At 40.0% G+C, this 62,778-nt stretch overlaps 1 protein-coding gene across 2 annotated transcripts; it reads right to left on the bottom strand.

Moving 5' to 3' along the window:
* Positions 1 to 3,183: 3,183 nt before the first annotated feature.
* Positions 3,184 to 62,027, bottom strand: LOC310950592 (protein MTSS 1-like). Of its 2 annotated transcripts, none has more exons than XM_083918490.1 (16): positions 61,535 to 62,027; positions 58,910 to 58,971; positions 52,161 to 52,234; positions 24,277 to 24,361; positions 22,134 to 22,225; positions 21,856 to 21,930; positions 14,698 to 14,855; positions 14,382 to 14,489; positions 14,119 to 14,216; positions 12,416 to 12,677; positions 9,390 to 9,494; positions 8,746 to 8,991; positions 8,321 to 8,533; positions 7,365 to 7,524; positions 7,019 to 7,276; positions 3,184 to 6,772 (listed from the first exon to the last, which is right to left on the bottom strand). In XM_083918490.1, the coding sequence occupies exons 1-16, from the start codon at positions 61,604 to 61,606 to the stop codon at positions 6,234 to 6,236; spliced, it is 2,607 nt and encodes an 868-aa protein (XP_083774616.1). In that variant the 5' UTR covers positions 61,607 to 62,027; the 3' UTR covers positions 3,184 to 6,233. The 2 variants fall into 2 exon arrangements, with proteins under 2 accessions (XP_083774616.1, XP_083774617.1); XM_083918491.1 differs by having other exon boundaries at positions 12,416 to 12,542.
* Positions 62,028 to 62,778: the final 751 nt, after the last annotated feature.

Here is a 62,778-nt window from a genome sequence, read left to right as displayed (position 1 = left end):
ATTTTCACACTGTTTTGTTCTTGCACAGTTACCAATTTGAGTGTAGCTCTAATTGGTTAAGAAAGTGATGTTGTAGGAGTACTTTGTATAGTATCTAAAATGACTGTGTCCTTTGTTTTTAGGCAAGGTCTAATTATGTGAATGTCTCTTTATTACATATTTTAATTATGTAGTAATTGTATTTAATGTGCAAACAAAAACACGGGGCATAGTTCAGTAATATCCATTTTAAATTATACAAACCATTTAAGATTTTTCCTTAGTTAAATAAATGTATGATTTTTTCAGCTCCTGTGGTACAACTGAACTAAAAAAGCCTGGACTCATCAGCTCTGGTTTACAAACATGTGACGTTCGTCCTGCTTTAAGTGGAGATGTGGAGAACCAAGTAAAAATGTATGGAACATTTAGTTCAGCTGTGAGAATATCGGGCACAGAGTGGAAACACATGTTAAATCTCTGATTCATTCTTTATAATAAACCCCACATCATGTTGCTCCTGTTTGATGAAACAGTTTAACAGCAAAGGATATTGATCAGATTCTGTCACTTCTCCTTTGATAGTCTAAACTTAAAAAAAAAAGTGACATGACATGAAAAATGATCTCATAATTCATCTCAATGTCATGTTCAATATTTAAAAAAACAAAACTGAGAATATCTGAGGTGACCTGAGATGAACTGTCTCTGAAGTGTCTTCCTCTCATGAAACCACAGCACATCCTCCGCTGACCTACTGCTGGATATGTGCAACCATTTACACTAGACCACATGTACGACAACCCCTCTCCTCCCTGCTTCTCCTTTAATATCTACACAGGCTTGCACACACACATCTGGCCGGGGGGTAAATTAACTAACATTCCCACAGAGGCTAATCTCCACGCCTCTACTGTGACAAGATAATAATAATATAATAAGGGACAGCAGCTCCTCTGGCAGCTAAATCTGTATCTACCTGCCACAGCCTGAGGGACTCACTATAACATTCAAAAATGCATGGATTTATGCATAATTGTTTAAAATTGTACTGTACCGTACTGATTATGAATTGTAATATTGTAATATTAGATTAGAGCAGGAATACGCTGCACAGTGCTCTGGCATCTTGTTCCTTCTGCTGCTCAACTCAGAGGCTCAACGAGTCACTCATAGAACTGATCTGGGAGAAGGACCGGTCCAAGATGGCGGCCGCATTTCTCGCGGCCCAACGTTCGATGCGGCGTCTACTCTTTATATGTCTATGGGTGCACCTGCTCTCATCTAGCAGTTTAAACACCTGGAAATCATTACCTTCAGTTTTATAGTATAAAAAGTAGTAGTATATAAAAGTTGTATATAAAGGGTGTAGTTTGTTGGCACATGTTTGGATGTAAATCTTTTGTTGTGGCATTTTAAAAGGTTAAAAACAATGTTTATATTGATAGTTAATTATTATTATTATTTTGAACAGTCAATTTTAAAGCAATTAGACATTCCTACTTATGAATTCCTTAAAAATGTTTTTTTTTTTAAAATGGGCTTATACTCTTTTAATTATTTATGTTTGTATTAAATTAACAAAGTGTTTCTATTGGTTGCTTCATTTGTGTAACTATAGCATTTTAACTTTGTGGGCTGATGTGGGCAGAAATGCACAACATGATTTTAACCTTAATTTTAGAAAACATTTACAAAGTAGTGAGTCCATACTTTGGAAAGCACAAAAACTACTACATCAGAAAGTCTATCTGTTGTATTGCACTCTGGTCTCTCCACACCTTCAATACTGTGCAGAGGTGTGGGGACACACTTATAAAGGCAACCCACATCCCCTGCTAATACTCCAAAAAAGAGCTTTGAGAATTCTACATAATGCCAATTATAGGGCACATACAAATCAATTATTTATCAAATCAAAAATACTCATATTATAGGATTTAATAAACCATCGCACAGTACAGACGATGTACAAGGCTGCAAACAAAAGCCTCCCTCACAACCTAGAAAATATTATTCCTTGACAGAGAGGAGGGACAAAATCTGAGAGGGAACATGGTTTTCAGGCAGAGAAAGGTACAAACTACATTAAAATCCTTTATCATGTCGGTCACGGGTGCAGACAGTGGAATGATCTAGATTAGGTCAAAAAATCAGCAAGACTAAGTGTCTTCAAAAAGAAGTATGTAAATATGACTATTAATGGTTACAGAATGACCCAGGATGAAGGTCGTTGAAGGTCAAAGGTAGGAGTCAGCAGACACTGTTGAGACGGGATGGGAGTAAAAACAACGCTTGTACCCAAATAGTTGACACTGAAAAGCACAGTACGAGGCAAATGTTAACTTGTGCGTAAGCAGGATATTTTTGTCTTTTTAATTTTTTTAAATTATAAAACATGTAACAACAATGTGCAGATAAAAGATGGTACTAAGGCAAGCTGGTACAATTGAAACATGTTATGTCAAATGTCATAAGAAAAATAGTATGATGAAGATAATGCATTCTGTGGGTAACAGGGCTGGATAAGCTTTTGCTTCTCCCTTTCGGACCTGTAAATTGTATGATTTAAACTGAGACAACGTGTGATGGTAACTGATCTGACATGCCCGAAATAAACAAATAAATAATTTAAAAAAAAACATTAATTTATAGCTTAGACCTTAACTTTTCATTTGGTGCTGGTAAGAATATACTCGCATAAATGATGCTTCTGAGTAAAAAGTGTGCAAACCCGGATCTCTTCTACCTATGAACCTGCACAGGACAATATTTCCCACTCACTATCCCAGTTCAGAATGTGTTTGTGTAAAAGCTTTGTCACAAGCAACATGAGCACACAGATCATCGTGCAGTTACAATGTGCAAAAAACCCTTCACCTGATGACCAACTTTTAAGTCGACATAGATGAGACGTCCTAGAGGTGCTCCGAAAGTTTGAACAGGCATTTAGAGAGCTAATGCCGTCTGCCGATGATGGCTGTGTGATATGTTAGAAAGCTCCAGAACTGCTACTTCATGGACATTGAAGTGAGGTTGTTTAGTCAGCGATTTAGATTAGAGTCGAGTAATGAATGTGAGATGATAACTTACCGGTTAAAGATGTTTTTTGTTTGTTTGTTTTTTTCTGCCTGAAAGAAAAAAGTCAGGGAGCCAAAGCAAAATTTATATTTTTATTGTATTGCTAAAGCTGTCATTACACCAAAAATAACAACCTTTTACTTCCGGAAACAAACTGTTGAACTGTACAGGGACAGACAGAGAGCTCAACTCTCCTCGGGGGGAATAATAAGCTAAAAACTAAACCAGGTTTAACTTTACTTTCAAACCCTCACACACTATAAACTTCTCATTCATAGGATATACTGGCATTTGGCAACTCTGATACAATATATATTTATGCTATCAATTTAAATATGGAAATTAAAGGTTGATAATATATGTTTTAGACAGTTGGACGGCCAAAACAACAAACAAAAATATTAACATCATCAACAATATTAAGAACTGGGTTTCCAGAAACATCTAAGCAGTAATCTTATCTTAGTTGAACTTGTACAGGGTCATTTGTATGTGTGTGGCGCAGCCCTCTTCTAACACTTTGGATTTAATTCAGGCGCAGAGATGATATCTCTGCTTTTGTCATCCCTTTCATTCCTCATATGGTATATTTCCATAACATTAAACACAAAAAACATGTTTAAAATATAGAAACAAACTCAATTTTCTTGCTTAGATTTTTTTGGAAAGGCCAGCCATTGTGGGCAGCATGGCATTTGCTCACACCTACTGTTCAATAGCGTTTGAACTCAGTAAATAACTGGGGTACAAACGTTCAAGTTTAAATCACCCTCAGGGAACAGATTCACGTTTGCTTGTCACCATCTGTTCCGGCAAACTTCATATCACTTGTCTACTTTGAGTTCAGTTGCTCCTAAATATGACTTAAACACAAAAGTATTCATTTCTACAAATGATAAAATGATGATTCAGGCAAACTCATTGTGAAAAATGCACCAGAACTGACAGTGAACCTGGACTGGGCTCTGCATCCACTTGTCCCAAAATGTGACCTCATAATACTGATGCAGGCCTTTCCATTTAAAACCAAAACTTGTTTAACTTTTTTTGTGATAACTGCAGTGCAATTATGCACATGTGTGAAATAAGGGACTTGAATGAATGGTTGCAGGACGGTCGTGAACATTTCACTGATGAAACACATCATCAGACAGCACATGCATGGATAGACGAGACAACGCTATTACTCTGATATTTTATATACGTACAAAAATAGGTTGAGGGGAAAAGAGGGAGAGAAGAAGAAAATAAATTAAAAACCTGTGAGTTCTTGGACTAACTTGTATAACTATATAACATTTACATTAGTTTCATACATGTTATAGTAGCCGCAGTCTCACAGTGCTTCAACTGAAATGCAAATTGAAATAGAGATAGATACGACTAACTGGTTTCAGCCTAATGTCTTGCAGCGCTGCAGTCTGAGGAAGAGCCTCATACCTCCAAAACATCTTATCGTCCACATGAAACAGAATATCTTAATTTGTGTCTATGGTGATGCATTTTGTGATTTCCTAATTTTTAGGGAAACAAAATCTGTCACCTTTGATGCTGCTGCTGCAAAAATCAACAGAACCGGAGAGGGCAGATGTAAATCATCAAAAGAACATGAGCATGCATGCTTCTTGCGTTTCAAACAAGACAACACAGAGTTCAATATAACAGCAACCAGAAGGAACAAAAGCAGTATGCTTTTTACAACTCTACTCATAACTTTGAAAACATCAAAAAATATCTGTCCTTATTAACTTCTATAAAATGTTTAATATATATACATTTGATTTAACGTTTGATTTAATGTGGCACATCTGTACTTTGACATTTATTAGTAATGATGCTGAAGGGCTAATAAATGCTACAAAAAAGAATGCGCTAATATATAAACACAAACCTCTGAGGAGTTCTACAAAGCTCAGCATGTAGACTTTGCAGATTAAATGAGATTCATACTGGAAAGACATTATGATAAATGAAATTGTCGTGAATGAAATTCACAACAAAAAGGTAATGGAGTTTTGATGATTATTATATGAAATCAATAAAACAACCTGTATAAAGATGTGAAACGTTTGTGATTGTGGCACGGTGGAGGAGCACCAACACACTCCTCAGCGACAGAGACGTGCAAAATGTTTTACAGATCATGTAAATACTAAAGCTAAAACAACTTGCAGTGTCTGTTAATGTCACGGCATCAACCTTTTGACACTTAAGTCACACTGTAGTCCCCTACAAACTCAGGCTGCAACACAAAGGGCTCTCTGTGTTGGTCGTACTGCTGTGGTCATCCAGCGTATAGAAGTATTTCAACTGTGAGTGGAAGATAGCTTCGACAGCACAGTACCTTCCTGCAGAACATCAGGGCGTCCCTCCAAGTAAGCCGTCAATGCAGTTCAGGTGATGGTGCAATGGAAAATCACTGGAGCTCTTTTGATGCTGTGAAGTACCTGCATAAGTTATTAGGCTCCTTCTGCCAAGTCACTGGGCAGTTAGACCACTTATTTGTCCCACGATGGTACAACGCATTCCCTAAACAGTACACATATTATACACAGTGTCTTTTTACACCGAGGAGAGGCAGACACACTGTCCTTGTCCAACCCTCTGCTTCAGGAAGAATACTGGATACATGTGTGTAAAATATGTCTTCACTGTCCTCTTAAAGAAATGAACGTAATGCTACTCTGTCCTTTACACTGTCAGTACACAGCTATGGGCTCGGATTTGTAAAACCACTTTAGTGCTAGGCCAAAAACCTTTATTGGGTGACCTCATTTCTGTGGTCTTGTCCTCATTCTCTACAAAGATCTACCACTAGTGATACATTAAATTCCAAACAAATGTTTTAACATACCTGGCCTTACAGTATTTCTGAGGCACTGTAAGCCAAATCAGAAAATGTGAACCTGAACAACTTCATCTCTCTATATTTTCTATAGTGAGTCACAACAGGTGGCTTCTGCAGTGAGGAATTCTCACAGGTGAACATCTACAGGATGAGAAACACTACATGTCTAATAGGTGGAATGCATTTCTCATACTGGCACAAGAAGCCTTTTAAATCATTTCTATCAGCAACATATTTTCTAAAGCCTTCAACCTCATTTACAGACACAATGAAGGGAGAGCCTCACTCCTGTGACATGAGCTCACGTGTTTCTTGTGTTAGGTCATCATGCAATGCGTGGTGCGGAGCGGTCGTTGGTAAGGGTCCTCTTGAGCTTGACCCCTTTGCGGATGGCCACCAGCATGTTGCCTTCTAACTCTTCTCCTGCCTCCTCTCCTCCTCCTTCCTGCCCTACATCACTGTGAAGGTGCTGCTGGTTGAGCAGGGGTACGGTGGGAGGATTGGTCGTAGCTTGACCACTCCACGAAATCACAGGCAGCATGCCAGCATTCTCCCTTTTTGCACATGTTGGCGAATCTGGGCTTTCTTCTCCTCTTCCTCCTCCCATCTCCTCTGCTCCCCTGCTCCCATTAACTGCTCCAGACATATCCGGCACTGTGGGGATTTTTACAGGGATGACAGGCGTACGGATAGGGATGGGGCCTGCGCCCACAACTGAGCCTGAGCGGCGGGCGGAAGGCTTTGAAGAGGGGGTGCGGCGGATTGTGGCAACCCCAGGGGTGACGATAACTGGACCGTGGCCTGTAGAATAGGAGCCAGAGGCATTATGGGAACTGGATCCAGAATAAAATCCCTGACCTGGGCCTGCAATGAAATAACAAAAATTATGATTTAAACTATTTTACTAATAATAAAGTACATTTCAGTATATTATACAGAAGCTTTTGTGATTCATTAACAACAATAACAAGATACTAAAGGACATAAAGAGAAAGAGGAACAAAACATTTATTTAGTATGTTTAACATGATACCTGGCTTAAGTAAACAAAAGTAAAAATTGAAAGATCTAAGTGTACACATCCTATTGTGACATCAGTACAGTCTGTACCTGTAGGGGTAGGAGGATAAACCCCAGTGTGGATAGGTGTGGGGGGATAGGCCCCTGCAGAGTAGGTCCCCGCTCCATGATAAGGAGTCTGTGTGCTGGGCAGGCCAGCTGTGGAGGCTGGCCGTTTGCTCTGGAACATGAGTCGGTAGGACTGACTGATGTCACTGTTTCTGGGGATGGTGGAGGACTTATCAAAGTCAGAGTGCTGCTGTTCAGGCTCCTGATCTCCGGCCATTGAGAAATAGTCATAGTCTGAAACTAGAAAGAACAGAATGAGGTTAACAATGAGCTGATACAACAAGACATTGTATGTTATGATACTAAAAGAAAGAGTTTAGCAGTGTACCTTGTGAAGGTATTGTGTCTTCAGAGCAGCAGGGTGTGTTGGTCTGCGTGCTGTAGCCACTTGAACACTGGATGGAGTCTCTGCTGGACCTCTGAGTGTCCAGCTCCAGACCTCTGGATAATGCCAGTGCTAACTCTTCATGGGCCTCAATATCACCAGCCTAGAGCAATCACCCGAAAAAAAACAAAAAACATTTCACTGTTTGGATACAGCCAGACACAATTCATTAAAGCCATTAAAATCATTAGGTACAACTTAATGGGAACATGAGTTGTGGGAGGTTCATTCATGTGTTCCTTATGCCATGACTGCAAAAAAAAGTTGAATGTGAGGTCGCCTGAAACTTGGGCCCCACAGATGGCATTAAATATAGACTGACCTATGTTAATGTTTTTCTAATTATTTTCAATTACAGTGAAGAGCTTTGGTCTCTGCTTTTGTGTTGCAGAGCGCCTCATGTTTCAAAGCCAGACGTCATTTAATAACAGCTGGCTGAGGATGGAAGATTTGGTGGCTGCCTAGCAAGAATAAAAAAAAAAAGATGGCATTGCTTATTGTGCTTGGGGTGTCTGAAACAAGGGGCCTTAAAAAGTAAGGATTCCGATATTTTGTAGCAACTGCTGTAGCAAAGTACTGAAGTTTTCAAGCATAAAGACAAGACAGACTATCTGAAATCATACTGAGCTCTTTTGCATCTAACAACATACAGTAAACCAGCAAAAGATAAATCAGACGATCCAACTATTAATAAAGACTATATATTAACACTAAGTACCAAGTGTCTATTTGGTTTTAGACTAACTGGAGAAAGAAGAAGAAAGTAAGAAGAAAGTAATGCAAGTAAAGTAAAAGAAGGTAAGAGAAAAAGCAGAACAAAAAAGCAAATATGTGCAGTTAAAAACTAAAATGGGCGAGAGATTGGCTAAATAAAGGCAGAGACCGAGACTAAATCTGACCTTGAGAGGTGCAGCCACAGTTCCTTTCTTCTCCTCCACTGATGCTGCTGATGTTTGTAGTGCAGCCAGAGCTTGAGCTGAGGTTGAGGTCAAGGCCGGGCTGCTATTACTCACACTACCATTATTGGCCATTACAACTGGGGTCTCTTTGTCCTTCTTCCTCCTCAGTGTGTTGACCATCGGCTGGTCATAAGGGCCTGGCTTAGCCCAGTCCTGTAAATACAGACATGATCATGAAGTGTTCACTGTCGATACTTCACATTTTGATGAGCACCTAAAAAACCTTTCCCTCCTTTTTTTGAGCTGCAGGTTTAAAGTATAAAAGAAGAAAACTGATGAACAACAACAGCAAAATATGAAAAAAAGCTTGCATGTTGAACAAAGGAGGATGAAGTTGATCATCGAGACCGAGGTGATGAACAAACCTTCCAGCTGGGGACTCGTGATGAAGGCACCATGGGGGAGCCCAATGTTCCGTTTTGAGGGTGGTCTGGCAGCAAGGCGGAGGCTGGACGTGACCATGAACGAGTGGGGCAGGAGGAGGTGGTGTAGGATGAGGAGGAAGGAGGGAAGAAGGGAAAGGCAGTGCCTGACGCTGAGCCCAAACTCCCCCCGTTGCTATGCATGTAGGGGGAACTGGCCGGACTGTAGTGGTCAAAACCGTTGGACAGCTGGATGTGTGCACGTCGGTGGGAGGAGGGATGATAACAGAAACCGACAAAATAGAACAAACAGAGAATGGGGTAAATTATGGAAATGATAAACAGTGGAAAATAAAAAAACAAAACAGACCACATGATTGAGGAGAAATCATTCAAAGGAACACAAAAATAATAACTGATGTCTTCAATACAGAACAAAGGAAATGGTCACAGATGCTGAACTGAATGGAAACTGGAGAAACTGGTGCATGTGCTGGGGAGTTTGAAGGTTTGAAGGAGATAAACTGAAGTCGATGCAATGAACAGCCAAGTTTGGACTTTGATATGCGGAAGCTGTGGTGCGTGATGCTGGTACACTTTTTACTGTGAAAGAGGGGTAAGGGTCTTGGTGGATGAGTGTGTTTCACCTTGTCAGTAGCGGGCTGAGGTGCACTAGCGGCAGCTAGAGGAGAGGGGTCACTGTGGAGCTGCCCAGTCTCTGATACCTCAGAGGACCTGGAACTGGGACAAGGCTGGGACAGCGAGGGCAGAATCAAGCAGACAGAGGGACGAGACCAGAGGGACGAGGGGAGGGGATTGAGACAGACAGAGGGGAAGAATTGCAAAGACAGACATGTCCGCAGGTAGACAGAGAGAAGCACTTTGTTAGAGAGCACAGGCAACTTTTCCACAGCTGTCAGCAGTTAGTGAAGAGTACAGCCAAGTGACTACAGAGGTTCTAGAGAGGATGCACTGGAGTCATACCAGCATTTACTGCATGGGCATCAGCAGTGTTGGAGCTTTGTTAAAGGGATGCACAGGCAAAGTTCTTCTATTTTAGGAAATTGAAAGTATCCTCACAACGTGTGACAAATTATATTTAAAGGATCTACAGTATTAGCCCTGGTTATTTTTATTAACATTAGTAATTAGCTTATTTATCAATTCTTTAAAAGTTCTCTAACCTTTAATCTTCTTTTTTTGAATGTATTAATCCATGTACCGTTCATTTGACAAAGTAGGTCCACTTTTACTGTATTTCTCAGGGAAAAATCAGTAACAAAAAGGAGGCGAGGCAGAGATACAAAGACATTAAGATACAGAATATGACTAAGCTCATACAGACCACTGGGTGGCAGATAGAGATGGGGCAACACATAAGTTTTTCTCTGTGTTTTTGTTCCTTACTGCTCTACAATGATGTAAGCTATCTCCCTAACCACTAATAGGGTCTGCTGGACTAATGTTTGCATGTCATGCCTGTCACGATAACAAATTTTGCTGGGCAATACATGTCAAAGATCAATAAATAAACATCACTGCGGCCATTCGGTTTGAACCTGAAGTGCTCCCACATGGCGGCTGTGGCGTTGGGCTTTGAAATCAATTCCATCTTTGTTTTTATACCTCCAAATCTCAACTAGCGTGTCCTCTAACCTGGGCTATAGTCCTGCAGCACTCTGGGTAATGCCAGGGGTCAGCCTCCCCACAAAGAGTCTGTGCGGCTGACAAGTGACTGACACGACACGACACAAGGGTTAACTCCTCATTACGTTATGGAAGCGAGAGGGGTCAGAGGAAACAGATGCACCGGAGTGAAAACTCTTGTCATCTCTTATGATACAGACTCTTCGGGGACACCAGGAAAATGGAAAAATGGAAATTATCGCGGCTGGAAAAGTAATCAAGCTCATTAAAAGTCATGCGATTGATTCATTTATTGCTTATTGCGACAGGTCTATACAATATAATGTAACCTCTAACTTGACCAAATATTGAAATTGGATATGGCTTAATCTCCTCATTCCTCAGTTCTTGGAAATGTCCGACAAAAATAACTGGAGTAAATACATTTTTTGGAGCAATCTTTTGGAGCCCGAAAAGTTAGTAGGTAAACAGTGTGTAAATGTGTAGGTAAATGTGTACTTGAAGGGTTGATAAATGCCATTTGAGCTAATCAGCATTGGTAGATGCCTACAGAACATGAACATGATTCACAAAAAATGTCTGCAGGCAGCTTTGTCAGTGTGGCTGCTGTAGAACAGTTAGCACTGCCCCTTGTGTCAATTTCGCCATTCTAAGGGCAGACTCAGCAATAACCAGCTAAACTAGTTTACAAACCTATTGCGTGGGCCCCTAATCCTACAGTCAACGAGAAAAACATTTATCAGATTTGTCATTTGGGATGGTTGTGGGATGGTCGAAATGTTTACAAAACTATGCTTCCAGTTATGACCTTCAACTACACACAGACTAAATAGAGAGAATGCAGACAAAAACAAAGTTAAATTAATGTTTAGCAATTTTGTGTCTCAATTTTTTTAATTACATTTTTGTATTTCATCAGATTGAAAAAAAAGATAGATATTGGCTGCATTAGATATTGGCTTTTGTGCTACCCTGCTTTCTAAATACGGGCAGTGGCCATTGAAAAACCCATATTGCTTGGCCAATGACCACTCTTAATAATATGATATGCAATCCATGTCTATAGAAAAATCATCTTTTTGCATACTGCCCTCTAGAATGAGAAGAGGAGTTAGGGCCAGTCACAAAACAGAATCCTCCATAGGGTATTGAAAATGGATGGACATAAGAGAAAACCACATCAAAACAAATTTAAGCCATGGCCGGCCTTTTTGACCCTTGGTTGAGGAGTAAGCTCCTGTAAACCCTGTTTAGCCATGAGACTGTTGTAACTACACCATGAATGAGGCAAGGAGAGGGCTGATTCCTCCGACTGTTCTGTAAATGGGTCAGATATAGACTTGCCAAACTACCTTCACTGCAACATAAAAACTTGGAGTCTGACTCTACCAATGTGTTCTGGAAGAGGGAACTCTGGTTGCTGGAGTTCTTTCTAAATGTCAGATAGTGCAGCCGCTTCTCATGGTTGATCTAAAACCACAAACCCCACACAGATAATTCTCTGGACTATCACATTGAGCATTATCTGAAATCTTGTGTCAGATGGTTGGATATAACTGACAGAATGAGACCTGCTGATAGAGACGCAATCTCAGTGGCCGTAAAATATACTGTTGACACTGTAACATGTCATTTAACTGTAATACATTTAATGAAAATACAACACACAGCATGCTCGAGCCAAACCACAGTCTGTCACAGCGGTCGACTCTTTATTAGAAGGATGGGGCTGACCTGTTTTGCCCTTGGCTAGAATGGAGGCAGACTCATTTCCTGCACATTTATGCTATAATAATAATAATAGCAGTGAAATGACTTCACCATGATCACATACACTTACTTCTGCCAGTTAACTGCCTCTTATAGCTCAGAAAATGTGTAAGAAAAGTGCTGTGTGCGTTTTCCCTTTGACTACAATGACTTCGTAATCATACAGCGATGTGGTTTCATAGCACTGTCTCAACCTTGTGTATACACGTAGAGGCTAAATTATGGTTCAGAGTGGACAGCTGAGGGTTTTTCTTACCTTTGTTTCAGCTGCCATGGGCGAAGATGATTTGGACGTGTATTGGTCGTGCGATGAAGAAATGAAGCCCGAGTCGTGGGAGGAGATGCTAGAAAGCCGGGCTGGGGCCTGCTGGGGTAGCGTGGAGCTACGGTGCCGATGGCGGGGGTGATGGTGGTGAAAGAGGTGGTGTGAGGAAGAGGAGGAAGAAGAGGAGGAAGGAGAATGAGAGTGAGAGCCACTGGATCCCCTGGAGTCACTACTGTTAACGCTGTTCAGACTACTGTAAAAGGGGGAAGGAGTGAGGGATGAGGGATGAGGGGAGGACAGGGACAGGCGGGGTAAAGAGAATCAAGTGCACCCAAAGACATGGATTTAAAGAGGAAGGTTGGATGAGAAAGAGATAAAAGAATAAAAGGGGGGGCGGGGATGAAGGCAGGGGATTGGGGAGAGACAGGGTGGGAAACAATTAACACAGCACACCAAGATGCAGCAGGCAGTGACTGAGGCCAATCCAGTCAAAACAAAACAACGTAAGAGGCGTGACATCATAATGACTATAATTTAAGGCAGGAAATCACAGGATTTCATGGCTTTGAGAATATTCACACAGAACACTCATGAAAGGCAAAACAGCAGAAACACTGGGTCCAATTAATGTGTGAAGTGAGAATTGAAAACAACTATTTGAATATCTGAAGCAGATATTACAACGGCATATTGAAAAAAATGTAAATCTGATACAATAATCAAATCATGTATGAACTTGACAACTAAATGCACAAAAACAAAGCAACATGACATCTAGTTTAAGCTTCCAGTGCTAAAAATTAGAGACAATTATGAATCGCAAAGCATTAAAATCATAAAAGCGTCCGTCTCAAGACAAAAGAAAAACATCTGTTTTATTGTGGAATATTAAACGGATCATCTATAGCAGGTTTATAATGTTTTCAGAGCCTTTAAACATTATGACTTAAAAGATAATGTAATGTCTTGATTCAATCATAGAAAAGCCATACAATTTGACATATGTAAAGCAATACACAACCCAGATCGCACAGAGAGAAGCGCACAGAAAGCAGGGAGGACAGACAGTAGAAAACTTGGTCTGAACAGCTAAAAAACTAAAAGTGGGCTTATTTGTAAATTCTTTAAAAGTTCCCTAACCTTTAATATTCTTTTTAAAAATGTATTAATCCATGTACCGTTCATTTGACAAAGTAGGTCCACTTTTACTGTATTTGTGAAAGAAAATCAGTAACAAAAAGGAGGTGAGGCAGAAATACAAAGACACTAAGATAAAGAATTTGACTAAGTTCATACTGACCACTGGGTGGCAGATAGAGATTGGGCAACACAAACGTTTTTTTCTCCTTGTCCTTGTTCCTTGCTGTGCTACATTGATGTACGCTGTTTCCATAACCACTAATAGGGTCTGCAGGACAAATGTTTGCATGTTATGCTACAATATAATGTAATCTCTAACTTGACCAAATATAGACATTGGATACGGCCTCATCTCCTCAATCCTCAGTTCTTGGTAATGGCTGACGAAAATAACTGTAATTTACTGGAGTAAATTATTTTTTGAAGCACACTGGAGCATAAAAAGTTAGTAGGTAAACAGTGTGTAAATGTGTAGGTAAATGTGTTCTTTAAGGACAAGCATCCCTTTCACTTATGTATGGATGTGAGTCTTGTGATTGGCTGCAGGAGCCTACCTGCACATGCTAGACTTCCTGGACATAGTGGTGCTGGGGGATGAGGGTGGCGTTTGATATGACCAACCGTAGTCTGAGCCCTTAAGGTCCAAGATCACCTGAGAGAGTGGAAAATATTAAACTTAACTAAACTAAACAGCTTAATTAATCCAAGGTAGGTAACCCCTTAAAAAACAATAAAAAGGGTCTTACAGGACCGAAAGTATGTATTGTGACAGTGAGATGAAGGTCAGTTATTTAAGCACATAGATAGTTTTCCTCACCTGTTCACTAGCAGGGGGAAGCTTGTGTGGGTCAGAGGTCAGGGCTTTGAGGTCATCAGAGATAGCCTGGAGATGGGTGACCTCTCCCAACATAGAAATCTCCTCATCCTAAAATAATAAATTGCAGAGAGAGTGTGCAGAGATTGGTGTGTGGAAGGGATAAACTAAGTAATATCCATGTAGTGGGGCATTAGAATGCATCTTTACAGTCTGTAGGATTAAAAGAAAAAGCAAAGACGCTGAGGAGTGAGGTGACTTTCCCTTGTTCACCAAGTGCTTTCTCAAGGCTTATTTCTCTCCGTCTCGCTGCACTCACCACTACAGGCCGCAGCATGGCGACGAAGCAGCAGAACCTCTGCCTGTCCTCTATAAGGGCCTTCCTCAGGGCCTGTTTCTCCGTCTCTTCCAGCAGAATGTATTTATCACTGACATCCTGCATGGCGCTGTCCAGCTGGGGTTGGATATCCCCACGACCTTGGAAACAAAATGGACACAAACATAATATTATTACAGTTATATAAAAATTACCCAGGCACAAGAAAAAACATGACAGTGACTATTTTTTTTACTTCACAAGGGACTGAGATATAGAATAGAGTTCTGCTACTGTAACGTGCATGAATAGTCACATTATTATTTGATAATGTAGCAATGAAATTAGGAGTTTTTGATTTTCATATCTTCTCTCTGGTGTTGGCTTGGATGGTTACTTCTGCTCTACATGTTCATCTTTCATTGTGGACGTGGCTATCTTCACTGCTAGCATTTGAATATCCTCACTACTTTTTGGCTATCTCCTCCGCATGAAGGGCCACTCTTGTCACAGAAGTGTTCCCTGTCTCCTGTTCAGAGGCGGCGTGACGGTTATCTACATTAGGGTAATCAGCTGCTTGTGTTGGACTTCGATCCATTATGCACAAACAGACACAATAGACAGGGTTAAGAAAGACTGTGAATGGATGACAAGTGTGCTAGGTATCTCCAAGACCATCTGCCCCTTGTGCTGTCAATGTGCGTTGGAATATGCATATGTTAATCCAGGTATGTCTTTGGGCAGTTGCCGTCCCAAGGTTACCCTCAGCACAAAGAAGCACACAGTGCTGATGTTGTGTGTGTGGTTGCATACATTCTGTAGGTGAGTGTGCGGCTCTAAGAGAGGATACCCTGAAGCCGAATCAAGTCCTCTTGAGTTCTCTAAAGGAGGCAGGAAGGCTGGCGACTGCCATACAACATACAGTGGGTCTCACAGGCATTATCTAACCACTTCACACACACGCACACACACACACACGCACACACACACACACACACACGCACGCACACACACGCACACTTGACTTGACTTTGAAACATCAAGGTTAAACCCACAGTGAACAACTCTGTGGTCTGTCTGTCTGCTCTCATGTCTGGGCAAAGATAACAAACTGGCGTCGTTCGTCAGCATTTGACATTCGGCTCTATATCAAGGAAATCAGAAGAAAAGAAACACGGATAATGTTACCCAGCCAAATTAGCTTTACCTCAAATTTAAAACAGAGATGTGTGCTATATACCGTATGTTACACATGATACAGCATGTTAGAAGCTCTGTTTCCACTGCTTTATCTCTCCATCAGTTGACTAGACCACAATACAAATGACATTTAGCAAAAGCTTCAAGGGCAAACAAAAAGATCAAGTTGATGGAAAAGCACCAAATGGAAACGCTTACCATCATTATGTGCCCACTAACAAAATGTTCAGCTAACATTACTCATACAGAGACATGAGTAATGTATAGATATTTTAGTCACTTACATGCAGTGTGATTGTTGATATCAGGTGAAGTATAACTCGGAATTATATATTATGTCTTTTTCCTTTCTCTGAAAGTGTGACATATTCTATGTAATGTATATATGCCTCACAGCCGATGCTCAGCCACTGTTCAGACAGGCTGTGTGGATGCTCCAACCTGTCAACATGTGCGCCAGAAAAAGAAAGCAGGTTCGGCTGCTGGTGCAAACTGTTTGGCCTGGATGTTACTTACTGACTAGTATACCAACAACACAAAACAAAATAAAAGAAGTCCAGTGTAGACAATCCTTAGAACTTGATGGTTGTTGACAAAATAAGACAAACTGAGGGAGGGAATCCATTTACCAAGCTTGGTTTGGTGACTGTAAGGCTGGGGGGGAATGTGAGTTATGTGGTCATTTATGCCAATTCCTACTATATTACACGATGGAGACCATGATGAAGTAAGGCAGACTGTAGAAAGTCCAAATTGCAGTATATATTTTCAGGCTTATATAGATCCAAGGCCACTTATTGCGCAGACAAGTATACAATTACATTGTACAAGGCTTTGTGGAGAACTGGCAGTAGAGAGGCAGAGAGGGCTAGAGAGGCCTCAGTCATTAGTCTGGTTTCCACTGCAGGACCAAACTCATTATTATTCACTTCCCTCCAGGCAAAATTAATCTTTTTCCATCTTGTTGCCAAGGAAATTATCTGTAAGCTGGGCTGACATTTCAAATAATGTTTTAATCACTAGTTATAAACAGCTAGTCCTTACCCCAAGTGAAGGAGTTCAAGTACCTCGGGATCTTGTTCACGAGTGAGGGGACGATGGAGTGTGAGTTTGGCCGGAGAATTGGAGCAGCGGGGGCGGTGTTGCAGTCGCTCTACCGCACGGTTGTGACGAAAAGAGAGCTGAGCCGGAACCGGTCAATCTTCGGAACCGATCAATCTTCGTTCCTACCCTCACCTATGGTCATGAGAGCTGGGTCATGACCGAAAGAACGAGGTCACGGGTACAAGCGGCCGAAATGGGTTTTCTCAGGAGGGTGGCTGGAGTCTCCCTTAGAGATAGGGTGAGAAGTTCAGCCATCCGTGATGAACTTGGAGTAGAGCCGCTGCTCCTTTTGCGTTGAAAGGAGCCAGTTGAGGTGGTTCGGGCATCTAGTAAGGATGCCACCTGGGCACCTTCCTAGGGAGGTGTTCCAGGCACATCCAGCTGGGAGGAGGCCTCGGGGAAGACCCAGGACTAGGTGGAGAGATTATATCTCCACGCTGGCCTGGGAACGCCTTGGGATCCCCCAGTTAGAGCTGGTTAATGTGGCCCGGGAAAGGGAAGTTTGGGGTTCCCCCGCTAAAGCTGCTGCCCCCGCGACCCGACCCAGGATAAGCGGATGAAGATGAGATGAGATGAGATGAGTCAATCGTTATTGAAAGGTAATGCAAAAAATAAAATAAAATCGTGAATCAAGTGCATCTATAAAGTACTATGGTGCGATGCTCAATACCTGCCGGTTAGAGAAATTGAGAAATATTCTTGTCACATCACAGTCATGTTTTCATCAACTCTGTTTAAGATGGATAAAAAACATTATAAACTTTAGGAGTTAGTTGGCCTCGACATAGAGAAGTAGCTTTTCATGTCCCAAAGCCAGTGATGCTGTGCTGTCTCTTGGCATGAAATAAAATGAGGGAATGTAGTGTCTTCTGGTTTTCTCCCACTAGTTCAAGTCTTGGCAGACTGTATTCTCCTTATAACCACAGCGGGTTTGGAAAGAAGCTACTGTAAGTTGAGGCACTTTGTCTGAGACAGAAAGCCAAATATTTTCTTTGTTGCCGTTTTGGTAGTTCCCATGAGTATCTTGAGTATTGCTTAACATTATCACTATCAGTGTCCCATTACTCATGTACTTCTGTTAAAGATCCACCCATGAAAAACAAAGATCATCCCTTCACTTAATTAGTACATGAAATAGTAATATTCTAGTTCAGCCCTTTAAAAGTAAATCATGAGGTCATCAATTCCAGGTATGCAAACGCTTATGATACTAGCTCATGTGGAAAGTGACCATAAAGGGTAAATATTATAAACTAGCCATTATAAAAAGCCATTGTCATTACTCAATCAGCTTGAGGCAGACATCAATGTTGATGTAAGAGACATGATAGCAGGGACACACACACACAGGAACACACATGTGTGCTGAGACAATGAAGGCACATCATGGCATGAGATGTCGACTTGCGGTAAAGCAGAGGGGTTGTTAGAGCTGAACTGAATACATTCTCGGTCTCTGAGCCATAACTTGTGCAACTATGTGAATGGCAAGGCCCTGATTGCTACTTCCTCTTCCTCTTCAACCACAGACAAACACTGAGGTTCATTGAGGGTCAATGGGCACTGACTGCGCTATAAACAAATCCACCCTGACACATTATTCACAAGCCGTTTTAGTGTTCAATTGAGGACAATTAGGGCTTGTGACATATAATGCAGACTGATTTTATGGGATACCCTCCCTAAGGATGACTAGTGATTGTGTAATGTGTGTGTATGCCTGTTAATTGAACCAACACACCATCCAAACTATGGCAACATCAAAACAAAATAAACGCTGTGTTGCAGTCTTGTGTATCACGTTTTAGGTAAAAACATTAAATCTTCTGAATATTCTATAGTTGTTTTTACCAAACTCAACTTGCCAGAAATTTAGTGACTAAGCTCAGATAAAATTTGGTGGGGTTCCACACAGTCTGCACACATACATGTGCAAGCACAGAAATGAGATTAGCTTCTTCAGCTTTCACATGACCGATGATTACATTAGGTTGCAGTCACAGGTTGTTACTTAGCAAGGCCTGAGTCTCAGGTCAGAAAAACACCCTCACAAGACACAAAAACATCAGGTATACACCAAAATAAGCAGACACCTGGGGTGATATTTCTGTGCGTAAATAAGATGCTGCAGGGACATATTTCTGTAGGCTGACCCTAAGGTTAGCATCTCCCTGGTTCATTTGACAAAAAGGGATTTTCCCCTTGGATTTTGGATTATGGCAGAAATGAGTTCTGTACTCAACAAAGGTTTATGATACCTTTTGTTCAGCAAGATAATCTTCATAAATGAACACTGCTGATGTTTAAGGTCCCCAACAACCTCTGTAGTCTCAGAGCAGCCGTTTGTTAGCAGCCGTTTGTTAGCAACCGTTTGTTAGCAACTGCGGGCTTCAAAAGTCATGAGTGAACATATTTCTATTGTAGAATAAATATGTGAAAATATCTTGAGCTTGTGTTAACCACAATATAAAGTTCTTGCTTCTAGCAGGTGCCTTGAGCAATTTACCATCACCTGATGTCACACATGTGGTTGCTGTAAATATGATTAAATGTAAAGTTACAATTTTCTAATCATCTGCTTTTAATGACTTTTCAATTACAATTCTTGAGTGTGTACAAGTTGAAGTCAAAAGAAAGAAAATCCGAAACAATTTAAACAAGGGTTAAAGCCAGAAACTATTTGTGAGCCGGAAAAGTTGTCCAGGACGAAATGTGTATAATGTATTGAAGTATTTTCTGAATTTAAAACGGCTCTATGCTTGAAATCAGGCATTGTGCTTGAGAACTTTAAGCCTAGCTTAAAGCATCGAAATCTGAAGTCGAAAGTTTTGTTCTGGCAAGACCTTTTATTGGTTTTGTAACCAGGTGGCTCTTTGAAGACAAAATATGCGTATGCGCGAGCGGAGCAAAGGAAGAAAAAAAAAAACCAGCGTGGAGCACACTTAAGGCGGACACCAGAGAGCTGATTAAAAAAAAAAAAAAAAAAAAAGACAGAAATGGACAAGTAAAGCAGAAGGAGCCACCAACGGGACAATTTAGAACCTGAATCTATCTCAAGTCTACTGAGGCCTCCACATCACCTCCTTTCCTCTCTTTCTTCTTCAGACCACAGCATGGTTTTATTATTACTGTGATATTGATACAAAAAAGATATTCGCTTTTCTGTGCTAACTCAGGTGGGTCGGAGCAAAGGCCTGGGTATATAGCACACGTCTGTTTCTTGTTTAATTTATTACTGCAGGTGCTCAACAACATATGAACCCAGACCTTTGACCCAGAACGTTAAATGAGAGGCGCCATACCAATACAAAGGAGAGGAGATAGAAGAGGCAACAATCAAAAGGCTTGACCCTGGCTTTCAGTACTCTTAAGAAAATCCTATAGGGGACCACAGATTCCCATCTTAATGTGCCAATATTGAGCGGAAACAATAGACTGTAAACAATAACTGGCATATCTGTGTAGGAAAATATTTAATTTGTGCATAAATCTCAAATCTATGGTGGCTTCTTCACAATGCAAGTGAGATGCTTGATTAAGCATTATAGCGTAAGCAACAACCTGGACAGTGTGTCTGTTCCACAAACTGGCTTACCTAGATTGTCAGCTGCAGTGCAGTGTGAGGAGAAGGATGGTATTAGAAACACAGGTGGACAGGAAAAGAAAAAAGATCCAAGAGTGCCAGCACTTAACACTAATGCATCACTTAAGGTGCGGTCCTGTGTGTCTCGATGCCATGCAATGTAGGACTGTAAAGCAAAACAATGCACCAATATGTTTTTAGTGCAATGCCATATCAAGGGTTTCCAACCCAGTATCAGATGATACTGATATGCATTTTCGCATACCTTAGAAAATCTTACGAGTGCAAAAACTCGAAGACATAAAATCTTTGGGAAGCTTGAACACCATGATGCGTTCTGTTGATACTCTGGCCGTTGCTTTATAAAATACTGATACCACCAGTGTGCTGATCACTGGTAGATATTATTTTGCAGGAACATGTTTTGTGAATGAAAACAAAAAGGATAGCAACATGAAAACTATCCAAGTGCTGACACTATGTTCCACCTCAAGCTTATGCCAACAGTGTTTAATGATAATCAAAGTCATGCAGACAGCTGTTGGAGAGAATGATCTTAAGTAGCAGTATTAGTAATAATCACGATGTGCAGCATCAGTTATATACCAAAGTTAAATCTAAGTCATAGTAGGAATACAGTAAGAAGAGCCATTGACCTGTTTCTTGTACTTTTCCCTGAACATCTGTTGACTTAAGGAATGTGAGACATATACTGATTCAAACCTGAAACTATCAACATCCATAAACATACTGGAAGCGAATTCATTTAATTCCTTTTTTGTGTATGGTATTTTTTTTCTCTTGGTAGGTAAATGTGTATGTAGAACCTGAGCCAAGAGAACTGCAGAAGGGAGAGCCCGTGCCCTCTCCGAGAGTGTTTACCAAGTAAGGTAATGTTTAGCCTTACGAGATCTGCACAGGACTAATCAGTGACGAATAACTTATTGGTTACACATTACTGCTGTCTAATGAAAACATCATACTGTATATACAATTTGGACATTTTCCCATTGGAAATAAAAGGTGTCATTTTCCTATACTAGTTTTTATGCCTGCACAATAAAGATAATAAGCTAGAGTATATTGTTTAGTGTGACGTTCTTCTACTCTGTGGTCAAACTTTTACTGGTCTGTAGGCACAAGATTTTGTACAAGCTTGTTGGTGAAAGATTTGTCTCCATCATTATCAGATTACCTCATTTAGCTGTGTTAGATTTGATAATTCACATACGCTTTGGTTTTGAATCAAAAATGTTTTTTTTTTTTTTTTTTACCTTTCTTTGCTTTCTTCTGAAGTTTCAGTGTGTCCGAGGACTTCTTCTTTATTTCCTGCCGGGCTCTTTTATACTCTGGTTCAGATGGACAGGGCGAAAAAGTAAACTAGCCGTGTTCATGGTACAGTTTTTTCAAACATTTAGTAATATTTTGTGGTACAGAAGAATAAACAAGAAGAAAAAAAACATATATATACATTAATTACATTTAATATGTATCCTAATGTCAAAGTCATTACCGGAGCAGCATGTTGACTGATTGCATCGGTTTGTCCTACCTTTAGCATGGTCCTTGTCCAAAGTGTTGACTCCTCTTTTCCACTCCTCCATTTGTTCTTGTAGAGGGTTGATGAGACCCTCCAGGAAGGCCCTGCCAAAAAAACACATTTACTGCTAATCTGAGAACAGCTCGACTACTTAAACCCATAGATATAATATATACATGCAGATGCTGCATCCGTGCTTGTGAGATGCACCTCAGCCGATGCCATTTTGCTCTTAAGTTCAAAACTGTTCTGACCATAGACTTGAAAAAGTCAGACTCGTGTGCTGGTTTTGGATGTTCAACAAAAGAAATATCAAAACTAAGCAACATGGAATAGCATTTCACAGATAAGAAGCTGTTTTATTATATTATTTTACCATTATGAACGTGTTGATTTTGAATCAGAGGTAGGTCCTTCTTTAAAAATAATATAAAGTTAGATGACTGTCCTGATACCAAATTAAGCTAATGCTGAGGTCTTAATCTTACGTCGGGTATATATCAGTAAGATCCTGAAAATGATGTTTGTCACTGTATGTTAGTCAAGTGTCAACCTCTGGGCTGAACTGTAGTTCCTCAAACGGCCACTTGAGGTGGAAATGCCCAACTTTACAGCAGAAATAATCATATTTACAGTCTGGTACAAAAAATGGTTTTGGTCTCTATAGCTAATTTCCACATTCATGATAACTTTAAACTATATTAAGGCTTAAAGCAGCTTATTGTTACTATCATCACAAGATAAAATATTTTGGCATGAAAACCTGCATTTTAAATGTATTCAAGTATCTGGTATCATAAAAACATGTCTGGCACTTGTAACAACACCGCAAAAAAAAACTAGCGTGAAATGATGATTTTAGTTGTGGATACATCACTTATCTCCAGAGACATACATGCATTAGGAGACATGGCTGCCCAATCCCAAAATGGCAGCTGCGTTGACGTAACGTTGCAATAAACAGCAGCGGCCAATGCAGCATTTATATATAAATCTATGACAAATCCATTCAAGACTAGGACACTAAACTTTCAGAATCTAAACTTGTCACTATTTGACTTTAGGTGTATGCAAAACAACTAGTAATGAACAATCATAAGGTCTAACAACCTATTTCTAAAGTTTATATGTATATACCACAACTGCTCTGCAGGGTTTTTCAGAAAATAAAGTAGCAGACAAACCATCAGACATTAAAATAATTAGGTCTGGTCTGCCTTTCTGTCTATATACTGGTCCTGACTGTCAATCATTAACAGGCAGGGAGAAAGGGAAAAAAAACAGAGACTGTGAAGAAAAGTCTGACTGTGTCACAGGAGGAAATAAGGACCTTGTGCAGTCATGTCTGTCAATCATTACCCAACTGGGTCCGTCTTGTATTTGAGATGTATTTGTATATGTGTTGAAGAGGCTGTAAGTGTGAGAGGGAGGCAGCTGCCGGCTTACTGCATGAAACTAAAATTAGACATTTCCCTCTTGCAGACATTTCTCCAAAGTGTGTGTGTGTGTGTGTGTGTGTGTGTGTGTGTGTGTGTGTGTGGTGACCAAGGCCCCCCTGTGTCCCTACTATGGAGATACAAGTGGAATCTCTACTGAAATGCCACCCGAAATTAGACAGCCCCTTGTCTGTGTAGTGTGTGTGTGTGTGTGTGTGTGTGTGTGTGTGTGTGTGTGTGTGTTAGTGCACTGAGACATTATAGATGCTTGTGTTGCCAGACAAATCGTCTCTTTCACAGTATTCCACAACAAGAGGCATTCTCACCCACGCACATAAAATGTCAAGACATGGAGGATATGGCAATAGTTTGAATGCAGGCCATTTCATTGGCCTGCATTCAAACTTCACTCAAAAAATCCCATTTTGAGAAAATGTTGCATCACTTGACAGTGGCAGGTTTTTAGTGTATATATAGTGAAGGTTCGACTTCCTGTCAATCCCCTTTTTTTAATTTTGATAAAACCACGGTGATGGGTTTATTGACATGGTAACCCCAGTTAAATCCCAGTTCCCACCCTATACCTCTAACATCCCAACCAATCATCGCAAGGATTATAGAAAGGATTTTATATCAGATCCTGTATGTTGGCAAATGTCAGTAGTACTGTCGATAAAGGAGGATAAAGAAAGGGTTAAACAGTGTGTAATGTTTCTTACATTGAGAAATGTTTGAGTTTAGCCTCTATGCTGCGATGTCTCATACACATCCTGGTCAACGCTGATCCAATGTCTTTGGTGCCACCTGGAAGACATAAAAAAGACACAAAACTTACTATTACTTTTTACACACTGATTTCCATGAAACGAAAATAAACGTAAAAATCCAATTGTATCATATTCACTTTGGTCAAAAGATACAACAGTGTTTCCCCTACCATTATATCAGGGGGGCGCTGATTTTGTTTGAGAAGATGATTTACTCCTACAAAAAACAACTAAAACAGAATTAAACAAACTGAAATTCTTTCTTTATTTTGTTTTCTTGAAACCATAAAGTGATTTTTGATTTAACTTTGGACTGTTTCAGTTGGAGAACATTATTTGGACCTTTTGGACGATTAAAATACTTACATATTACAAAAACGCTGTAAACCTGGGGCAAACACTGTACAACATTATCCACAATTCACCGTGCCTCTTGTATATTGCTGTTCATCTAAAAACTAAATGTTAAGCAGGTTGGTAATTCTATTGAAGTGCAGTATACAGTTACAGTAGTCAAATAATGTTGTCAATTAATTAACCTCATACTAGACTGAGTGACTTGCTGTAAAATTTTCTAAATGAAACGTCTGTAACAAGCCCTCACTGGCCCAACTTTCTCCACTTAGGAATTCATGGTAAATACTGATTTACGAATTGCGCAACTATTCAGATCAGGAGAAGTGACGAGTTGAGAAGTGATGGGAAGTTGGAGCCTTGTAAATGGGCATGAAGCTAGTGTCAGTCTCCTTCACACAGGCTAACTAGCTCTCTACTGGATGGCCTCAGGCTTGACAGCGAAACAGGGACTTGATGTTGATTGACATAACTATTGTCTGGCTGCTCAGTATGACTAGTCAGCTTCTCTGTGGGGTTGAAGCATGTGTGTGTGTGTGTGTGTGTGTGTGTGTGGGGGGGGGGGGGGGGGGCTGTCTGTGTGTGGATAGGTGTCTGTGTGTGTGTGAGAAGGTGGGGGCAGAGACATCTTGTATGGAAATGTGTGGAGTTCCTGTGACATTTTGTTCAGTGTATCAGACGCAGAGTGATTCTCTCAGTCTGTGTGTGCATGATTGTGTGTTTGTGTGTTAGAGTGTTGGTTGTGATGATCTGATGTGGAGTGTGAATCCTCTCCAACAGAGCAAGCTATTCTGCTGTCAGCTCAGTCCTTGCTGCATGCAGACACACACTGAGAGCTGTCACTCAGACACACACACACACACACACACACACACACACACACACACACACACACACACACACACACACACACACACACACACACACACACACACACACACACACACACACACACACACACACACACACACACACACACACACACACACACACACACACACACACACACACACACACACACACACACACACACACACACACACACACACACACACACACACACACACACACAAATAAAAAAGTGTGTGGACAATAAAAAAGTACTTCAGAATAAATCAAGTATTTATGAGTTGTTCTCTAATTTTGATCTCCACTGTAGCTTTTTTTAAACTTTGCAATTCCGTCCATGAGTCCATTATCACAGAAAGTGCAGGGTCCTGCCCTTAATGCTGCGATCAACATGTCACTGACCTGTGCCAGGCCCCCATCAAAAAAATACACTTGCCACTGTTGGAATTCAAACACACCCTAACCTTAAAAACATAAAATAGAAAAACTAAGCATTTTCCAAACTTTCAAGACTTTGTACGAACCCTGGAGATGTTTTGGAGCTACCCTGTGTGAACTGTGGATCTCAGGCTGAGCTGCAATGGGAAAAAGATGGGCCCAAAATTTGGCACATATGTTCTGAATTAACTAAATTCCACAGGATCATGTGTGAAATGTTAAGTGGATACAGTTTTTTTTGTGTGGATCCCTAAAATCAAAACAAGAATGTACAAAAAATGTGAAAATCTGCACTTTATAAGTTTTGTGTCAAATCTCCTCTCCTTCTGTCTCTTTCACTGAGCTACAAGTCTGATTCAACATATATCAAAGTGAGAAAATGATCGAAACCAGTGGAATAACATCTGTAGTTTTTAGTCTTAGTTGCTGTGTGACTATGAACAGTTTGTCAAACTAGTTTCCAGACAATTCACATCTGTCCTACTCTCCTAAAAGACCAGAATACACTAACTGTGCTTTTGGCTGCTCAGTGAAAGGAGGGCAAAGCAGAGACAAACTGTAACAGAGAGATACAGTGTGACAGTGAATTAAGCTATTCTAGATGGCAAATGACAACTTTCCCATGCATTTCACCAATACATAATTTAGTATCAGTCCTACTGAGCCAAAACATTTTCCCACTATCCATGCATTCATCCATTCCTCTTTAACTGTGCGTGCTTGTTATTGCAGAAGGTGTGGCTACTACACGCAATAAAATACCTTTCTGTTATCCAACACCATAATGCTTATTCATTCCTATGTTGGCTTATTAGTCATCCAATCCCTCCATCCATCCATCTGTCAATCTCACCCTTACTATGACTGCTTGTTATTTTAGAGGGTGTGGCTAATAGATGCCTCATGGAGGCCACAGAGCCAAGAAAAGAAAAGTAGGATTTAGTGCTGGCAAAATGTTTTTCATAAGAAAGTTACTGTAGAGTTGTAGTCCATGCTGTCAAGAGAAGAGTGTTTGGTTTCAGTTTCATTTGTCAACCCCACCTACCCACACTCCTGGATTTAATATGAAGCATGTATCTGCTAAAATCTGCTCTTGGCTATAAACAAAGGTGTGCCGTTATGGGTGAGATAGAAGACTAAACTCTAACTCACGCTCAAGTCAGATTCCTTGAGATTATTGCAAGACCAATGGAAAAATTCCACTGAATGGCACATTTCCTTTCAAGGGTCATGTTTGAAAACGACAGAAATATTTGTGGAGGCGTTAGCATTGCTCAAGATGTTGGTTTGGCTAAACAACTCCTCCCATGCCATGAGCATTAAGGGGCAGACATTTCAGGTAACTGTGCCTTGCAATTAAAACTGTTTACACCAAAACAACACGACAATCAGTTAATTCAAAATAAGTCAGCAATAGGCACAATAATGTGACATCGCTCGATAGCCGATATTGAAAAGATGTGTGCGATATGTGTTTATTCTTCATTTTCAGCCATAACTGTAATGTTTAAGGATATATAGTAAAAGTGATCTGACGTGTCTTTTCTGACATTTCTGCTGTGCTTATTTTATTTACCTTGTTGCTTTGCTCACATCTTTGGTAACCGGAATCTACCTAAAAACTAGCAGTTATATCGGTGGTGAGATGTCGCAGTTAGGTAAACTCACCCTAAAAGTTAAATTCTCTGGTCTCCAACCTAGCCTTAGCGAAAGTGTTGTTATTAATGAAATATCATTGCATCAAACATGCATTTTAGATGAATGAGATGAGAGTATATCTAGCTGTTCTGCTCAGAGCAGTTGAATTATATGTACGCCATGCAGGGGTTTAATTATTGTAAACAAATGTGTTCCATATGTGAAGAGACCTGTGCGTTTCCCCACTCTCACAGCAGTCAATGTGGCCTTGCTATGACTGCCAGTTACTGTGGACACAGTGAATGTGTGTGTGTAGCTTATCAATCCTGTTACTGATTCTGGCATGTTTTTCTGACAGCTGTGCATTGCAAAACAAACTCGTGTCTACGCTGCTGTAAACTTGTAACAAGGAGTCATGGCTGAGATGAAGAAACAGTTCAGTGTGTGTGTGTCAAATGTGGCTTCAGTTTCTGAAGAAAGATGGCAACAGTGCAGTTTGTAATGTCTGTAAAATGATAATTTTAAGTAAGGGTGGAAACACCTTTCACAAACATTACTACCCAACATGGGCTTGAATTGCAGAAACGCCACGTCGAGCAGCACGTCACATTACCAAGGGTAAATATCCTATTATAATAGCATTAGCTCCACGCATTCAGGCGATTTCTTTCTCCAAGAATACCTAAATGAAAACAAATACTGTGCAAATATTCTCTCATTTCATCTAAACTGTGTTCAGACTCATAACAAAAACAGCTGCATTGGGTGGGTCTACATTTGTTTTTCAGGAATCAACAAGGGAATTGATTAAGAATTGGATAAATAAGATTCAATCAGAATCGATAATGGCATTGGTATCTATAAAATCTTATCAATTCCCATCCCATTTTTGCCATATTGTCATGAAATATTTTTCTATTAATCATGATATCGACTTCAACCATATCACTCATTACGAGCTCACGCAATGCAGTGGTCAGCAGTTAAGAGTTAGGATGCCTGCCTTAAGTGCATATCAGGCCAATCTGCCCCGTTTGTGGAAAGTTGTTCTATTGCTCTCAGGACAAAGTGCACAGAGTGACCCTTGGCTAGAAATAGCTCCATTGGCAGCTCCAGTTGTCTACCACGCACACAGACACACACAACTTCAATTGCTTCACTGCATAGTCAGACCGCTGCTCTCTGTGTGTGTAGTGGCATAGCTGGCTGTCAGTAGAAAGAGCAGCTGTGTGACATGGTTGTTTTGGAGGCTTGTAATTATCCCTGCACCAACAACACTTAACCAGTCAAAAACTAAACCTAAACTCAGAGACACTATAAGCTAGACTCTTTGGTGCATTTGTGTACAAATGATGCTAAACTGATGCCTGTCTTTGTTAATACCTAGTGGTAAAGTAGGCAGCACACGTGAGAAAAAAGAGCAAATGCAAAATGGCCACAGAAGGTTTGCATTTGGTAAGCATTTAAAAAAACCTAAACTGTCCCAGTCCTTGCCAATCAAAAATGTCCCACAGTAGAGAGAATACACTACTTTTCATATCGGGTATCCCTAACCAAGCTTCGTCTCTAATATCTGTGATATTTCAGCTTTTTGTGGGAAAGTGTCTCAATACTCTATAGGGACATTTGTGACAGAGGTGAGAGTTTTCTTTCAGTGTGTGTGTGTGTTTGTGTGTGTGTGTGTGTGTGTGTGTGTGTGTGTGTGTGTGTGTGTGTCTTCCTCTGTCCTCATCCAACTTCCAGGGAATGTCACAGTGTGTTGACACAGTGTGTGTCTATCAAAAAACATATTGCAAAAAAGCACTCTTCATTTTAAAGGTTTTTTAAAATTAGAATTTCTCATTATGATGCATAGCCTCTATAGTTCTATAGACCCCTGTGTGACTTATTTTTGCAATAAGCTTGCTACTGTATGCAATTTTCCCAAAAGCAACAGGCTATGCAACTCATCCTCTCCACATCCTCTCTTTCTTTGTCTGTACACACACAGGAGTCCCTTTCTGGTTGCTATAAAACTGTGCCATGACACCACCACTAATAATGGCATCAATGCTACAGGAAGCAATATGACACTGTATGAACCTCTCTATATGCTTACGCCTGCAGTAAAATCTCAATTTCCCAGTACTTCATTTGCAGAGTCATAACACATTTCTACACCTACGATATCGTCAATATTAAAACAAGTCCTAACCGTAAAACACAGCTTTGATACTCTAAAGAAGGCAAAACATTCATGTAATGCAAATGATAACAGCTCAAAGTCAAAGACAGTATTCTAATGTTAATACTATTTCAATAAAAACATATACCTTAATTGCAATATTTATTGATTTCAATCAATTCCAACTTCTTTTCAAAGCAACACTGTTGGCTTACAACCTCAAAAACAGCACTGCTTCATTAGATTACATTTGTCTAAGGGACCCTACTGCATTTCAATAAATAATCTAAAGCACCATTGTTGTGTGCAGCAGCCCCATGTTACAATCTCATAACCATCTCTTAGAGGTTCCTTGGTGACAAGCAGGTATGGTAGTTTTGATAGTGAGTGGGACATTGCATGGTGGGACATTGCCTTTATCTTGGGTTATTACAACTAGGATTATTTTCTGTTAACCCACAATATTTGCAAAACACCTTCATGCATCTAAAAAGGTACTTATGTAGATTCTGTGGTTTGCCCTTTTTAAAAATATGATCCATGGTTAATTTATGATAAAACACATTGAAGAAAGTGTGGTACACACTATCTAGTCTGCATCTTTACTCTGATCTCAGCCTATCATTAGAGGGTGGAGGGAAAACTGATATGAAGAGAGAACTGAGTAATTAAGGGAGGAGGAGAGATGAAGGAAGGAAGCAAGGGAGTGAATGGTTGGAAAGGGTAAATGTTAAATGTCTAACATTCATATAAAAGAGAGAAACAGAGAGGGAAGGAGGATAAACACTTTAGAGAAAAAGGGGGACAAGGACCGAAGAAAAGAGAGTGATTTGGCTGGGGCTGTTTTGACATGACGATCAGAGAGGCTTTCTCCCTAAAACCAAATCCGTATGGGCACCAGATGGTGGCTGTTAAACACGGACCAGTGGTTACACTGATAAGAGACTAGAGACCATACAGCTGGTCACACACACACACACACACACACACACACACACACACACACACACACACACACACACACACACACACACACACACACACACACACACACACACACACACACACACACACACACACACACACACACACACACACACACACACACACACACACACACACACACACACACACACACACACACACACACACACACACACACACACACACACACACACACACACACAGAGGTAAGGAGGTCTGTTCACTAGCTAATTGGAGGGCTGGGGAGGCTACATCCACACCAACCAGGCTAAATTTAAGAACAAACCTTTTCCTCTTCATGTTGGCTTCCAATTGAACAAAGTTGTAGAGATTTCACATTGAAAAATGAGCAGCACATTATTTCAAAATGACGGCTGCATGCTAGCAGTAATGTTAAGAAGCCACCTTTCCATGTCTCCAGCTAATACAGCTGATTACACAGTGTTGTTGTCTGTTGTCTACTACCTATATTTAAGTTTATCTTGTCAGACCACAAACTAGTCATTAGTCATTGGTGGCAGTCTTTGTACAAAAGTGCAGAAAATATTTACAGTAGACAAAGGTGGAATTATGTAAAATCACTATTTCGGGTATCGAAACAAATTCAATGAAAAGGAGGTGCAGGGTTCCTACCCATTTTCCAAAGTCAAATTAAGGCACCTTTTAAGCATTTCAAGGTGCATTTCCAAGCTTTTCCAGCACCATACAGCTGTGGTAAATTACTTTTACAATACATACATACTGATTATTGCACTTCTTCGTCATGTTTAAATCAGTTGTTATTGTGATACAAACCATTATGTTTTATGACAGCATTCTACAGAAGGGAGTCATATTAAAGGAAAACAAGTTTCATGTTTTAGAGTAAACTTGGCATCCTATATAACCTACATGTCAAGCAGATTCAAGCACTTTATTCAAAATCCAAGTGTTTTTAAAGATTTCCAGCACCCATAGGAACCCTGTAAGGGATAATGGGGAGCAGTAGGTCACAGAATAAAGTTGTAACATGCTGAGAGTGAACAGGCTGCTGTCCCACTCTTTATTAGATAAATGCATTGCATTGATTATGCATGCATAATCTTTTTGTTTTTTGCTGATATGGCAACATGTAAAAATAGATTTAGCATTTTCTTCCAGTTCCAGTTCCAGCCCCCCCAACCACCCAACACACAGACAGAGAGAGCAGTTGGTATGCCCAGATGGAGCCACCCACATAGCACAGAAACAGGCTAGGATTTCATTCATTGATTTATATTTCTGCTCTGTCAGTCTGGTAGCCTAGGGCTGGGTGATAATTAAATATGATATTTTATCATCCTACAATGGAATTGTATTGTGATAAAATCACCTATCCAGATATATTCTCAAACTTCTGAGAAAAAGAGGTCACCAAGATACATACCGCTAAAAATATATCAAATTACTATCTACAGTATCTATCGCAGTGTCCAAAAGCCAGTGGGCAGACTGCATTATGGCAATATTTAGGTCATTTGGAAAATGCTTTACGTTCTGATTCTTGTACTAACATTGCACTAACATTTTTGAGGTCTTTAAAATGCTTTAAAGCTTTAAAATTAGTATTTATTTATGAGGTATTTAATTTATACGGGAGTATAGACAATTTTGGACATCAGCCCTATGGCTGCCTCTTGTATGTCTACAAAATGATATAACTTTCAACAAACCAAGTGGCTGATAGCGAGTGATTTTAATCAATCTGGGACCAAAGGGAGAAAGTGAATGTATGTAGGAGTGAATGAGTCAAAACTATAGATAAAAAAAAAATCTAAACAATTCATAGTCAGGTAAAGAGGTTAAGTAAAGAGATATGTGGGCATAGTAATATGGATAGTCTCCAAGGTCATGAGCTTATAATAGTCCACTCTAATAGTTGTAAAGCCCTGGCCTCCTTAGGAACCATGCTCACCTCTTCATTCATCAATAGCTGCTGACAGAACTTCAGCTTGCCCTGTCTATCCCCTCCAACACGCACGTACGCACACACATACACACGCACACGCACACCCACACACAACAGCCAGCAAGTCTAGCCTCAGTGGGTACCAACACATGCAAATGTGTGGGCGAGCAAACACACATGCACCTGCTGCAGTGTGACCAGTGCTGACACACAAAAATTCTGGACTGTCTGACTACAGCTCCCAGCAGCTGCCGTCCAAAGACAGGAGGAGGGAAAAGAAGGACAGAGAGGAGAGGAGAGGAGGAGAAGATGAGCAGGAAAGAGAGGTGTTGAAAGAAAAGAGGAGAATAAAATGATGAGGACTATTTTCAGATACTGTAAGTGTACAGCTGGAAAAGATTTTCTGTACTGAGAAATACTTTGATTGATAGGTGTTGATTTTAAGGAGAACTGTGTTATATTTTTAGTGCATGAATGGATTTTGAATGAATGGACATTTACTCTTTATTTATGTCTCTTAATTGCAGACTTCTATACAACATAGATCTTACTTACATCTTACAGCTTGTAAGATATCTTTGCTGCAGTGTTTTTTAAAACTTTATTTAACCTATATTTAACCAGGTATTATTTTGAAATAGAAAAAGGATTTTTTTTTTTTTTTACTTTTGGAGTTAAATGGACTTTCGAATGGCTTTAAATGTTTCCTGGGGGACTAGATTATTCAATTGTAGTATGCTCTGCAGATTATTCCAAGTACATGGAGAAAAGTAGGAAAAGGCCTGTCTCCCCAGCTAAGTACAAATCCTTAGAACTTGTTAAGGAAGCCACCTGGTGGATCAAAGCTGATGCCTGCTGGTTGTCTGCGTCATTATCTGGTTTTATTAAGTAATGTAGGTAGTCTAAATACCAGTGTTAAGCAGAAACTAAAACATTCGGATTGGCTAAATTTTGCTGACATTAACCAAAGAATGACATCAAAAGAACCAGATCTGAATCTGCAACATCAACAAATATAACAAAGTTCCCACACCCAGCCCTGAACCTACGACCATGAACATATAGTAAATTATTAAAGGACATAATGAGGACTGTTTACTACTAACCATTATGCATTTAAACAGCTCTAACTCTTCCGACATAGCACCATATTAACTGAGTAGTGACAGGAGAGATAAGAGGTTTTATCCCATGATGTTGTTTGTCAATGGTTTGCATCAGTCAAATGATGCACCGACTGTAGGCTGACGTCTGAGTGTCTTTGTGCAGATATGAATGACAGCTGGCTTTGCAGCTTGGTGACGATATTCACTAATATTGGCATCGGGCTAACAACGTAGCAGATTATAATACTGACTGTATTTCTCAATCACAGTCCATATTCTTTAAAGAAAGACTTAAACTGACAGCATGAATGTGTGTCAGTGTGCCACTGCAATGCAGTGAAATGCATCTTGAATAGTAATGCATGTGACTCCCCTTACCCTTCTCTCCTTTACATTGTTCTCCACTCCTGAAGACTGTACCTCCCCAATCTCCTCTCTCCTCCCTTTCTGCCCTGATCTTGTTCTTTTCCTTTCTGTTTGCCTGCCAACTTCCTCTACTATTCCCATCCCATCTTTGCTACCATCCTACATGCCATTGGTGCGGGGGGAAAAGACAGCATAAAGATTCACTACCGAGACAAATGAGTGATGTATAGAGAGAGGATTTAGAGATGGAGTGCTTTCAAAGAAACCTAAGAGTTTTTGAACTAATGTACCCTAAACAGAGACCAGGCTGGTAACAGAAAGTGTGTCAGTGTGCCACTGTAGAGCTGCAGCCTAAATACTAATGAATGTTGTGCAAAATTCCACAAACATTTTACAGTGTTGACATAATGCTTATTGCAAAAAAAGAGAAAAATGTGTCATGATGAGTAGGAGAAGAGGGCTGCAGAGAAAGGGAGAAAAGGTAAATTCATTTTCATTGTTAAGATAAAGAGGAGAAGAGAGTATAGATGAAAAAAGGGAGTAATTTGAGAGTGACAGTGTGTCACCTCTATGTGGTTCTGCTGTGTGAATGCTAATGAGGTCTTGAGGCCGCGGATAAAACAAGAAAAGATAGCTGACAAATGCGCCCATTCCCTTCTGCTTCTCTCTCTTTCTCGTTTGGCTACCTACCGAGCTACTGTATCTCTATATCCCTCTGTTATTCTCCTGCTCTTTCCCTGTTTCTGTCTCACAGCACTGTGGTATGAATGGATACTAAGGCAATGGCTGGGAACCAATTAAGGTAACAAGAATGCATTGCTCTAGTCTCCAAAATGCCACCATCCTTTTCCCTGTCACACTCTGTTATGCACTGTGTGAGTTCTCACTGCACATTTGCTGCACATTTCGTCTTAATTTACAAAGAAAAAGTGATTTGCCCAATACATCATCATAAAAACGATCAATATCCTGCATCTAAGATATCTTGTCATACAAATTAAAAAGTATGGCACTTCTGCCAGGAGATCTCTAGAATTCACATGCTGTACTTCAAGAGAATGAGTAGAAGATGAACGTATCAGGGTGGTCTCTTGACATAAATCCCCAGCTAGCAAACAGTCTCCAGGCAGACTTGATATGCTAATTTATGCCAACTGGCTTACTGTACTCTTACAATGCTATGTCGTAACTGCACATGTTGGCTTCAGCTGCAGATTGCAATGCAAATGTAGGTCATGGAGGAATCCCCCCCCCCTCCCCGCCCCTTATTCTACTGTGTTCGTTGATTTCATTTAAGCTGTTTTTTCTCTGATCTAGTTGTTCTCGATTGTACTCCAATCTTTCTGTGCAGAGTTTACTTTTCCCGCTTTCAGTTTTTTTTCTGTACTGGCTTAGTCCTCTGCTCCCACCCCTTGTCTCTGATGTCTCTTTCAACGTAGTACCATAATGTTAACATGGTGCCTGACTTAATCCCGGCAGTAAGCGGTTTGCCAGTTCAATGAACGGTCAAAGTCAGGACAGAAACAAATACTGGAAGAAAAGGGGAGAATGTCCCATGGGAAAGCACATGATGGAAATACAGCATGTTTCAATGTTGCCTTGAAAGAAAATATGCAACATTGTAAATGGTAGACGTCACTCATCTTAGCAATAAAAAGTCTGCACAGTCACAGTCCTGCTATCTTAATGTGTCCCATACAGTAGCAGTAAGTCAACATATGATCATCACTTGGTCTTCAGAGCTGCAAGTTTAGGGTCACAGTTGGACACATCTCTGCCAGATATGGTAAATACAAATATAATACTTTTGGTGTTGGAGAGAGAGAGAGAGAGAGAGAGAGAGAGAGAGGAGAGAGAGAGAGAGAGAGAGAGAGAGAGAGAGAGAGAGAGAGAGAGAGAGAGAGAGAGAGAGAGAGAGAGAGAGAGAGAGAGAGAGAGAGAGAGAGAGAGAGAGAAGAGAGAGAGAGAGAGAGAGAGAGAGAGAGAGAGAGAGAGAGAGAGAGAGAGAGAGAGAGAGAGAGAGAGAGATTACCTAGGAGCCCACTCTTGCACTTTTTCTGGGCTCTGGAACCCCACTTTCTCTCTAATCTTCCTTTCTGGTCTGACACACATTCCACAGACAGATAAAAAGGATTTACTAGGACCTCAACCAATGAACTAAATTCATTGCATTTTTTGGGGAAACTGCAACCATGAACCATGAAACCCAATCAACACAAAAGCCAATGTTAAAGCACTTTCAATGTATTGAACAAATTAGACACTGTTTGGCCAGAAGTATGGACCAGTGTCACTCAGATCAGCTGCAGCATATAGTAAGAACGTGCAAAAAATCTGATGTTATGGTTAATCATTTGCAGAGCAGAGGACAGAGGTGAAGATATCCACTTCAATAGCTGAACACAATAACAACTGAATACACAAAGGTCTGAGTCATGGGGTCTGAGTCACGTTCATCTTGTATGCAGGACTAAAGTCACAGTTTAAGTTGCCTGCATTACTCTCATATTCAGTTTACATTGCAGTTCTGTAATTCTTACACTGTCAACATGGAAGAGATATTCAAGTCAGGTTTCAGGTGCAAATATCACCAACACAGGTCTAAACAACATAATAGAATAAAATAAATACAACTTTTAAAAAATATCAACAATAGAACTTTGTTGCAACATGCATGTGTAAATCATACAGAGACAAGTAACAGGTAATTCAAGTAAGTAGGGTGGTGCGGATACACTTGTAGACACATGGTCTTAAAAAGCCTGGAGAAGACTCCAAGTGCTCGACATGTCAATAACCCATTTGGGAGCTTATGCAAGACTTGGGTGCAACATTTTTGAGAGACAGATATTTCAACATAAGTCATAACGCAGTTGTGGGTTTGCACGAGGAGCGACACTGTATCCTCTCTTTTGTATAAGCCCAAGGGCAATGAGTGAAATGTTTCATCGAAGAATGAATGTATCCAACACATTCACTCACTCAGATATATACTATACAATCGTTTTTCAACATTACAACACACGGGTACCATACTATACAAAAAGCAGTTAGCAGTAGGGATGTTTCTAGCGACTAATTTCAGTGACGTTTAAATGGAAGTGTAAAACTAAAGTAAGAAAACACTCAACATTGGAGACAATTGAATCGAGCTTAAATATTGTCCAATTAAAAAAAAAAAATCCAATTTTTCAATAACCAAATCATATTTTAAAAGCAGCTGTAAAAGACAAGTCTCCAGTGTCAGCTCTGGGCGCATTGGCGAAACCGATGTGTGTTGTAATATTATAATAGACGCAAACAGGGACTGTGGTCTAAGAAGAGTCATGGTTTGGCAAACAGTATCTGGTATTAAAACTGGGGTGTACCTGTATTGACAACATGCAACTTTATGGAGTGTATACTAAATACACACTACATGCAAGTTCCCCTATACTATTGTCAAAACAGCCCGTTTCAATGATCAATATCACATGGAATCTTTTCTGCCACAACAACAGTAAACCAAGTTAGGCCATCTGTTACTGAGCTTTGACAACATCTTCTACATATCTTAATGCTATTTAGAATATATATTCACCATCCATTAGCTGTTGTTTGCAAACAGGAGGGAATGATGCAAGATAGAAACTATAACAGTGTTGACAACTAACACATAATCATCTTATAAACAATTCCAATGAAACAAGCAATATGTACGGTACTCATTAGCATCTGGAAAGACAAGATAGAGATAAAAGGTTACAGAAGAATGTTGGTCTGTATCCAACAGTTAGTTCAAGCCACGGGTTAAATTGCACCCTAGTGTATGTTTGAAATCTTTGTACTGTTACAGCCAAAATAAATCTTAAATCTTTAATGAAAGTGACTTTCAAAAATGTGATAAAATGATGAAACCTTGGTTGCTGACGGGAATTCCACCATGAAGCACACTCTACACTGGCTATCCTTGTTATTAATCAAGAGTAACAAGTTTTTCTCTAACAAAGTTAGAAGCAAGACAGCAGTCTATGGTATAATCAACAGACACACGGAAGCAAAGGAGATCAGGTTTTAGGCTAACTTGCCACAAACAAATCAAATGAATGTCAAAAATATCTACAATGTTAGGCTTTTCACCTTCTGCACTTAGTATGTGACCTTCCCTTTCCCTGTACAGAGACTGTGGGGCCTCTAGTCTGGAAGATACTAGCGATAATTTAAACCACACACACTAGAGAGACTGTCAGTACAACACAACACTGCCTTGTTTGCAATAATGACCACCAGATTACCATGTGTGTGTCTGAACATTTACATGCATATATATGTGAGTGAACATGTGTTTTTGTGTATGTATAAGAGCCCTCTATACTGTCAAAGAGTTAGTAAGGTGACATTCTCCATCCCAATGTTACCTCACATCCATCCAGCCACCCCCCCCCCCCCCACACACACACACACACACACAAACACACACATAATCTTTACACAAGCACATCATTCATTCAGAGTGTTTTATGAAGTGTCTATGGGATGATGGGGAACAATTCAGACACTGAAAGTCAACCCGCTGACTGAACCTAACCATTACTTATCCATCTATCAATGAGTACAATGGCTGTATTATCTAACCCACTCAAAGATAAACTCAAACCTATTAGATCTATTTAAAGAACAGCATTTTCATTTAAAGTATATATTGGACAAATTTCCTACACAGTATAAGGTCACCTTACCTTATTCTAAAGGAAAAAAGTTGTTCATGGGCTTGATTGTGAAGGACTGAATGAGGTAACACTTCATCAAAGTTCACCTTCAATGGTCATGCTGCAGCAGATGGCTCTCACCTGCCCAGCTACACAGCAACGAGCTGATGATGGTTTCCCACTGCGCATGTCACTTTCTGTCTTTGAGTGTTTATGCAAATGTGAAGCTGTTGTACTCTTCTTAAGTATGAAATAGCAAATGCTGGAAGGTCTGAGACACAAACACACTTTTTATTACTGTTACTTCCATTGCAATCTAGCTCCTACTCTCCTCTATCTCTGCCTAGGGATGTAAGAAAATATAGATACAATTGAGAATTGAAATCTTTTCTCTTGAGATAGTATATAGATTTTCAAAAACATTGTATCCTTTTTAAATAACAGTAATGCAATTTATCTATTATAATTTATCCATTTGACTCTTCCACTCCAACGTAAAATCGCAATATATTGAACCCCTGTATCATGATACGTATTGTATCGCCAGATTTTTGCCAATACACAGCCATGTCTCTGCCCCCCTTCATCTTCCCATCTTTCTCTCTGTCCTTGAGGGGAGTTAGTTTCAACTGAGCAGAAAGTTGCTGATGTTAAACGGAATGTGGTTTGGTGTTGCTGTCACAGAACGGCTGTGTGTACAGCTGGCCTCGACAGCCTGGACACAGACAGGAGGTGAGGGGGGTAGGTACAGAGGAGAGGAGGACATGGAGGAATGGAGGGCGGAGAGAGCGTAAGAAAATCTGCAGAGGAAGGGACAGAGGAAAGTAGACAGGCAACCTTAAGTGACTTTGCTTCCCTGGAAAGCTATCTTATCAAAAGGGGAAATGGGAAACATGTTATACGTCATCATATCGTCTACCAGTGTTTCTGTTTGTGCTGTTCCTCGCGTCCTGGAAGATTTCAATGTCCTGAAAAAACTTCACAGTCAAAAACTATTTTAATTTAAAATCAATTGATAGGTAGGTGATTTATTATTCAATTTATTATGTTGTATTGCAAAGTCAGCCTCTTTCGTTCAGATTATTTTCCAACATAATAACAACATTTTGAAAACAAACAAATAAATATTACGTGGGTTGGTTGAGACTCGCTCCAGGTATCATGTTCCCCCCCCCCCGCAGGGAGAGAGAACGCAGAGAGAGCGCAGTGAGCACGGCTCCGGGAGGAGTGTTGTATGGCGAGCCACCTCCATACAAACCTGGGCCTTTCCAAGCCAAACTATCAGCTCACAGCCATGACCCGCAAAGTTGAATCCCCAGGAAGACTGTGTGAAGACCCAAACTGCTGAGAACTGTAATTATATTTTCAGTTCCTTATGAAACTGTGGCGACCCATAACAGTACGTGCTGCTACCGACTTGAAATCAAATTGTTTCAGTTCACTATAGGTCTTGTCTAAAATAACCTTTTGATGATTAATTTTGATTTACTTTTTAGGCAACCTTTTTTAGCAGCAGTGAAGCGTGCAGTTTAATGGGTATTATTTTCCCCGGACACCATGAAAACAAGGTAAATACTGGACAATGGAAACCCAGTCGTCTACACTGTAGGGATTACCAAAGTCTTTGTCAAAATAAAGTACATTAAGGGCCAAAGTTTTCTGATACAAAGTTCTTACTTGGGCAGATTAATCATCCTCTGAGTTAATATAGTATTTGGGCTTAAAACCAAGCCCTTGGGAGGGCATTGCTCTGCGTGTCAGTGTAACCATGTCTATGAAATCCAGTGAGAGTCAATAAATGCATGCATGGAGGTATAGAACAAAAGCAGACTGTGTTGGGTCATGGCCTGGTGGCTGGGATGTGGTCTTATGTTAATGTGTTCTCTGTTAACTTTTATAGAGAGAGAAACCTAAAATTAGCGCACACTCACACCAGATAGACACACATAGACCAGTGCTTTACAAGGTAACAAATTAGTATATGCACAAACGCATACGCTTGAAGGAGAACAGACTAGCTTGGTTGCCCTCAGTTTCTAAGGAGCACACATAAATAAGAAGACAGAGGAGATGATATCAGCCCAGGGTTTAATCACTTTCGGTGAACATTTAGGAAATGTCCACAACTAAATTGTCTTTTACAAATATCTGTGATAGGAAAGATGTTTTGCAAGGCCACCAATGTAAGGTTTCACAATAGACTATGGCCAAATGCACGACACAAAAACCCCTGAAAAAGTCCATCAATGTACTTTTTTCACCAGAAAGGAGTGTCCATTTCACAACTTTCTTAATAAATGCCTATCAAATCACCTCAGACAGTCATTAAAGTCCATTTGCCAAAGAAATGTGTTTTGAATTTCTCTGTGCATGCATGTCAGATGCCAAATCCAGCTCACTGGTCTAACCGGGTTTATGTTTAAACAAAAACAGAGCAAGCAGCGCTTACACCCACAAACACTTGCACGCACGCATGCTTGCACGCACGCACGCATGCTTGCACGCACGCATGCTTGCACGCACGCATGCTTGCACGCATGCACGCATGCTTGCACGCACGCACGCATGCTTGCACGCATGCACGCACGCACAGAGTGCACACAACACTCTTGGACTCTCTTCTGGGTCAAACTCACTCAAAAGGTGTTGGCCTATTCTCCTCTGTGTCCAGAAAACATATCATTCTCTCTCTTTCCTGTAGACACTGTCCTGTGTCTTATCCTTTTTGTTCCATACAGAAAGATATACACTCACGTTTCAGAGCCGAACTCTGAATTTGCAATGTCACTGGGCAGCCATCGTATTAAAGCAGATGGCTGCGGCTCCAATCTTTCAAAGACACGTCTTTGTATGTGTTTTAGAGTGCAAACTAAAGCAAGTCTACAATGAGATGTGACAAAAGAGTTTGACCCATAAATTCTCAAACGGCAATAAATCCGACTGAGGAATCTATTGTCTGTGAGTTCTGAGAGGGGCAGAGATCATTTCATGCGTTTTAGTCTGTATGATTGAATCTTTCTACTTATGTTGTGTACACAAGAGTGTGCAAGCTTGAATTAGTCTGTGAGTCCATACGTGACTGTGTATTTGACCCATTAACTGATTAAATTGCTGGTTCCAGTGATCTGGAAGATTCCCAGGACAGGGTCAGGGTGAACAGAAGAGAACAGAGGATGGATTGAGAGGCACAGAGCTCGTCCAGGGGATGGGATCTAGGCCTGGGCTGGGCAGAGGGCAGGAAATGTACACAGCCAGGCTGATCTTGGACTGACACTGGAAAAGAGGACAGAACCCTGTCAGAGAAGGCCTTGAGACAGTGGGTTAGCTCAGGATCTACGGCTGCTCTGTAACAGAGGCCAAGCCATGAACTGAGAGGGGCAATGAGGAAAGGGCCTGTTTTTTTTTTTTTGGGTGAATCTGTATGGGGGTCTGTCCATGGCAGACCATGAGTCTGCTTACAAAAATGGGCAAAATACAGAAAGACTTCCACAAAAGTCTCGAGTTCAGCTCATTACAAGTTTGGTGTATCATGTGTCCATTATACTTGAACACAAAAACACACAGAATGATACTTTTGTCTTGGGGCCTGTCAAATAAAACTACATCTGCAAAACTTGTGTGATTACCAAGAGTTACTGTGAGCAGCTCAAAAGGAGTGTCTGGATCACTTCTTTCCTTTAAGAAAAATAGGCTGGATGTATGCTAGTTCACAGTAATTATATGGCCCAGCAACACTCGGTACAAACGGACGAGAGAGATGGAACAGAGAGCTCATTGAGAAACAACTAGGGCATGCTTCTGCACACACTCACACAAGAGCATGTGTTTGCCTGTATGTACACCCATGCACCCACAAGCTCAAATCCCTGCACACACAACAATCCACACACACTTTGAGTAATTACGAGCCCTTCTATCTCCCATTTAGACTTTATGGATCCCACTCTTTCACATTCACACTAACCTCAATTTTTGCCACACATACTGTCGCCATAACTCAGCTTTTATTATTCTCAAAGCATCAACTACCGAGACTGAAAAGTTCAAAAGAGTGATAATATGGGAATATGTTATCTATGCCTGTCACTATTACAGGCATAGATAACAGATAACAGTTGTGACAGCTTCTACCCTGCATTAGCAGAGGCATTACCAGAAGACTGGAAATAGCAGAAGGTAAATCTTTAGAGACATCTGGGGTTTACAGCCCCACTTACCCTGAATATCTGCTAAACATAGCAACTCGGCATGAACAAAAATTTATACAACATGTAGTCTGCTATGTGGAGTTTGGTTATTGTCTTTTTTTCGGTTTCAGGGACACGTTATTTGCAAACACTGTAGATAGTTCAAAATGAAGAACATACACAACTCTAAATTGGAAGTTATTTTAAGGTGCTGAGCTCATTGAACGCACACAAGGGCCTCAGTGGAACAAAGCTATTCCACAAGGAGGGGAGGCATTGATGTTAATGGGATGAAGCTAGGCAGTGTATAGAGGTTAGAAAGATGTAGCACAGCAAGCTGGAAAATATGGAGCAATGAGAGAACTTGGAAAGGGCATCTCAACCAGCATGGTAAAATAACTTAGCACTTCACTACTGTACTCCATACTGCAGATTTAAATCTGGTACTTAGCATGTCACCCAGTAAGCTTCTCAATTCCATACCCCCATCTTCTGAGAGACAAATCATTAAAGTTTCATAAAGGCTGCAGCTGACTCAGACATACTGGGCTGCTTCCAGTCAACATACTAGTGAAGTTTATGTCTGGTTGTTTTTCACCATTGGTTCAAGTGAAAAAGGTGGCTGCCACTGTCTTTTTGTAATAAATGCCAATTAGAACAGGTGCAGACAGATAAGATGGGCAGCCACCAATGTAATAAAGAAGTATAGCTGGATAACAGCATGTATTGTAATAGTAACATTACAACAAGACTGCAATTATGACAACAATAGCCGGCATTCTTTCAAACAGACAGGGTGTGTGTAAGAACTGGTTTATCGTGGTTTATTAAGGCTCAACAATACAGTGCTACATTACACCTCTACATGAGAATAAGAAGACTTTACTTCTTTTTCATCTTTGGTGTTATACAACTGCCAAGACAAACAACAAAAAAAACACTATTTGTTGTTTACATAAGGTACAATATCTGACCCTGTATCTATAATTCTAGTGATATGGAGCTGTTGAATGTCATGTAAAGTTCTATTTATGATGAATTATTCTTGCCCAAAACAGTCTTAATAACTGGATAGGGGACTGGAGGACTCAAGTAATTATAAGCTCTAAAAACATTTCTGTACAACTTAATAATCTTTTTAGGTCCAACAGGCTTCTACATGCTAGCTCTTTGGCGGGTGTCTATTTCATCTCGACAGAGTCAGACGTGTCCAAACAGACTCAACACAAGAGCTGCTGACAGAGCCACTGGGATTCATTTATACACAGGAACGCGCATGCACATGACATACTAACATACTGTATATGAACATACTCAAATACTCACTCCACATGCACAGACGATGTCCTGACAGCTGCCAACCAACATGCGACATAGAGGCTTGGTTATTTTTACAACTGAACAAACTATTATGCTATGGGTGGTGTGAGAAATTTGGTGGATGTGTTTCTGAACATGCAAAAGCAGGAACGACAGTGGTTTTCACGGTCAGACTTTGGGTTTCAAAGATGGGCCGATGGAAGCCTTAAACAAGACATATAATTTGTCTCAAAACTGGTAAAACTTGCGCTATGTAAACTTCATGAGACTGTGAAAGGGATTTCTGCAGACCAGTAAGATACTATATTAGCCTTAGGAAAGCCATAAGGACCTTCAACTTTATCAAAGTTAACAGCCCTTTGAGGATATATTCTTATATAATCTGTCTGTTTTGAGTCCAACAATATGCAATTCTTGGAAAGGGTCAATATCGCATCACTGTGTTATTTTTAACATCTGCTTTCCATGTCTGGTCTGTTGTATGGAATGACATCATCACCCTGTACAGCCTGTTTGCAGTCAGCTGTTCTCCCATGGCTGACTCGAAAGAAATTTCACTTCTCACCCAGTCTGTCACTCTCACACTCACTTAGTGAATGGAATACCAAGACAGGTAGCACTGGTACACTGTATTAACATACAAACACACACAAGCTAAAAAGGGACAAATACAAAGGCACATAGACACAAACCCATTATACGCTGAAGGAAACTCTGACGTAAGTATAATTTGATACAAAACAGCGAGCGAGCGAGCGAGAGGGGATCTATGTGAAAAATGAAATGACACTGAATGAAACAAGAGAAAGGATTATTCTTTGCCCTCTCTGTTCTTCTGTGTCTGTTCTATATCGTCATGGATTCCATACGGCTTTGTCTCATTCTTCAACAATGGCCAGTGCTGTTTCAAGGTTTCAGAGAGAGAAAATATGGTTTGTTCTGTCTCAGCCAATATGGAGTAAGACAGCTGTCAAAAAGATATATCCATAATTCTCGAATTCATATTCATAATGTTAACAATTTGTGTGTCAAAAAAAGTTGTTGCACACAAAAACTTGTAGTCATATCCGTGAATCTGTGAAATTGGATGTGGGTTAGGATTGTTGTTGAGTATGAATCAAAAAGCGGTGAGTGTTCACCGTGAATACGACTTCAAGTTTACGGATAAGAGTAGAAAAACTGCTGAAATGACGTCACTGAGGTCACAGTTGGGTAGCAGGGGAAAGTAATAGATCTGCAATTCTTCCAACCATGCATGTGCACGTAGCCCCAGAGACTAATATGGAGGAAAACCAACCGTCAACCGGATGGTGCCAGCCCCGGAGAAACATCAATAACGTGTACTGTATATCCATAATTTATTTTATAAAATCATACTTTTTAAATAATATGAATGTACTTTTACTTTACTACAACAACTTTTTTGACACACAAATTGTTAACATTATGGATATGAATTTGAGAATTACGGATACATCTTTTTGACAGCTGTCTTACTACATAAGCCAACAGCTGAGAAAGAGCTGATGTGAAGATCAAGAACTACCAAGTTGTGTTTCAAAGCGATTAATGTGGCTTTATGCAATTATTGTTTGTTTTGCCTGTTAAATGAATTGTTTAAATAGACTTGCATGTCCTCTCGATAATATTTGAGTATTTAACAAAAAAGGAATTCAAGCTTAGAAAAATCATGCTTCACTCTATAACAACTGAGCACTGATGCAAAAACAAAACAAAAAAAACAACCCTCATTTGATTTCAGAGGGCTCTCCATAGGTGGCTATTTTTATATACTGCAATGAAGCCACAGTTTGGGGGAGGTGGTAATGAGGTAAGGACATTATTGACAGAATGTGATGTGAGTCAGTGTGAGCCATTCTTCTCATTTAAGTTGATTAGTGTGACCAAGATAGATTAACAGATACCCGCAAGTGCTAAAAGCATCTTTATTCTCCCTACTGATAAAAGATGTTTCGTGTGCACCATGATTGAAGATGTTGTTATGGATAAGCTCAGATTCTGCTTATAAAATGTGAAACATCAAAGTAAAATCAACACTTTTAATCCATTTTTACAATTGAACCCTATGCAAGGAGGCCATATGCGTCTGGAGCAAGAATAGTTTTGTGTTCAAATCAATTCAAAGCATGTGGCCTGTTGAGTATCAGGTCAGACCTAAAATTTGTTAAATCATTAACATTTAATAACTAGTGTAAACAGAATAGAACCATTAGACCCATTCAAGCAAACACTTTCACACTGCTTCAAGGCAGAAGCAACTCTGTTTGTGCCAACAGAACATGAATACGGGCGCACGTCTTATGTAATGTTTTCACCTTTGTGGGTAGGTTCAAGGTTAGAAAATAGATGGAAAATTGAGAGAAAGATACAGGGACAGAGAGTAAATGCGATGTATAGAAAGAGAGAAAAAGGCTGCAAAAAGTGGCAAATGAGACAGAATTGTGGAGCAAGAGAGGGTACAAAGTGTGATAGCCTTACAAGAATAAAATAATAACAATAAAAAAATGATACATCTTTCAATTCAATCCTTCAGTTAAAGGAACAACAACATGTAAGAATGGGTATTTTTTGGCCCATCTACAGTTTCAAAGTTAGTAGTAATTACACGTCAGAGTAGCATCAAAATGATTTTGAAGCGGTTATTTCAAGGTAAAACAGTTACAAAATGTTGTTTTAATGAGGATTAGTGTGAAGACAGCAAACAAACCCAATTTAAACACCCTTTAAGATGTGTACTACTCTTCTGTCACACAAATTGCTACAGGCAAGACAGCTTTGAACATGTTAAGTCTAAAAATTCAAATAAAAAAACAAAAAGAGTTAGTTGAATATTTTTGGAAAAATCCTTTTTGTTGATATGACACAATCTCACTCTTTCTAACAAGATACCTCCCCTTTCTCCCAAGGAGGCTTTACATTGTCTTTTAAGGTGATATTTTGGTATGTCCCATATACATTATGACATACAGAAAAATAATTCAGACAGAGGCTTGGAGTTGATGTATATTCTGATTATTCTGTAGCCACACTATCAGTGTTTTAGACCATACTGAAAAAAGGATCTGATCCATTTTAAAAATACACGGAGCAGCCAAAACTAAGCGGTCCAAACTCAGCAGCACCTACGGCTAAAACAAACAAAGCTGCAGAGACAAAAGAGGAAGGCAGAAAACAAACAACTGTATGAATAAATGTCCACAGGGACATGATATATGACTACAAAGATCAGGAAGAGGTCAGTTTAATTTTGAGGGTCATTAAATATGTATGAAAATATACACTAAACCCTGACATTATAAAAATAAAGATGAAAAATAAAAACTATCCAGGAACATTGTGCAGAGGTTCAAAAACGCCGCTTGAAAACAAGTCGAAACGAGAGGCGATGGGGAGGTGCCAAAAAGCACATTTCAATGTACTTTATCAGATGGCAACAACAAAGCAAAATGAGCCATTTGTACATGGAGAAAGTCCAAATCCCAACAGACCACAACAGAGCACAGCAAAACAGGTGGTTTCGGCTAATCCTCTGTCTGCGTGTGGCCGTGAATGTGCATGTCTTTGAATAAAAAAAAATTTGAATGTGCAAAGCTTTGTGAGCAACAATGGTTGTGAGTGTGTATCTCTGTTCACTAGCAGTTGCATGTACATACTGTATTTATATATGTGTTGCACCAAAGCCAGCAGACCCTGGTGCTGTGTAACTGTCAGCTCCAATGGACTGAATAATAGAGCACAGCAGAGGAAAATGCAGACTTAGGTTTGTCTGGAAACTTAAGTCTGCCTTTCTTTCTTTTATTCAAACTTTTCCCACTTGGCATTCCAGTTATTTTATTTCACTTAACTGTAAACTAGTAAGCCAGACTTTTCCCTTTACAAATCTTTGCAATAAAAAGAACATTTATTTTGGTAAATCGCACTAATTCTTGCATCTTAATCCTCATTTCTTTTCTAACCCTGAGGATGCTCTAATATGATGTCTTCATCCTGGACCATGTAATGCAAAAACTAGCCCAGAGTCGCAGGTTTGCCAGATTTTTAATACTATGTTATCTTCATGAATGCATCTGGTTTTCATAATTCAGTTCAAATAAATCACTAAACAAATGCAGAAACAGCATGCAACAGCTGATAATTAGATGACACTACAGACTTTGGCTGGATTCTCCCAAAGGTTTTTAACACCACAGCTAAGCTCATGCAATGTTTACACTGGAAGATTGCTTCACAACCCCAGTGTGTTTTGCATGAGACAACATATTGCTGGCACAAGTATTTCACCATAAATCAACAGGCATATTTTTTAATTAAAAGCCACTTGCATTAATGTTAAGATTATAATGAGTCTGTTGTGATGCGTTTGGAGTGAAAAGAGAGTAAGATTGCACAATTTATTAGGTCCAATGTGTCAGGTTTACCTGCATCAACACGACATCCACGTCAATATCAACAATCAAGGATCTAACAATGTTTGAATAGAACTGTTACAGCTGCTGAGGCGGCATGAGAGAGCAACTCCAACAGGGAGTTACATTCTAATTTGATAACAGTGGAATTCATTATTTTTGCCAGGAAGATATGAAAAAAGGCCATGGTGGTTGAAATCAGAGATACCTATAAATTAAAATGGAAATCAGGGGCAAAAAGTCAGTTTTGTGACTGTGTTCTGTTATTTTACTGCCGGAATTTGCATTTTCAATAGTTGAATAAAGAGCCTGGCCCCACCTTTCACATATGTAACCTATGACAACAATTAAAGAACTACAGTGGTGGGGCTGAAATTCATGTGGGGAGTTTTTTGGATAAGCTTCTTTGTTAGACTTTGTTCTTGAGCAAAAGCCAAACAGTTCAGATACAGTAACTGAGCTCTTTGATACAACTGACACTGACAGCATTAATTACAAATGGGGTCTCTATTCAGTTGGTATTCAGGACTGGAAATGTGTTCAGGGACTGGAGTGAAAATATCTTATGCACTGTTGGTATAAATAAAAAGACAGCTGTGTCAAGTCTATGTCATGCTTGGGGTTAGCTATGTCATAATTACAAACAAATGTTTAATCAGAAGTTAATTGTGTCCAGGTTTTATCTACATTATGAACTGAGTGAACTGAAAATGGACTGGTCCTTAAATGGAAGTGTTATTTTTTTTTTTTTTAATTATAAAATATGGGGTATGCACATTTTGAACACAGCCTTGCAGTTCAAGGTTCAAGTTTTGAAAAGACTCGCTTCTGTTAATGTGTTTTTCTTCTTCTGATCATGCTGCTTAAGTGATAACACTGATAAAAGAAACCCAGAGTCACTTTCATCTAATAAACTATAAACATAACTGCAGCCACATATCCAAGTCTGTGGAGTCTAGCGATCAACCCTTGTATTTTTATGAGCTACCAACGTCACTGCCAATATCTGTAAGGCTATATATCAGTAACCATTTACAAAGGCGGCCAAAAGCCTTGTTCTCCTACTTAAGAGACTAAACCTTTAAAACATGCATTTTCAAATCTCTGCTTACTTTTATGTTTGTGTGCCTCTATTATAATTATTATAATTATTGTTATAGAAGAACATTGACAGTTGGCCGTCTCTATGGTGTGGTAGTAGGGAGAAGAAGGGCGGTTTCCTTTTTTACTTTAACCTTTTAACACACGCACGTACCCTTTTGATCCACAAACACCTGATTTCCACACCATTACCATGGTGATGGCTGTATAAAGCAGGTTAGGACAAGAAGGAGGAAGTCATTATCTATGTATAATGTGGCCTCAGTAGCCTCTTTGTCAGACTGTACTCTATCTGATCTAGACACAAAACCATGCAGATGCTCTTTAACATCAAAGCTACTGTAAGTGAACAATACAGTAAGCTGATATCTTTACGGAGCAGAGGAGACTACCCTGGGCACATCAAGAGGTCCGTTACATGCACACAACTGTTTTGTAGATACAGTAGATTCCAACAGAGCAGTTTGGTTTGGTGATAAATGAGTCCTCAGTATATTATACTCCAGAGATCAAGTTTTTCAAAATACTTTTTTTTCCACAAACAGATATTATGGGCTGTGAAGGCTGACCTAAAATTCCATTTCATGCCTGTGACTGAGAGACCATAAACCGCAGAAACTATATTGCTAGTATTTTTAAAACAAGTTAACTTTAGAGGTAATGAGAAAAACGTTCTTTCAGACTCACTCTCCTGCCTTCTAGCAACTGTTCAGAGGCCTTTCAATTAGCCCAATACATCCAAATTTCAAAACAAGAGAGCAGATAAAAAATAAATAAAAAAACCATCTCACTGAAAGGGCTGCTACATTTTTTTTAGGTTTTTATATCATCCTGTACCTTAGCAGTACAGTTCCATATGTATTCAAATCCGAACATTCACATTTTGGTCGAGGCAAGTATGTTTTGTTTTAGCATCAAACCCCTTGTGGGAAACTTTTTCTCATGTGACTTGACGTTTCTGTATGGTGATGTTGCATATAGACTAGGGTTAGTTGCAGCAAAATATATATTTTAAGTGTTGCATGTCATAATTTAAAAATGACCTATATAAATCAATATCAGTTAAGTGTACACTTTATTTATATGTTCACTGCTTTAACTTGCTCTCAGGAAGGCCTTTACGACGGGGGAACTGAAGCCATTATATAGCTCTCTTCAAAGCCACCAGAGTCCATTTACAAAAACAGTAATATTATCTCACAGAACACAAGAGTTTTGGGTGTACCGCTGCCTAACGTGGCATCCACAGCAGTAACATTACATTGCTTAGCTTCTGTGATTTCATTTCCAAAATGATCCCAGCTAGCATTGACTCACCTGGTGCTAAACGAGTCTAAAAGAAAAATATTATCTTTAATTAAGGTAATTAAGACTCATTATTACCCTGGTGCAATTATCATGTTGACAGGTTATCTATCTGTGATACAGCAGTGTGTCAGCCAACAATGCATTACAACACATTAGTAATGCTTGTAGAGCTCAGGTATACAGCGAAGCCTGAGCAACAGAGCACAGAAATGATAAGGGTGTTATGCGATACTGCTAACCTAAGATACAGTATGTAGAGAGAGAATGGGGAGAGAAAGTGATGAAAGATGACGCAACGCTCTTCAGCTGAGTGAACCTGACTCCTTCGCAGCAAACATTTATACTGTGTGTGTTTGACAGAGAAAGAGGGAGAGAGAGAATGATGACTCCCTGTACTCCCCCACCCCCTCTCTTTCTCATTGCAGTGAGTGAGGTGATGAATGGTTGTGCCTATCTCAGTTCCTATTAATAGTATTAATAGTATGGAGCAGGGCTGGAAGTGTCAACGCTAGGGAGGGATGAGATCTATCACTCTCTCTCTCTTTCCCTCTCATACGGAATTTAAGCAGACTCTACTGGATAGTCCAGATGTAGCAGAGGTGGAGTTTATGTGGAGGTGGGGGGCAGAAAGCAGGGGAAAGAGGGTAGAGGTCATAGACAAAGCTAGCAGCAGAGCTTCAAACAGCATAGTGACGGATTTACTACCCATACGGTAAAGCAAACAACCCACAGAACTTCTTGGCACAGTGGGTTGAGAGACTGGACTTGCATAGTAGGGCTACAAAGACAAACATACCGACACATAGGTGCCCAGACACACAGATAGTTAAACAGTGAGTTGACTGATTCAACCTCATCAGCAGTGTGCAACACTGTGTCTATATGGACTGAAAATGCCTTTAAGAGATGAGGGGTTGTTTTGCTGCAGAAGACCACTGCTCATACACTCTAGCCTGTAAATCTGTGTGCATGATCCTACCTCGTGAGTTGGTAGCCAGGTCCGCCACTTTCTGAAAGGCATCAAGGAAAACTGCCACAGCAACCACCGTCGCCCTGGGAGAAAAGAGGAAGACAGAGGTTTAGTTTGAAAATAAGTCTCACATTTTACTGATGTGAGGCAATATACAATAGCATGTTTTATAAAAAGTACAACAAAGGAGAAAAACAGTGGCAATTTGAGCTGTAAAGCTTAATTGATTAGTTGTCAACTATTAAATCCATTGCGAGCTATTTTGCTAATCAATTCATCGTTTTGAGTCATTTGGAAAAAAAGGCTAAATTCTTGTGAACAGTTTTGGTTTCTTTCCTCCTCTATGACAATAAACTGAATATCTTTGAGACATGACATTTCAGGGCATCAAGGTTACCTAAACACAGGTGACTGATCAACTGCAGTAATTACATACAAGTGCTGGCAGGAATAGACAAACTGATCAAATTAAGAAAAAAGCCCAGATCTTTTGCTCAGAGAGGTAGAGAAAAAAATGCTTTTGCATGTTAATGCATGTACATGTGCTCAATTTTAGATTATGAAGCTTACATCAAACTCAACAATTTAAAATTTGAAGTATGATAGTGTCTGTATGCACTGTGAGCGTGTGAGTAAGTTAAAACTTAAACGTGCCCTGCTGTGTGAGGAATGTCTATGTGATTACTTAGAGACCGCTGGAATCTGTCCGGCTCAGCAGAGCAGCTCTTGAGCTGAGTTTGCCGCACTTACAGGTCAATGAAAGGATCAATGTGGGATGTACCCTGTGCAGCGCTAAAATGGAAAACGGGCATACCTGCTTCTCTGTCATCTTGCACGGTTTACCAAGTATTTACAAATTGCAGTATAAAACACTGCTTATACATATAACAGCCTGAAGAAAGGGAAAATATGTCATAAAAAGTAGTGGAAGCCTGGTGTAAGATTACTTTCTGTTTTCCTCATTATAGACACCATCTTGCTGGTATCCCAACTGATTGCTTATGTGGCTGTCCGACTGACAAGTTACTTTTCTAGCTGGCAATAGGATGCCTCATTGGTGTACCATCTGACTGACTGAATACTGGCTCACCTTCTTCCGAAACAACAGGCCTCTCATGATTATGATCACAGGCATGGAGATGACGCTCTTGGTACGCGCATGCATGCGTGCACAACGTACATGCATGTGCTATCTGATCTCCTCAACAGAGACCAGGCTCGCTGAGGCTACCTATCAGTCATGCACGCTACAAAAAGAAAAAAAATGTCCGGAAATTTTCCAAAGCACCTTCAGTTGATAAACATGTTTGCTCTCAACCTGAGTGCCTTCATTTGTAAACACTTGTAATCTCCCAAAGGGCCAACCGAAAACCGTCATAAAACAATTTGTGAATTTCCATAAACAGTCCAGACAGTGTTTTGAATCCTTAATATTTAAACACCATTACACATCAATTTTTCCAAGTTTACCAAGTATGTTTTTACTCTGTTTATCCAAAGACATGTGTAAGCCAGTGGCAGGAGTGCTCCTGATGTCTTGTTGGGGAAGTATATTGGTTTTACCCACCAGAAATGTTTATGAATCTTGGGGAGTACTATTACATATGTGAAGCTTTGAGGCAACATTGCTTGGGGCGGAACACGTCAACTTTGAAAAGAATCTGTGAGTAGGGAGTTCGAAAAAAGTGAGCTTAGCAGACCTCTGTGATCTGATCCTCATCTCTGCTTGAGGCTAGCGGCTCGGGGCTACATGTGTTGACTAACTGTCAAGCCATATGATACCATGGACAGAAAAAATAATACGAAAATATCGTACTTTTAAAGAATAAGTGTATGACACTCATGAGCATATTGCTCAAATATACGGCTTCGTTTTTTTCGAGACAGACTCGCTTGTGTTTGGCATTCACTAGAAGCAAAAATGGCGGCAAAGAAAAAAGGGTACACCCTCCCACAACCTCGATGACTGCACCCGATTGGAGGAATGCTTTCACTCATCACTAACATGGCGACACGTTTGGAAACGTTCTCTTACATTGTGAAAATAGCTCACCAAAATGCTAATAAGCCATGCAGTTGCTGAATCGGTCTTCATTTTAGATCAACAACAGATTTTTGGGAGTTTGGAGAGGTGACGAGTCACTATGGTCACCCCTGATTTGCGTAAAGTAGCCTGGACCTCAACTTGCATTGCATGGCTGCTTACACAGACAATGAATGGGAAGCATAGAAATGGCGGTCCCTGTGGACATCTTCTATAACACGCACCCACATCTCAGACCAAACCGTCTGCAGTTGAGTTGCAATGTGGATCACAAAGACGTCAGGTTTTAACAACAAAGAAGAATACACAGAATAAAAAAGATGATATGTCCTGTTCTGCTGCATGAATTTTAATACTTTTTTAAAAACTGCCCCACACAAAATCATTTAATAATTTAATGCATGTCTTCTGGGGTGGGAGGAAACTGGGGCAGTGTGGGGTTCCAACCCAGGACCAGCGCTGACCACAGAGCTACTGTGTTGTGCATTCTCAAAATGACTCACATAAGGAATAGATTTGAAATAGACTGAAGGTTTATCGTTTCTTAGAGTATGTTGCTAATGTTAAAAGTATTTTTTCCACTGTAAAGTTATTAGTTGCTTAATGGATTACAGTTAACATCTCAGAGGGGCCTCCTTCAAGCTTGACTAGTTCTTCTACATTCAAGTGACAGTCTGAGCATTCACTAAATGATGGAACATCACTCAAAAACGTATAATATTGGCTAATAAGTGCTGTGTTGTTGCAGAGCTGACCAGATGATCCCAGGGAGTGTCCTGCATATGGAAAAAGAAACATACATGCAGGCACACACAGATTCCTTTCTATTTAAAGCCCAGTGTGGCCACCAGAGAAACCTCCAACTGATATGTCTCCACTAATTTATACCATGTACACATCAGTGTGTGAATTATATTTCACACCCACGAGCAACAGTCTTGTTTAGTCAAGTTTAATTTATTAATCCTAAACAGGTTTGTGTGGGAAGTGGTTTTAACAGAAGCCTACTTTTAGTATTTAGTATTTGAAGTACAATGTGCAGTAGTTTATAGTTACAGGCCAGGACCTGCTGTAATCTGTTCCAGGCTCGTTTAGTGAAACCACTAAACTGGTTCACTACACTTTCAACTCAGATTTTTCTTTTTTTTTCGGCTCAAGCGACAGTGAAATTAGGTAGCCTCGCAACAAATAATTGAGCAATAAGTTGCACTAAAGGCAGAATAATAAGGTTTCTACTTCATCTCTAACAGTCAGCCAAAACGCTTCAAGACTTCTGTGGCTCTAAGAATAGAGAAAACTCGGGACAGTGCCCTAACAATGACCTGACTGCTACCATTTGCCTTAAAATCTGCAAACGCCCCTGTCCTAGAGTCAAGACAAGCACCTTTAGCATATCTCTTCTGCAAGGCCTTGGCCAAGCCAACCTAAACTCCCCATAGACCCTGGCGGAGTATCGCAGAGTGCTCTTTCTGACAAAGATACATTCAGCACTGGTGCCCCGGCCTATTCTTAGTTCAACAGAAACTGGAATGTGACTGTAGTAAATCTGAATCATAGAAAGAGGTTGTGTGTAACTCCACTTGTTTGACACGACATACCAAGACTCAGGACAGAGAGAGTGCTTCAACTGCATTTTGTATGTGCCTCTATGTTTGTATTGTACTGCATACCCATACATATATCAATCTACTTGCCTATCTACTGTTTCTTAAGGTCACCAGATGAGAAAGGGTGAAATTCAGGACACGGGCATTGCTGGTGGGCAACCAACAGTAACAGTACAACATGTGAAAGTCAAAACTCTTGTTCATTAACATGAAGTCAACGGTCTTTCATTTAAGAAACACCATGACTGTCTTATGTAACAGTGTGATGCCTGCTCTCTGGGCAAAATGCAAAATTATTTTTGCTTTTTTTGGATCTCATAAAGGCAGCAATGATCCATGGGCATTTTCCTCCCCACTCCTCGCAATATTTTTGACGCTTTTTGACTGGATGTTCACCAGGTCCCGGAACACCAGACTCCATGTCAGAGATAGACGGTTTGATTTCCTTCAGTAAATGTTTTAATTTAACAACGTCAAAGCGATACATAATTGTTTATCAATTTGCAGCAATAATGGCTAAAAAAAAACATGCCTTAATTCTTGTAGGCTACGGACATAACAGTGCATGTCTATGGGCAAAACCAAGGTAATGTTTTAAAGTGATCAGTATTTAATGTTTTATTAGGCTATATGTAAGGTTTTAGTCTTTCAGGACAAACGGGACAGGATTCAGAATTCAGGACAACAGCTTGTAATTTGCGACTGTCCTGATTTTTTCGGGATATCTGGTGTCTCTTCTTCTTGAGCCCAAAGGAGTTTTATAACCATACAGTTCATATGCTGAATTTAAAGTTTTGAGGTGGTCCGTTTCTTCACAAATTTAACTTCTGAAGCAGAAGGAGTGAGGCCTGTGTGTACGCCTAGCTCTGACACAGCTGCATCAACCATTACCCACCAAACAGACCAAACACTGGCAAGTTAAAAGAGCACTGTGATTAGAAATCAGCTAGCCTATATTCTACACTGCCCTCTTTCTTCAAAGCTGTTCTGTGTCCATGCATGTGTGTATACTGTATGTGTGGCTGCTTTAAACCCGAATGGGCAGGAAAAAACACCATACTGGGACCAAAAAAATGACAGAACAGTCCCAACACTGTAATTGGTTGATTTCCTAGTTGCTTTGTGAGAGGGGAGCAGAGGGTCTAAATTACAGAGTAGTCAGCCTTAGGACGTCATTACACACACAGACATATGTCGCTACCACTGCTGGGTAGTCACTTATCCAGGCCAAGGCGGGAAGGTGGGTGTGTTTATGTTTTACTGTGCGTATCCCTCTATGTAGCCCAGTCCCCAAGCAGATCACAGAGGTCCTTGGGTGGGGGCTTATTCTGTAGTCGAAGTAGCTAGTTTGGCCAAAGTTTTAGAGGCTGGACTGGAGATATATTTAAAAGAGACAGAAAAAAAAACTTTATTTGTAGGCCACCACGAGCAAGCCCAGATAGCACACTCAGCTGCAGCATTACAGCCAGCCCTATGCCACAGCTTCAAGCCCAGCTTGATTGGGCAAAAGCTAGCCTAAAATACCGAAACATGGTTGTTTTTCTATTAAGGACAGTCAAGTCATTCTCAAAGGAAATATTAGATTTTTTTCTGGGAGCAGCATTTCACTAATCCTGAGCAGGAAAGTGTTGTACTGAACATATACGGAACAGTGATCATACATCATAACATATTAATATATTGGAAAGTAGGCAACTTTTCACACGCCTCTCTATCATCAAGCTGCCGGTGACCTACTATGACTGGATAGAAAAATCTCACTGACATACTGTAGGCTCAACTCACCTTTTCACCAGTGCAATTACTGGTAGATTTGTTCTTCTATCATTGCCTGGTGCCAAGAGACACAGACATCCTACTTCCAAACAACTAGTCATTAGCAACAAGGCCACAAATACTCCGCTGAGCTTTAGCATGGCAGGGTCACATATTTAACCTCTGAATGATGGAGACACTTGAATAACATATCACCATTAATCAGCCTTAATAGTGAGAAAATGGAATAATTGGACACTGAGTGGCCCCTGGAAAGTATTGTTAAGTCCCTGCGCCTTTATACGAGTGTCACTATTATTCTGTCTCAGGACACGTGGACACTTAAATGACTAGAGAACTGCCATGCATTGTTAATCAAAGAATAATTTAGACCACAGGACATCTATATTTACAGTACTTGCTGGACAATAAGCTTTTATTTCAGCTGTCATCAGTTGTTTGTCTCCCGACACGTGGCCACTTAAAACCAACTAAGGGAGGTGGCTGGGATTGGCATTCATTGTTAGAACAAGACTTGGAATAATTTTGGCAGGAGGTGTGCAAATTTACAGCATTAGAAATACAAATTAAATCAGGCTTCAAGAAGACTAAATGGTGGAGAGGGACATATATTAATCTCTGGACGTATTGTTAAGAGATTAGGCTTTTATGTAGACTGTCATTGTTTGTTAGTCTTTGGACACGTGGCCACTTAAAACTTCTTCAGAAGGGAATTGACACTGGCATTTAATGTAAAAGCCCATTTAAAGCACAAAATCAGTTGATAGAATGATATTATTTGGCGTAAAAAGGGGGGATCATCAGAGATGTTATGTAACTACCATTTCACAAGCCAGGAAAAGTTGTAGGCTAGTTAGTTCTCCAAATTCAATTATGTTCTTAACGATACAATCTGTACCGTGCCAAAATGAGTTTCCATCCACTACTGCTATGCAAATAGGAGTAGTTTTGCAATGGTTTATGAGTCCTTTATCAATAGCAAGCATAGCAGAGAATCAGGACACCCTTATTTGTCAGTGTCAGAGGTTTTTTTTTTTCCTGTGTCGGCTGAGGAGTCATAGAAACGTCATCAACATGCCTATTTATGGAGAATAAGCAGCTCTATTAACATGTGGGCTCACTCTGAGATTTAATGGTCTTTGTACTAGGGTACTGGGAGAATAAACTGTATTTGAAGCCCCGGTCCATCTGAATCAGACATTTGCGTCCTCACGTACGGTGGGTAACTTCTAGATAAAATCAGGTTTGCAGTGCATATGAGAGCATAAGTGGCTATAGAAGCACACAGATACATACAAATGTGTTGTATGTACACATAAACACAGTCTCACCTGAGCTGCGACTGCAGTTTGCCGGCCTTGGTGATAAAGTCCTCCCAGATAGGGTAGCTGCTCTGTTGGGCAAAAAAGAGACACAAACATTAATGACACAAACATCAGAACAGATTCCCACAGTTGCACAACAGTTCAGTCAGCATGAGGCCAAACTGATGCCTCACCTCACCTGCAGGGCTAAACAACTAACCAAGGCTCAGGTTTTCCCATACATGTAAGCCAGTTATGTCACCTCAAAAAAATATGTTTTTTCATGTGGCTGCCAGTAGACCGAAGGGAAACAGATTTAAGCCATAGGATGGAAGTGACTTTAGCAGTGTTGTATGCAACTGAAAAGCATGAAATGAGGTTTCAACACAGAATAACCTCCAAACTCCCAAACAGATGGCTTTTATATGTCTCTTATTTTGTTAAGCATATTTTTAATCAGGTAATGGGAGAATAGACGATCTTTTGATGGGTCAAAATGGAAAATGGGTCACTGGCCTCTTTCGAAAGATCCCCACACAAGAGCACTAACACATGGTATAATGAGCCTGGTTCCCAATAGGACTCTAAATTTCCTACCTAATTTAGGTCCTAGGCTGAAAATAGCTGAAGAGCCTTCTATTGAAACCATCACACGATAGAAAAAGTGGCCTAATGCGCTTAAAGGGGAAGCTAAGACAGCACCAGATAATGTGATGGATATCCCATGAGCACATGCTCATCACTGATGTGCTACTATTGTCAGGGGTCTGAGGAATTTCTTGTTATGCTGCCAAACATTACACCCAACAACCAAGTCAACTCTCTCTGCCTACAGTGCCTCTTTCTTTCTCCTTTACATCACTTTTCTGATCTCTTCCCTCTCTTTGCATATCACTTATCCCAATCTCTACTACTTCCCTCTCTCCCTCTCTCTCTCTGTAGTGGCCACCACCATCAGCGCTGCCTGCCTACAGATACCAAGTACTCCAGCGCCGAGGCAAATGGGCTCATTTCCCTCCTCTTGTTGACAGCTTAAGTTTAGCAAGCTGTCACTTTCTTTTATGAGTACACAGTCCCATCTGCTCTAAATCACAGGAAATGTGTACAGACAAAACCAATACACCACACATTTGGATGTTTTCACTGGATTGTCTGGCAGCAAAGTTACTAAACAGTTACGAGACAGGGGGATCATGAACTATCTAGTCAAGTGAGACATGGGATGCTGAGAAGTGCTGAATGTCTGAGCAGTATTCATAACAAACTTCCTGACTCCAGGAGACCCGATGGCTGGCCATTTGACCTACACATGTCAAAGCCTTCAGAGCCTGCGGGTCATTTTCTACCCTGACAGCTACATTCCCGGAATTCCTTCAGGCAAGTACAACAGCTGGGAAATTGCAAATTGCCTCATCAAGCAAACTGTAAGAGATAAGATCAGAATAAGATGCCCTAGTTTTGAGATTATTGGCCTATTTAGCCTTTATCCGAAGTTGGCTGCTGCATCCACTTCAACCTGGAACACATTAACAAAAAAAGATTTGTTTTTCCAGTTGAATAGAACCGAAAGAGTGGAAAGGAGTGCAGTCAATAAATAATAATACAAGTTAGCTAGCTACCACCAACTAAAACGTATGTGTGTTGTTAATATATAGGCTAGCAAAACCAAAAATACAATACTAGCTTGAGGTGTAACAATACATTAATCTGATCCAACAATCCAATATCATCAGTGCAAAAAAGTCAAAATATCAATATACAGGCATCTTTACGAAGCGCCTTTATTTTGAAATGTACACTTCATATTGATTCTTTTAATTAAAAAGAATAGTTTTTCATTTAGATGTCTGGGAGAGCTCAGTAGTAACATTGTCAAGTGATATTTTAGTTTCTCTTTGTGAGTTGATATTGCGTTAAATGAACAGATGATATCTTCTTAAAGTGCTGCAAAAGAATAGGATTGATTCATTTTTTTTATCAAATAGTTCAACTATTTTGTTAATCAATGAATTGCTTTGAGTCGGTTTTTAAGAAAAAATCCTCTATATTATATAATCCCAGCTTCTTAAATGTAAATATTTTCTGGTTTCTTTCCTCCTCTTTGATAGCAAACGCAGAATATCTCCAAATGGTAGCAAGAGCAAGATATTTGAAGCAGTTAAAGTTATCTTAGGCTCTGGGAAACAGTAATTAACATTCCCCCCATTTTCTGTTTTTGTATAGACCAAACATCTAGCATAGTTGATGAACGGACAAAATGATCGATAGATTAATCGACAATAAAAAAATAGTTGCAGCCCTAGTGTCATATTAATAATTAATAATCGATATAATATCGTATCATGATGAAACTTGTGATATACATCAAATAAAAACACACCAACGTTAGCTATCATGGACAGCTGAAAAAAAGATCTCAGCTAGCTGTAGACATGACGTTGGCGCAGATTTCCGTCGGGTTAAGAAGCTAACGTTAAATGTGTCTAACGTTCGCGTTAAATCACCGTTGGTTGACCTCTGCCGGTAAATCGATTATCTTATCTGTTGAAGGAAATATGTACTGATGTTTGAGAAGTTAACTGGCTGAGATGGATAGTTTAGGGACGCCGCTTAAGGGCTCTCGGTGAACAAAAAGTCTCGTCGCAAAGTTACCTTCATGTCTCCGATAACAGTTTGGAAGAGTCCTCCGAGCGCGCTGCATTCCTTCTCGATCACAGCCTCCATTTTCAGGACCGACTCCAGCGGTCAGTCCCGACTCTACGAGCCGCTCTCAGTTGGGCCACCTCCGCTCTCCAGGAAAAAAACTAATACTCCAAAAATATCAACAAAAGACGGACAAGCCACGTGTGTTAAGACTATGTTGTTCCGTTATCGACGAACACCAACTTTTAACTCAGTCAAACACGTAAGGAAACACGGCTCGGTTCTGCTCTGGTTTACTTCAAATCAAAAGAAGCTGTTGGGGCGAAAGAGACATTTAAATCCCCCTCTCCTCTCCGCGCCGCCCGGGGTCATACCCATGGCTGGACCGTGAAGATAAACTTTTGCAGTTTGCTAGTCAAAACTACAAATAATCCCAATGTTAGGTTGGTAATGTTATTCCGTATCTTGACAGGTAAATGCCGACACTGGTGCTCTGGGAGAACTGCCTGCTCAACACTGGGAGGGAGAAAAACGGCACGAAAAGCAACCATCAAGTTAGACGAATAAAGAAAACAAGGCACTTCCGGTTGATTATTTACACCAAAATAAAACATCTGATTAATGAAAGTTTTTAACCTGAATGAACATGGAAATTGGACACATGCATGTCCGACGTTAGTAACACAAGTAAGATACGTTTGTTAATGTTTATCTTGCCTTGTTGATGTGTATATGTGTATATATTTCTATGTGCTTTTGCATTCGACCCTTGATTATTACTATTATTATTATTTTTTTTTTTAAGATACGCTTTTATTGATGTCCAGAAGGGGAATTCGGGTAATGCAGCAGCACAAAGACAGAAATAAGAGAAATAGAAAAGTAAAAATAAAATAAGAATAAATAAAATACGAGGTATATACAATTGGTATAAGAGTAGAAGTTAACAAAAACGAAAAACTCCACTGGAGCAAATAAAGGCAATGTTAATGTTACACATATATACTAATATAATTCAACTATAAATCAAATCAAAACAATAAATGTAGGTACAATTACATAATTACATACAATATAAACACATTATAATTTAAATAAATGCACATAACACATTATATATATAAAGTGCACAATACTTACATAAATTAGAATTACAATCAATTAGACTCAGCATAAAAGATTGGGAGCATCATTGTGAAACAATGCAACACAATAATCATATTCTTAATCGTTGAAAGCCAAACTCGGAACAG

Source organism: Echiichthys vipera, assembly GCF_963691815.1.
Source record: "Echiichthys vipera genome assembly, chromosome: 8".
Lineage (NCBI taxonomy): Eukaryota > Metazoa > Chordata > Actinopteri > Perciformes > Trachinidae > Echiichthys > Echiichthys vipera.
Note: the sequence above shows the minus strand (reverse complement) of the source record. Positions and strands in the feature narration are given on the sequence as shown.

Coding starts and splice junctions, on each gene's coding strand:
- LOC310950592 (XM_083918490.1), bottom strand. CDS start 61,606: ATGGAGGCTGTGATCGAGAAGGAATGCAGCGCGCTCGGAGGACTCTTC. Junction 14,856..21,855: donor TCAGAAGAAAGCAAAGAAAG/GTAAAAAAAAAA, acceptor TTTGTTTCCAAG/GTCGTGGGGATATCCAACCC. Junction 7,525..8,320: donor CTGTGGCTGCACCTCTCAAG/GTCAGATTTAGT, acceptor TGATTGCTCTAG/GCTGGTGATATTGAGGCCCA.